The sequence below is a fragment of the Coregonus clupeaformis genome, unplaced genomic scaffold, assembly GCF_020615455.1.
Source record: "Coregonus clupeaformis isolate EN_2021a unplaced genomic scaffold, ASM2061545v1 scaf0142, whole genome shotgun sequence".
Lineage (NCBI taxonomy): Eukaryota > Metazoa > Chordata > Actinopteri > Salmoniformes > Salmonidae > Coregonus > Coregonus clupeaformis.
Window position 1 is genome coordinate 604,457 of NW_025533597.1, and position 72,089 is coordinate 676,545.

Consider the following 72,089-nt stretch of genomic DNA (forward strand, 5'->3'; position numbering starts at 1 on the left):
ATGCTGAGTTGCATCCAAAGAACACCATACCTACTGTGAAGCATGGGGGGTGGAAACATCATGCTTTGGGGCTGTTTTTCTGCAAAGGGACCAGGACGACTGATCCGTGTAAAGGAAAGAATGAATGGGGCCATGTATCGTGAGATTTTGAGTGAAAACCTCCTTCCATCAGCAAGGGCATTGAAGATGAAACGTGGCTGGGTCTTTCAGCATGACAATGATCCCAAACACACCGCCCGGGCAACGATGGAGTGGCTTCGTAAGAAGCATTTCAAGGTCCTGGAGTGGCCTAGCCAGTCTTCAGATCTCAACCCCATAGAAAATCTTTGGAGGGAGTTGAAAGTCTGTGTTGCCCAGCGACAGCCCCCAAACATCACTGCTCTAGAGGAGATCTGCATGGAGGAATGGGCCAAAATACCAGCAACAGTGTGTGAAAACCTTGTGAAGACTTACAGAAAACGTTTGACCTGTGTCATTGCCAACAAAGGGTATATAACAAAGTATTGAGAAACTTTTGTTATTGACCAAATACTTATTTTCCACCATAATTTGCAAATAAATTCATAAAAAATCCTACAATGTGATTTTCTGGAGAAAAAAAATCTCATTTTGTCTGTCATAGTTGACGTGTACCTATGATGAAAATTACAGGCCTCTCTCATCTTTTTAAGTGGGAGAACTTGCACAATTGGTGGCTGACTAAATACTTTTTTTCCCCACTGTACACTGCTCAAAACAATAAAGGGAAAACTTAAACAACACATCCTAGATCTGAATGAATGAAATAATCTTATTAAATACTTTTTTCTATACATAGTTGAATGTGCTGAAAACAAAATCACACAAAAATTCTGGTCTGGATTTGGAGTCACCCTCAAAATTAAAGTGGAAAACCACACTACAGGCTGATCCAACTTTGATGTAATGGCCTTAAAACAAGTCAAAATGAGGCTCCGTAGTGTGTGTGGCCGCCACGTGCCTGTATGACCTCCCTACAACGCCTGGGCATGCTCCTGATGAGGTGGCGGATGATCTCCTGAGGGATCTCCTCCCAGACCTGGACTAAAGCATCCGCCAACTCCTGGACAGTCTGTGGTGCAACGTGGCGTTGGTGGATGGAGCGAGACATGATGTCCCAGATGTGCTCAATTGGATTCAGGTCTGGGGAACGGGCGGGCCAGTCCATAGCATCAATGCCTTCCTCTTGCAGGAACTGCTGACACACTCCAGCCACATGAGGTCTAGCATTGTCTTGCATTAGGAGGAACCCAGGGCCAACCGCACCAGCATATGGTCTCACAAGGGGTCTGAGGATCTCATCTCAGTACTTAATGGCAGTCAGGCTACCTCTGGTGAGCACATGGAGGGCTGTGCGGCCCCCCAAAGAAATGCCACCCCACACCATGACTGACCCACCGCTAAACCGGTCATGCTGGAGGATGTTGCAGGCAGCAGAACGTTCTCCACGGCGTCTCCAGACTCTGTCACATGTGCTCAGTGTGAACCTGCTTTCATCCGTGAAGAGCACAGTGCGCCAGTGGCGAATTTGCTAATATTGGTGTTCTCTGGCAAATGTCAAGCATCCTGCACGGTGTTGGGCTGTAAGCACAACCCCCACCTGTGGACGTTGGGCCCTCATACCACCCTCATAGAGTCTGTTTCTGACCGTTTGATCAGACGTGCACATTTGTGGCCTGCTGGAGGTCATTTTGCAGGGCTCTGGCAGTGCTCCTCCTTGCACAAAGGCGGAGGTAGCGGTCCTGCTGCTGGGTTGTTGCCCTCCTACGGCCTCCTCCACGTCTCCTGATGTACTGGCCTGTCTCCTGGTAGCGCCTCCATGCTCTGGACACTACGCTGACAGACACAGCAAACCTTCTTGCCACAGCTCGCATTGATGTGCCATCCTGGATGAGCTGCACTACCTGAGCCACTTGCATGGGTTGTAGACTCCGTCTCATGCTACCACTAGAGTGAAAGTACCGCCAGCATTCAAAAGTGACCAAAACATCAGCCAGGAAGCATAGGAACTGAGAAGTGGTCTGTGGTCACCACCTGCAGAACCACTCCTTTATTGGAGTGTCTTGCTAATTGCCTATAATTTCCACCTGTTGTCTATTCCATTTGCACATCAGCATGTGAAATTTATTGTCAATCAGTGTTGTTTCCTAAGTGGACAGTTTGATTTCACAGAAGTGTGATTGACTTGGAGTTACATTGTGTTGTTTAAGTGTTCCCTTTATATTTTTTTGAGCAGTGTATCTATATATATATTTATATATATATATATTTGCGAGAAAAAAAAAACATATGGGGGATTGGAAGTGATGCAGACAATTACATTGATGGAAGTTACAATCTATCTGAAATATTAAAGCTGATCTACCCCCTAAAAAAAAAAAAGAGTTTCATTTAATTCAGGCTGATTCGATGTTAGCTAGCTACGTTAATGTTACCTGACACTATTGTCCCTGCTCCCCCTTTCTCTTTTGCTGCTGTGGCTGGAAATATTTAAATAAAGTCATCCAAAACAGACATCAAATTGAAGACAGATTCATGAAGCCATCTTGCTTGCACTTGATACAGTTCCAAACAAACTAAGTTAGCTAGCTAACTTGCTACACTAGTAACGTTAGTTAACCATGTATCTATCATCAACGTACTTGTGGATATTGGATTGCTAATTGCCGTCACAACTGTGGCAGCAATATTATAGATCTAAATTATGTTAGTAGAGTTTTTAGGTCATAGCTAGCTTATGTAGTTAGCTAGCCAACGTTAGTCAAACAAGCTAACATACCTTTCTTGCAGTTTCTCAGGCAGGTACACTATGACGTGATTCAAGTGAATTGTGTTTCCCATGGCAAAGCGTCTTTTTCGAGCACTGGTCATTCAAGTGCTGTTTCCTGAGTAGCAGGCTGCCGGACTTCTTCTACTTCAATGAGGTTTAATGGCGGTTGGCATCCAATTTCTTGCATTACCGCCACCTACTAGACTGGAGTACAACTCCCTTATATTTTGCTTGAAAAATAAAATAAAATAAAGAAATACCCTACCATTTAACACTACTCTAACAAATTCAAAATTATTATTAATAATTAACATCACCCTTCTCCACTATTTAAATATATTCATTCCTACCTCATGCCCTCAACCTGACATTTTGGGACATCACCACTTAACACTCCCAGTAACTCTTCTGATGTCAAGTCTCGCACACCCAAATACCTCTCTGCAGCTTCCACCACAACCTCCATTTTCTTCGACTTACATTCCATCCCTGCAGTGCAATTAATAACCATTGCTATAAACGCTAAAAATCCAATCTTACTGAAATATATATCACTTATTGGCCTATCCCTCTGTACTGGTACAGCTCTACAACTCACACCACACCTCTCAGGATCCCTCCCCCTTGACCCATCTTCCTCTACTTTCTTCACTGCCTCAGCATATGACAACTTCTTCACTACTCAAACCCTGGAAATTCAACCTGCATCTCTCGTTACGGGACATTTCTGATCCCCAGCCCCATGGGCACCCCTACAATTAACACATACCACTACTTTCCCCAAAGCTACATATTCCTTTGTCTCATTCCCTTCTGCAAACTTCTTCCTCCTACACACTGCTGCCACATACCCATAAGCTTGACACCTGTAACAACGTAATGTATTCGGCACAAAAGCTCTTACAGGATAACTTATATATCCTAACATTACTTTGTAGGCAAAGACTCAACATCAAAACTCAAAAGAACAGACAATGACTCTTCTGTTGAATGACTCGTATTAATTAACTTGAAGTCATTAGACGTTTACAAAGCAACGCATGATGAACTGCTAATTGGCTTGGCTTTGAACTTTGCTCCCTGTTTGCTTTGAGAGAACATGCCGTCATGATAACCTCTACTTACAGTACTAATACTGAGCACATTCATATAGCCCGCTAGCTGTATGTTGTCCATGTCGTCGTTCAGCCACGACTCGGTGAAACATAAGATATTACAGTTTTTAATGTCCTGTTGGTAGGATAACCGTAATCTTAGGTCATCCAATTTATTCTCAAATGATTGAAGATTGGCTAATAGGATTGATGGGAGAGGCAGTTTACTCGCTCGCCGTCGGATCCTTACAAGGCACCCCGACCTACGTCCACGATATCTCTTTCTTTCATAGCAATCTATACTGTAATATACTCAGTCATCTGCCTGTGTTATAATATTGTGGTGTTAAGGGAGCTCATGGTCTCAAGGTACACCTCCAGGCAGTGTTAAAAGCAGTGCTCCAACGGGAATAGATTTTGGCATGTTGGGTGGAATCTGCCTGTTCGTTGCACAGCATAAAATTGTTTTCCACAGCAGGGTTAACTGGTGCATCTGAATATCATTGTTAGTAGGCCTAACTTCTAAGACACACCATACACATAATTTTGAAACGAGGGAAATGGAATGGTTAGGAAAGGTGTGGCTAGTGAGGTCTAAGTCAGTCCCTCTTCCTGCCTATTGTTTGTTCTCCTCATATGCCTTGTCATCTTACTTGTCTCCTATTGTCTCCTCCCACAACACACACCAGCCACATCATGTAGATAATAAATGAAAAGGTGTGGGAAATGGTTGCTGAGGTGTTCTCATGCCCTCTACTCTTTTGTCAAATGTTTATGCCTTACACAATTTGTCCTTGTCGTATAAATATTTGACTCAAAAATATCTCTCAAATGAGACTTTATTGCGTAACAAAGCCGAGCTTGCTCCATGGAACAACTGCTTGCCCTGACCCGGAGCTCTCCTTTTATACAGACATAAATGCATAGTCATGCTTATACAACATACATAGTTTCTCCTCTCTATGTGAATGAATAACATCTTTCAGTATCAGATATTGGCTACTCACGAGGCTATGTGCATTTCTCTAAGTGGGGCTTCTGTCTCTTATTAGTGGCGTGACTCAAAATATTATACACATACGTACCTTAAAGAACAATCACACTCTGTATTGACTATATTCACTATCCAGACATACATCTGAAGTACAAAGTATCAATCATGTTCCTTCGGTTTTACCTTTATCATTTCATAACACATTTTAAAACATATCAATTAATACTTAAACATGGTTTAAACATGTCATGGCCATAACCCATTCTCAACCACATACATTTAAGCCAATCCCAAAAAGCATCCTCCCAGGACCCTTGAGATTATGTGCATGTGGCTATGTGTCAGGTCATAAGCACAAACAAATGATAACACTAGTTCCATTGTTACTCCAATCTCCACACAGCCACCATGAGGAGTTGTATCTCCATCACATGTCATTGACATACCCAGACCAGCTGCAGGGAAAGCACAGCATTTGCACTAAAGAAATGTCTCTGCTCTGTTTTAACCCTTCAACTGGTTCTCAATCCATAAGCATTTAAGGCATATAGGTGTTTAATTCTACAACATATGTACTAGAAAATCATCCATATCCTCCCTATAGTCACCCATTAGACAGAGTTAATTGTGCTGATGTACTGTTCTCTGCAATGACTTGTGTGCTGACTCTGATCTGGCCCTCTATAACGTTGTACTCTGTCAGTGTGTGTGGTGTTTAGGTGGTAGACATGCTTACTCTTTGGCATTATGTAGGCAGCCTAACAGTGAGAATAATACAGATTGCTAAGTGTAGGAATGCCCCAATTGGTTAGGGCCAAACCTATTTGAACGGTGACAGGGTGAGGATGGAGGCTAACTCAAAAATGTTGTCAGGAGGCCTATATTCCCAAAATGATGGTGCAATTACATTACACGTTCAATGTGTCCAGGACATGGTCCTTAAGCTCCTGGTGTCCAATTCAATTTAGGTTTAGGTTATGTAATGATGTCATGTCATAGTATCGTGGGGACCAGGTTAGAGTTACTAGATAAGTGGCTTCATTCTGTTTTGTCAAAGGAGATTACTGATGTTTATGATAGCATGATTGATGGACAGGATATACTGACTTGGGGTAAAGAGTAATAACATCAAAGAATGGGAGTGACCATGATGATTACCAGATGTTCGTGGAGAGACTTGTAACAGAGTGTATATATAGAGAGAGTGGATCATTGTTCTGGAGTTAGGAGATGGTAGAGGCAAAGCTCTGTCCTTCTGTTATAACTAACTATGGTACCATATTAATTATCTAATATGAACTCCCCATCAAAAGTGTCTAAGTACATCCTTACATTCGTAATCACTTGATACCCTAGAAACTCATCATAACTGTCACGAATACTGCCGGGGCTGCTCCTCCTCCTTGTTCGGGCAGGCTTCGGCGTTTGTCGTCCCCGGAGTACTAGCTGCCACCGTTTGATGTTTCGATGTTTGTTTGGTCATGTCTAGTTTAGTGCACCTGTTTCGTATTCTGCCCTGATTATGTCACCTATAAGTTTCCCTGTGTTATGTTTTGGAGTTGTGTGTTATTGTCCGCATTGTCGTTTGTCTTTTTTCGGTATATGTTGTGCTTAGTGTATTTTACGCGTTGCGCATATTCGTTGCCTCCTGTGTGTTCGAGGCCATTTTATTTTGGATTGTCTTTGTCTCAGTAAAGTCGTTTTGACTTATCCGCTGTGTCCTGCGCCTGACTTCACCACCACATCCACTATATACCGTGACAGAATAACACACCTTTACAATGGAGTTAGCAGGAGCAGCGGCGGGAACCGAGTCGCTGGAGGATCGGGTCAGCTACCAGGACACCAGGATCCACCACTCGGATCCGCCATGCAGGAGGTCACGGACACCCTGCGCCGATGGGAGAGAGGAGGTTTGCCCACACCTCCTCCTACCTTACCACCACCATCGGCCAGCCCCACCATACCAGCTCCGGAGTCCAGTGGCATTCGGCTCTCGCTCCCGAGGGCATATGATGGAACCGCAGCCGGGTGTCAGGTGTTCCTCCTTCAAGTGGAGCTCTACCTGGCAACCATACACCCGGCGCCCTCGGGATACGAGAGCGTTTCCGCCCTCATCTCCTGTCTCTCCGGCAAGGCGTTGGAGTGGGCCAATGCCGAATGGAGGGGAATAGACGCCGCCACCATCAGCTACGCGGAGTTCTCCCGCCGCTTCAGGGCTGTGTTCGATCATCCCCCTGAGGGTAAAGCGGCGGGAGAGCGTCTGTTCCACCTTCGACAGGGGAAGAGGAGCGCACAGGAGTTTGCCCTGGATTTCCGGACTCTAGCGGCGGATGCGGGGTGGAATGAGAGGGCCCTCATCGACCACTATCGGTGTAGCCTGCGTGAGGACGTTCGACGAGAGTTGGCCTGCAGGGACACCAATCTCACCTTCGACCAGCTGGTGGACATGTCAATCCGTCTGGATACCCTGCTGGCCACCCGCGGACGTCCAGAGTTGGGGCCGTCCATTCCATCCCCCAGCACCTCCGAGCCGAGCCCTATGGAGCTCGGGGGTGCTGGCGCTAGAGAGAGGAGGAGGGAGATACCGAGGGAGGCCGTCCCCTGCACCAACTGTGGCCGTAGAGGACACACTGCGGCTAGGTGCTGGGGAGGGTCTCCAGGGGTTCGAGGCAGCAGGTCGCGCACTGGGGAGTCATTCCAGGTGAGTAGGCGCCCACCTCACCCAGAGCTCTCTGTTGTTCACTTTTGTATACCTGTAGTATTTCCTCAGGTTGCATCTCAGTCCCAGCATAAGGCGCTAGTCGATTCAGGCGCAGCTGGGAATTTCATTGATCGTAATTTTTCTGTGAAGTTAGGGATTTCCCTCCTGCCCGTTGATGCACCCTTCCCTATCCATGCCCTAGATAGCCGTCCGTTGGGATCTGGGTTGATTAGGGAGGTCACAGCGCCACTTAAGATGAGGACGCAGGGGGGTCATGAAGAGATTATTCAGTTGTATCTGATCGACTCTCCTGCGTATCCCATGGTACTGGGGCTTCCTTGGTTAATCGCCCATGATCCCACCATTTCGTGGCAACAGAGGGCTCTCAAGGAGTGGTCTAACCAGTGTGTCGGGCGATGTTTAGGTGTTTCCGTAGGGGCGACCACGGTGGAGAGTCCGAACCAGGTGCCCGCAATGCACATTCCCCCCGAGTATGAGGATTTGGCACTCGTGTTCAGCAAAACTAGGGCGACGCGTTTGCCACCTCATAGACGGGGGGATTGTGCGATAGATCTCCTGGCGGGTGCGGCACTTCCGCGGAGCCATGTGTATCCCTTGTCTCAAGAGGAGACGGCGGCTATGGAGACATACATAGCCGAGTCTCTGAGACAGGGATACATACGGCCCTCCACTTCCCCTGTGTCCTCGAGTTTCTTTTTGTGAAGAAAAAGGATGGAGGGTTGCGCCGTGTATTGATTACCGTAATCTCAATCAGATCACAGTTAAATACAGTTATCCTCTTCCTCTGATTGCGAGTATGACGGAATCCTTACGCGGAGCGCGTTTCTTCACAAAACTGGATCTCAGGAGCGCTTACAACTTGGTGCGCATTAGGGAGGGAGATGAATGGAAGACAGCATTTAGTACCACCTCGGGTCATTATGAGTATCTCGTCATGCCATATGGGTTAATGAATGCTCCTTCAGTCTTCCAATCCTTTGTGGACGAGATCTTCCGGGACTTGCATGGGCAGGGTGTGGTCGTGTACATTGACGACATTCTAGTGTACTCGTCTACACGAGCCGAGCATGTAGCCCTAGTACGCCGAGTGTTGGGTAGGCTGTTGGAGCATGACTTGTATGTCAAGGCAGAGAAATGTCTGTTTTTCCATGAGTCCATCTCCTTCTTGGGTCATCGGTTGTCCGTGTCAGGGGTGGAGATGGAGATTGACCGAGTGTCAGCCGTGCGTAATTGGCAGACTCCAACCACTGTTAAAGAGGTGCAATGGTTTTTGGGTTTTGCCAATTACTACCGGAGGTTTATCCGGGGTTTTGGACAGGTAGCAGCTCCCATCACTTCCCTGCTGAAGGGGGGCCCGGTGCGTTTGCAGTGGTCGGCTGAGGCGGACAGGGCGTTTGATAAACTGAAGAACCTGTTCACCTCTGCTCCGGTGCTGGCGCATCCGGACCCCGCTTTAGCGTTCCAAGTGGAGGTGGACGCGTCAAAGGCCGGTATTGGGGCAGTATTGTCTCAACGCTCAGGCACGCCTCCTAAACTCCGGTCCTGCGCTTTTTATTCTAAAAAGCTCAGCCCGGCGGAACAAAATTATGACGTAGGGGACAGGGAAGTGCTAGCCGTAGTTCAGGCCCTAAAGGTGTGGAGGCATTGGCTTGAGGGGGCTCAACACCCTTTTCTCATTCTGACTGACCATCGTAACCTGGAGTACATCCGGGCAGCTAGGAGACTGAACCCTCGTCAGGCTAGGTGGAACATGTTTCTGACCCGGTTTGTCTTTAAGCTTATGTCTAGAGTCTGGAGGGCGTTCATGAAACGATTGGGGGTCTCGGTTAGCCTTACCTCGGGTTTTCACCCTGAGAGTAATGGGCAGGTGGAGAGAGTGAACCAGGATGTGGGCAGGTTTCTGAGATCGTATTGCCAGGACCGGCAGGAGGAGTGGTCGGGTTATATCCCTTGGGCAGAGATTGCCCAGAACTCTCTTCGCCACTCGTCTACTAACCTGACCCCTTTCCAATGTGTGTTAGGGTATCAGCCGGTTCTGGCACCTTGGTATCAGAGCCAGATCGAGGCTCCTGCGGTGGATGAGTGGTTTCGGCGCTCGGAGGAGACATGGAACGCTGCACACGTCCATCTGCAGCGGGCTATCCGTAGACAGAAGGCGTGCGCCGATCTCCACCGCAGTGAGGGTCCAGTATACGCCCCTGGAGATTCAGTCTGGCTCTCGACTCGAAACCTGCCCCTTCGCCTGCTCAGCCGGAAGCTGGGTTGGCGGTTTGTGGGGCCATTTAAAGTCCTGAGGAGATTGAACGAGGTATGCTACAAGTTACAACTGCCTAATGATTATCACATTAACCCCTCGTTCCATGTGTCTCTCCTCAGGCCGGTGGTAGCTGGTCCACTCCAGGACAGTGAGATTAGAGAGACTCCTCCGCCCCCACTGGACATCGAGGGGGCTCCGGCGTACTCAGTCCAGTCCATCGTGGATTCAAGACATCGGATGGGGGGTCTACAATATCTCGTGGAGTGGGAGGGGTACGGTCCGGAGGAACGGTGCTGGGTGCCTAGGAGGGATATCTTAGATCCCTCCCTCCTGACGGAGTTCCATCGTAACCATCCCACGCGCCCTGCTCCGCGTCCTCCTGGCTGTCCCCGAGGCCGGGGTCGGCGCACGGCTGGGGCCGCGCGTCAAGGTGGGGGTACTGTCACGAATACTGCCGGGGCTGCTCCTCCTCCTTGTTCGGGCAGGCTTCGGCGTTCGTCGTCCCCGGAGTACTAGCTGCCACCGTTTGATGTTTCGTTGTTTGTTTGGTCATGTCTAGTTTAGTGCACCTGTTTGGTATTCTGTCCTGATTATGTCACCTATAAGTTTCCCTATGTTATGTTTTGGAGTTGTGTGTTATTGTCCGCATTGTCGTTTGTCTTTTTTCGGTATATGTTGTACTTAGTGTATTTTACGCGTTGCGCGTATTCTTTGCCTCCTGTGTGTTCGAGGCCATTTTATTTTGGATTGTCTTTGTCTCAGTAAAGTCGTTTTGACTTATCCGCTGTGTCCTGCGCCTGACTTCACCACCACATCCACTATATACCGTGACAATAACAGATTATAAAACTGTTTTGCATCTGATCGAGGAAGTGGTCTAGTGTTGATTAAATGTAGCTTGCACCTGGGTCTTCTAGCGGTCTTTGTCGCAGTTGTTGGAGAGAGATCCATTCTCTGGCCGTCCCTCAAAGAAGTTGTGAGGAGCGTAAAAAGGAGAGTAGAGTGGAGGTGCGCTGCTTATATAGGGCTGGTGGGCGGAACTCCAGGTAATAGAGGCTCTTCTGATTGGTCCATTGTTTGTGTTGTTGCTGCATCAGTGGATCCTCCGTTCCGACTGGCCTTCTGTTAGAGTGGGGGTTGGGGATGGGGTGAAATAGGGTTAGAGTGGAGTAGGGTTAAGGTTAGAGATAGGTTTGAAGTTAGAGATAGGGTTAGGTTAAGGGGTTTAAGGTTAGGGCAGCGTAGGGTTAGGGTTGGGTTAGAGTTGGGTTAGTTTAGAGTTAGGGTTAGGGTTATCCCCACAGCACAGGCACAGCTTTTGGCGAGAGGGTTGACATTCATCCCTCGCCCAACCAAATTTGATTGGGAGGAACTTCAAAGGGACACTCACAAATATCATAGACGACTCAAACTGCTGGACGACATTGACTACAACACAGACGACAACCACCAACTATTTACTTTACCATCTATCTGGGAACCTAAAACCTCCCAGATAGACGGTATAAATCAGAACAGATAAGAATACACTCCACAACTATCAAATTCAGATGGACAGAGAGCATCAAATTTGCTCCCGAGTGGCGCAGCAGTCTAAGGCACTGCATCTCAGTGCTTGAGGCGTCACTACAGACCCCCTGGTTAGATTCCAGGCTGTATCACAACCGGACGTGATGGGGAGTCCCATAGGGCGGCGCACAATTTGCCCAGCGTCGTCCGGGTTTGGCCGGTGTAGGCAGTCATTGTACTGTAAATAAGATTTTTTTCTTAACTGACTAGTTAAATAAAGGTAAAATAAAAATAACCTCACTCACATAGAAAGACAACTTAAAAATAACCCACACATAATCATCAAATCATCAGATAAAGGCTCAAAAATAGTAATACTAGATAAACATCAATACATTCACTACCGGTCAAAAGATCACCTACTCATTCAAGGGTTTTTTTAAATTTATTTTTTAGTATTTTCTACATTGTCCAAGTGCATAGCTCCGCAAATCTGTCAGAGTGGCAGAGAGGGAGAGAGAACACAAGAGAGGAGCATTCTGGAGTGCTGGAAAGGACCATGGCCACCATTTACCAGGGCAGAGGTGAAAAGAGCAATAGGTAAGGGTGGGTTAACTTCACCTGGGAAAGATGAGGTGTTCCATGTTATGTTGGCCCATCTTAGTGATAAGGCACTAGATAAGGTATTGGTGTTGTACAACAGAGTGTGGGAGGAGGGGAAACTACCAGGCAGTTGGAAGGAGGCAGTAGTGGTACCAATCCGGAAGCCCGGGAAGGATCCAACGAAGCCAACAAGTTATCGGCCAATAGCTTTAACATCACATGTATGTAAGATTATGGAATGTATGATTACGGAGAGGCTAACTTACTTCCTGGAGAGCAGAGGGGAAGTCTTTATCAGGCAGCTACTTGGTGGATAATGGTACACCGCAGGGGAGCGTGATTTGTCCTCTGTTGTTCTCAATCATGATCAATTATGTTTACTCTCAGGTACAGCTGGATATAGGGAGGTCGTTATTTGCAGATGATGGTGCCTTATGGAAGAGGGGAAGAAATGTGCCATACATAGTCAGGAAGGTACAGGAAGCAATTGATGAGGGATAGCGGTGGGCATTCATGTGGGGATTCAGGTACTCTGTAGAGAAAACTCAAACAGTGTTCTTTACCAGGAGGAAGGTGGGAGATGAGGTATGCTTGAGGTTATATGGGAGAAACTTGGAGAGGGTGGTGGCCTTCAGGTTCCTTGGGGTATACTTTGATACTAGACTGACCTGGGCAGAACACATTGAGAGAATGGTGGGAAAGTGTAAGAAGGTACTAAATGTGATGCGCTGTCTGACGGGGAAGGAGTGGGGGGCTGGGTGTTCCTCATTGAAGACCATATATGTTGCATTGTTCCAATCTGTAATAGACTTTGGAAGTATAGCATATGGTTCGGCAGGCCGGACCTCACTGGAAAGGCTAGATGTCATACAGGGGCAAGGACTATGTAGTGGGGCATTTTGGACGTCCCAGTGGCTGCATTACAGGTGGAGATGGGGGATGTGCCATTGCAGATTAGGAGACAGCAGCTGGCAATGAATTACTGGGTCAACCTACAAGGACATGGGTTGTCTCATCCTGCGAAAGGGATTTTAAAGGCATGCTGGGAACATGAGCGAAGACCGAACACAAGCTTTGGGTGGGTGGGTAATGGGACTGCATGGAAGGGAGTTTATTCCAACGGTAGTTATTCCTGTAAATCCACCATGGCTACACTGTAAACCCGAATGTTCAAAATAATTAATTGTACCTCCCGAGTGGCGCAGTGGTCTAAGGTACTGCATCGCAGTGCGATCTGTGCCACTAGAGATCCTGGTTTGAATCCAGGCTCTATTTGAACCAGGACCGGGAGCGACCGGGAGACCCATGGGGCAGCGCACAATTGGCCCAGGGTAGGGGAGGGAATGGCCGGCAGGGATGTAGCTCAGTTGGTAGAGTATGGCGTTTGCAACACCAGGGTTGTGGGTTTGATTCCCACGGGGGTTATTAAAAATTATGTATGCACTCACTAACTGTAAGTCGCTCTGGATAAGAGCGTCTGCTAAATGACAAAAAATGTAATAAGTAGTGTAAACTTGTTCTTAAAAGTTGTACTTACTTAAAAATGTTGAGTGCCAGTAGCAATGTTTTATTTTAGAGTTTATTAAACTTGTAATTTTTGAATAATATGAACATTTTTTATTTTTATGTAACTGCTACTTAAAATTATTATTTTTTAAACTTAAAACTATATGGATTAAACATGAATTTATGTCTTATTTTGAAAGAACAAATAAATCAAATCAAGAACGAATTGAGAATAAATCAATTGCATCAGATAGATTTGTATATATAAAATACACACACACACACACACACACGTGTATATACGTTTATAAATAATTAATTGTTAATAGTTTGCTTGTTACAAGGTTGGCTAGTTAATAAATTACATATATGCGCTCACATATTTTATTTTGTAGTATTTGCGTGCACTTCCTCTTCAGGCAGCAGACCGGAGCCGAGGAGAAGAGCGGGAGACCGGAGGGTAACACTCAGCTCTGCACAAATGAGTTGTGAATGTAAGTAGTCAACATAAAACTTGCTTGAATGTTTGTTTCTGGAGATTCAACGTGTTTTTAAGACGGACAAAGTGAGTCACGTTAGCAATGTAAAACGGTTAACCGTTAGGTTAGCAAGCTAACATGGAATGTCATCCCGCCAGTTAGCTAGCTGTATAGGCTACATGGCTAGGCTAATGTAGTTGTAAAAAACTGGTTGAGCCCAACGTGCAGCGATGGATAGTAAGGTATCATGTACTGCTCAATAAAAACTTGAAATATGTGCTGGAGCTGTGTCAGTGTTGTGAGTAAAGGCAGAAGCTAACTCCACGTGTTGTGCTTTAGGCTAACTGAAAGGTATTCTCTGCAAGTTGAATTAGATGGTTATTTTTTATTTTTTTATTTTTTATTGCTATGATAAGAATTTATGGATGCTACCAGCCCAACGTTACCTAACTTTGACTTATTTGTGTAATAAAATGTTTTGAATAGTCTAACAGGCATCTTACACATCTACTTTGTTTTAATCAATGTTGGTGTAGCTATATTGTTGTACACTTTTAGTATGAGGAACATGACTGCAGTTTTTGATAGTTCTGATTGAGGTTTATACTTCATGACAGGTGTCCTGTAAAATAATATTTTTTTTGTGTGATTTCAGGTTGCTGCAACAAATATGACTTGGCACTGTAAGTTGTGTTCAGCTTCTTTTACCACTAGAAAATATTTATTTAAACACTGCAGCACAGCGACTTCAAAAATTAGCTCACTCCCATGCCTCCATGATGATTGCATGTGCACATTTCAGACACTTAGTGCACTGAGTACTCATCTGTCAAGATATCATACTCAAGAACATAACAGCAATGCAAAGGAGATTCAGGAACTTGTGACTTTCAAGTGTCCTTTATGAACATTTCAGCAACCTTTTTCTGAGTTTGTACTCTTCAGTCACATAAGAACACACTTAAAAAAGCATGAGACAGTGGTATGCCCATACAAAGGTTGTAACTATAGCACAAATGTATACGCTTCTTTTAATTCCCGTAAAAGTAGAGTGCATCAAGCGAGTCTTGCGTCAGACTTTGGTAGTGACATTGTCTATGAACATACTCAGAATCTCCAAGCCACCAACTCTAACGTCACTATTGATGTGGATGAAGAGTGTCCAGTTCAGAGCACAGAAATGCAGGATGATGAGCAGTGTGATACTTCAAAACTAAAAAATCAGCTCAAACTTAATGCAGCATCTTTATTTCTAAAGATGCAGGCTATCCTTCATGTGTCAAACACAGCTTCACCAGAAATAGTTGATCACTTGAATCAGATCTTCTCTTTATCTCAGCCATTGATCAAGGATGCAATTAATGATATATTGCAGAGACATGGTCACAATATCACAGATTCCACACTCAGTGAAGTTGTCAGTGCTGTCATGGACTCTAATGTTGTATTCAGTGCAACCTCCAAAGGTGCAGAGTTGTCCTCTTATAAGCGAAGGAAGACATTTATCTATCCATTGGTAATGCCAGTAGAGTACCATTTAGAAGCACCTGGTCATACCATCATGTATGTTCCAATCCTTCAAATGATTCAGGAGCTGTTTAAAAACACAGATATCCTGAGCAAGATCAGAGAACCAAACACTGAGCCTGGTTATTATGTGTCATATCGTGATGGCTCTCATTTCCAGGAAAATGAGTTACTCTCAACAGAAGATCTACACCTAGCAATACAGCTATGTATTGACGATCTTGAAATCACTAACTCTCTCGGCACATCACGTAAAGTTCACAAACTTTGTGCTGTATACTGGGTCCTAGCAAATGTGCCGCCCAAGTATAGATCAGCAATGCACACTATACAATTGGCCATGCTAGCTAAAGTGACAGACCTCCAGAAATATGGATATGCACTGTACTTGCACTGTACTTGCTCCACTGGTTCGTGATGTTCACACACTTGAACAGGATGGTGTTTTCATTGAATCTGTTGGTCAGAATGTGAAAGGCTTCTGTGTTTCTGCTGACAATCTGGCTGCACATGGGTTAGGTGGCTTTTTGGAGTCATTCAGAGCAGATTATGTTTGCAGATTCTGTATGGCCACAAGTGAACAGTTTCAAACAACTGAGGTAAAAAAGGAGGAATTTGTCCAGAGAACCAAAGCGAGTCATGACATTCATGTACAAAATGTCCTCCAAGTTGAGAGTTCAAGCAGCCAATTTGGGGTTAAAGGTGATTGTGTCTTCCGTGAGTCACTTGAGCACTTCCACCCTATCACAGGTTTTCCTCCAGATCTACTACACGATCTTTTGGAAGGAATCGTTCCAGTTGAACTTGCTCTTTGCATTAGAGAAATGATTCGGCTTAAACACTTCACTTTAGAGTATTTGAACCAAAGGATCACATCATTCCCATATCAGCACACTGATAAAGTAAATAAACCTCATCCAGTTCCCAAAACATTCATGACCCGGAAAACAATTGGAGGCAACGGGCATGAAAATGCCACGCTGCTCAGACTACTTACGTTACTTGTAGGCAGTAAAGTAGCAGAGGGTAATGTTGCATGGGAGGTTTTGATGGACTTGAAAGAGTTGGTGGAATTAGCATTGTGCCCATCATTTTCTGATGAAACATTGGACTATTTTGTTTGCAAAATCAGTGACCACAGACAGATCCTACAAGAGGCTTTCCCTGAGTTTAGGCTTCATTCTAAACATCACTATGTGGAGCATTAACCCACCTTAGTTAAGTGCTTTTGGCCCCTGGTGCATGTTTGGACCATGCGATTTGAAGCTAAACATCGCTTCTTCAAGAGAGTGGTGCATGACGCTCAAAACTTCAAAAATGTCTTGAAGACACTGGCAATCAGACACCAAAACATGATGGCATATCACCTTGGTTCACCATCGTTTTTCAAACCAAAAACGCAAAGATAAAGGTTTGACTCTGTTTTGGTTTCAGCTCTACCAGAAGTAGCTCAGGCTCACATTAGAGGACAAACAACTAGTGACACTGTCTATCATACATCAAAGGTGACCATTGATGGCACAGACTATACCAGTGGCATGTTTGTGTCAGTTGTAATCAGTGGGGGACTGTCAAAATTTTGCAGACTAACACAGATCTACCTTGTGAATCACAATGTTTATTTTCTCTGTTGTGATTATGACTCCTGGTATGTAGAGCATCTTTGATCCTATGAGCTGTCAGCCATACAGGGAAGCCTGTCTATCCACCTGCAATCTGACTTCAATTATACAATCCCACTCTCTGCATACAAGATTGATGGCTTGCTGCTGTTGACTCCCAAGAGGTTCATGCAAGTGAGACAAAATTAAGACCACTCTATGGTAAGTAATTCTTCATAAAATCATTAATTGTTCAGTTATTGGAAAATGTGCTCAGTATAATCAATCATTATATAAATCAACATTAGGGCTGACCAAAAAAATCAAAGCTTCAAAGCTTTGTTCGTTGCCATGGTAATCGATCATGAAGTCTGTGATCGATTTTTAAAAGTTTTTCCTTTTTGACACCGGTTCTCATCGGCAATTGTTACATTGAAATGAGTAGGCTACTTGGCATCCTGGAAACCTGCCTGATAAGTTTTGGAGACATGCAGCGTTTGTTAGCTTAGATTAAGATCGATTTTACGTCCACGAATAATCGATTGTCTAAATATGGTAATCGGGACAGCCCTAATCAACATACATGATCTGCATTTTGGAATTGCACTCTTTGGTAACACATTCTAAAGAACATGTCTATAATGCATTAAAAACACAAATATAACTGGCTAATGTTATGGTAGTTATAATGTACTGTGGAACCCAGGTCTCAGATTTTTCTTTCAAACACTGTCACTTTGGCATGGAGGTATAAAGCATTATGAATGCTGAACACGTTGGAGGTTGTCATTAATGATTATAAACATTTAGAAAGCCTTATAAATGCACTATAATGTCTGTGTGCTGATGTGTTTTTAACCTCCAAATCTCTTCATTTATTAAAGTGATGGCAGCTGAAGCCCCACAAAACATGATCCTTCGTGTCATCGAGGCAGACCGTGTTAGAAAATTAAAACTCAGCTCCCGTCCAGCCTCTGTTGAAGCAGTGATTGAGATTTTAAAAAAACAACTGGAATTGGACTGTGACTTCAGTTTGCAATACAAAGATCCAGACTTTGATGGAAAACTCACTTGCCTTTTTGACATCGAGGAGTTACCACAAAAAGCCTGTGTTCATATTTCAGTTAGACAGGATTCCAGTTCTCTTGCATCAACTGATACCCTTTCAGATGTGTCATCCCCAGAACGTCTGAGCAGATGGCCTCCAGGTCCTTTACAAATTCCCAAATTTGCATTTGAAGTTGAGCTGACACTTAGAGATGGGAATGCTGAATTTGAAAAGAATGAAAGACCTCTTCAGTTGTCAAGGGACCAAAAGCACAATATTTTAGACAAACTGGCATCTACCATATACAGTGGGGAAAAAAAGTATTTAGTCAGCCACCAATTGTGCAAGTTCTCCCACTTAAAAAGATGAGAGAGGCCTGTAAGTTTCATCATAGGTACACGTCAACTATGACAGACAAAATTTGAAAAAAAAATCCAGAAAATCACATTGTAGGATTTTTAATGAATTTATTTGCAAATGATGGTGGAAAATAAGTATTTGGTCAATAACAAAAGTTTCTCAATACTTTGTTATATACCCTTTGTTGGCAATGACACAGGTCAAACGTTTACTGTAAGTCTTCACAAGGTTTTCACACACTGTTGCTGGTATTTTGGCCCATTCCTCCATGCAGATCTCCTCTAGAGCAGTGATGTTTTGGGGCTGTCGCTGAGCAACACGGACTTTCAACTCCCCTCCAAAGATTTTCTATGGGGTTGAGATCTGGAGACTGGCTAGGCCACTCCAGGACCTTGAAATGCTTCTTACGAAGCCACTCCTTCGTTGCCCGGGCGGTGTGTTTGGGATCATTGTAATGCTGAAAGAACCAGCCACGTTTCATCTTCAATGCCCTTGCTGATGGAAGGAGGTTTTCACTCAAAATCTCACGATACATGTCCCCATTCATTCTTTCCTTTACACGGATCAGCCGTCCTGGTCCCTTTGCAGAAAAACAGCCCCAAAGCATGATGTTTCCACCCCCATGCTTCACAGTAGGTATGGTGTTCTTTGGATGCAACTCAGCATTCTTTGTTCTCCAAACACGACGAGTTGAGATTTTACCAAAAAGTTATATTTTGGTTTCATCTGACCATATGACATTCTCCCAATCCTCTTCTGGATCATCCAAATGCACTCTAGCAAACTTCAGACGGGCCTGGACATGTACTGGCTTAAGCAGGGGGGACACGTCTAGCACTGCAGGATTTGAGTCCCTGGCGGCGTAGTGTGTTACTGATGATAGGCTTTGTTACTTTGGTCCCAGCTCTCTGCAGGTCATTCACTAGGTCCCCCCCGTGTGGTTCTGGGATTTTTGCTCACCGTTCTTGTGATAATTTTGACCCCACGGGGTGAGATCTTGCGTGGAGCCCCAGCTCGAGGGAGATTATCAGTGGTCTTGTATGTCTTCCATTTCCTAATAATTGCTGCCACAGTTGATTTCTTCAAACCAAGCTGCTTACCTATTGCAGATTCAGTCTTCCCAGCCTGGTGCAGGTCTACAATTTTGTTTCTGGTGTCCTTTGACAGCTCTTTGGTCTTGGCCATAGTGGAGTTTGGAGTGTGACTGTTTGAGGTTGTGGACAGTTGTCTTTATACTGATAACAAGTTCAAACAGGTGCCATTAATACAGGTAACGAGTGGAGGACAGAGGAGCCTCTTAAAGAAGAAGTTACAGGTCTGTGAGAGCCAGAAATCTTGCTTGTTTGTAGGTCACCAAATACTTATTTTCCACCATAATTTGCAAATAAATTCATAAAAAATCCTACAATGTGATTTTCTGGATTTTTTTCTCTCAATTTGTCTGTCATAGTTGACGTGTACCTATGATGAAAATGACAGCCCTCTCTCATCTTTTTAAGTGGGAGAACTTGCACAGTTGGTGGCTGACTAAATAATTTTTTTCCCCACTGTATGGTTTTAAGGCTAACCCCAGTGATAAAGAGATAGCAATGGTGGCTAAAGCTCTTGTGAGGAAACACCCCTGTTTAAAAGAAGCAGGATCTGACAATGGATGGAATGGCTGGAAGAACAGCATCAAGTTTAAAATGGGCAATTACAGGACCAAGATGAGAAGGGCTGGATGTCAGGAGGTCGCTGTAAATGCTGGGAAAAGAAGCCGAAAAAACCCTGAGAATGAACCTTCACACTCCAACATCAAAAGGCCTAAGTGTGCAGAGGTCAACTTTCTGCCTAACTTTCCTCAAGGAGAGGATCCCTCAAGCCTTGACCTTTTGAGGCAGGCTATTGTTGAGGAAGTAAAGAAGACCGAGAGAAACATACCCCTTATTAGTAAGATGATGCAGAACACGTTTGCCTTGCGACGACAGACTATTGTAATGTCCTGCCCACCGGTGAAAGAGCTAATGGACCTCTGGCCTGCTCTTCATATGCAGTCTGAGGTAAAATCATCATCAATTTAATAAATAAATTCATTTTGTAGGTTCTTTTTTCTGTTTTTATCTTTGCTACTGTATGTCACATTGTGTGTAATGTTGCCTAATTTCATTCATCCTAAAATAAATAATTGCTGTTACTGTCATTTCCTCAATGGAGGTATATGCAGAGTTCCAACGGATAACTAACCAGAACCTACCTAACACTTTCTATGCCGAGCTTGATCGCCACACTCGTTTGATGGCCTTATTTAGACAGAAAGCTTCCAAAACTGGAAAGACTGCAGATGTTTGGCAAACATTTTCAAAGTCCATGATACACAGGTGACTATACATTTCACAGGTAGTCTTAGTGTAATGTTGGGAGTTTAATGCTTCAAAGAAGCTTTTGAATTCCACAATTGCACCAGTCAGCAGGTTATTAGTGGATGTATGTGCAGATATTGGTAATTAATTAATTAATTAATTAATAATTAGTTGGGACTGTTTGTCATTGGGTTTGATAAGTAAACTTGTCACAACACTATTTTAATCTTCTTAGGAATTACATGATGTCCACACAAGGCGTACCACTGTTCTCCATGCCCTTCCTGATTATCTACTAGAGGAAGTCTCTGGATTTTTCAGAACATGTGTGGTAAGTCCCAGTAAAGAGATATCAGGCCTATTGTACTGTAAATTAACAAATTAATATCTTCATTTCATTTCCAACACACTAGAATTTCTGTATATGTACCAATGTTTCAACTACAAACCTCTGGCAAGATGTTTATAAGTGTGAAGTGTCATTTTGAGCCCATTACAGCATCAAAAAAATCAACTGCAAAGAAAATAAAGTAGCCGTCATTAGCCTCACAGTGGAACACATAAATGTAATCTCACTTTCTCAGCAACGAGAGCACAACGCAGCAGAATAAACAGGAGTCTTTCAGACTTGTGTATTTATTGTTATTTATATGATATCCAACTAGGGGTGGAACAGTACACAGAAGTCACGGTTCGGTTCATACCTCGGTTCAGACATCACGGTTCGGTTTGGTACAATGGAGGGGAAAGCAAAACAAAAATGCAGAAGGCAATTTTTTTTATTGTGCATGTCTCAGGCTGTCCACTGAGCTAGCTGTAACAGCTTTAAGTGTATAAAGTAAGATGTAAACAGTAAACAATAAGTACCCTGCATCATCTCCAGACTCCATCTGTAACTTGTAAACAAAATGAGACAATCAGCTAGTAGTGTGATATGGAAGACAAGCGCTGCTCTCATATGTGAATGCACAGAGCAGGGATGTGAAAAGAGCAGCTTCGGTTACACAGAGCAGTTGACGAGTTTTGGTGTTAGCTTCACACGCTAACGGCGAAGCTAACAGCTAACGGTGGAGCTAACAGCTAATACCGGAGCAAACAGCAAATCAAACGGGCCTGGAGGCCATTTGTGGTCGAGGCGAGAAGGGATACAGCTACGTCCATGTTTGGTTGTATTTGGAAGGGACTAGTTCGCTTCATGTGGACTCTTCATTTGGACTGGACTGACTGACTCGACATGTAGGCGGGGCTCGGGAGCTTCAGAGCTAAGGGCAGGGCTACAGATTAGGTGTCCCTAAAGAACCGCGTGTCTAACAGTAGTTCCGCATTACATTAATTAATTTGCACTCAAGTTTTATTTATTTTTAAACCATGTATTCTCCTTGTAAATTCATGTACCGTACCGAGACGCCCGTACCATTTCGGTTCAATACAAATACATGTACCGTTCCACCCCTACATCCAACTGTAATCAAAATTGCCACAGCCACAGTTTCAGTAAATGTGATTAGTATATGCTCTCCCTTTCATTTTTTTAAGGATGATATGGATGAGCCAGACCTGGGGGATGCATCAGTGGTCCTCCTTACAACAGTCAGTGATGATGCCACAAGCCCAGTTCACTACCACCCAGTGAGAGTCTCTGTCGTCCTAGAGGGTGATGTGGTTGTCAATCTCCCCAGGCTTGCTGATGCCTTCCTGGTAATGTTCGGCCTGATTTATGCACTACATCTCAGCTATCCCAAGGGACTGACAAACACTTTTGAGTTCACACAGAAAATCTTACTTGGTCTTGATGACTCTAAACTGTCACCCAAGCTGCAGACTCTTAAAAATGAGCTGATGTTGTATGTGTAACTGAAGATCCAAAAAGGAGTGGTGGATTGTGATGGCTCACTCTGTTAGAGCATATTCCACAATGAGAATATGTCATGTCAGGTCCATGTTGAATACTGTTCAACTGTTTATGTTAAAGTTGCTGCTCTACTCAACTGGTTTTCAGCCAAATGGCACAAAGTACACACTGTCTTTGTACGTTTTAATGTACATTTTATTGTTGTTAAACTGAAATTCAGGGTTGAATTAAGTGTTTATATATGGATATTTTTATTTATAATTCAAATTGAAAGGCCAAAGAGAAAACGAAGCGAGATCAAATTAAAAATATTATTATTATACTACACTACTAGGAAAAATCATGCCATAATTAATTTTAAAATGTCAAATTTAAAATGCAAAGCTTCAACTGTCAGCTGGAAGTCGTTTCAGACCCTCCCACCAGCCGTTGGGCCACGCCTCCTCATTTAAATTGACACGTGTCACTTCTAAATGAAAATGTTAAATCAAAATGTAAAAGGTGAATCTGAAAATGTCAATGTCAAATGTAAAACGTAAAATTCAAAAGATAAAATGTCAAATTGGAAATTATAAAGGGGAAAGGCTAAAATAATTTTTTTTATTTTTAGATTTTAATTGAAGTATTTCCATTTTAAGCTTTTACATAATACATTTAATTATGGCATGATTTTTCCTAGTAGCATAGTAAAATAATACTATTAATTTGATCTTGCTTCGTTTTCTCTTTGGACTTTCAATTTGAATTATGAATAAAAATATCCTCCATATTTATAGACTATGGCATTTTGTTTTTAAAAGGTGTACTATATAGTTTTGGGAAGTACATTTTTATCAGAAAGGAAAGCTCTTCATTGATACATTTTCATAAATAAATAAACTGTCCTCAAAGTTTCAGGCTACTTTACTTTATTAAAGTAGCCACCGTTCTAGTTGGAAACAGTGTTATAGGGACTTTATTTTCTTCTGAGGATGGGATGTTTATTCAGTTATGGAAATGGATAAAATAATTGTTATTGTCTTATGAATATTGTTAATTTTGCTTTTCGAGTTTGAATTAATTTTCTAAAACTACACAGTGCACCCTGAAGTTGCTAGATTTGAACCAGATAGCCAAAGGAAGGCTAAACACTGCCTTTGTACATGTTATTGTACCGTTTTGAAATTTTAGCAGTTTTAGTTGTGAAGAATTTACAAGCAATTTGTTTATACAGTGGGGAAAAAAAGTATTTAGTCAATCACCAATTCTGCAAGTTCTCCCACTTAAAAAGATGAGAGAGGCCTGTAATTTTCATCATAGGTACACGTCAACTATGACAGCCAAATTGAGAAAAAGAAATCCAGAAAATCACATTGTAGGATTTTTAATACATTTATTTGCAAATTATGGTGGAAAACAAGTATTTGGTCACCTACAAACAAGCAAGATTTCTGGCTCTCACAGACCTGTAACTTCTTCTTTAAGAGGCTCCTCTGTCCTCCACTCGTTACCTGTATTAATGGCACCTGTTTGAACTTGTTATCAGTATAAAAGACACCTGTCTACAACCTCAAACAGTCACACTCCAAACTCCACTATGGCCAAGACCAAAGAGCTGTCAAAGGACACCAGAAACAAAATTGTAGACCTGCACCAGGCTGGGAAGACTGAATCTGCAATAGGTAAGCAGCTTGGTTTGAAGAAATCAACTGTGGGAGCAATTATTATGAAATGGAAGACATACAAGACCACTGATAATCTCCCTCGATCTGGGGCTCCACACAAGATCTCACCCCGTGAGGGTCAAAATGATCACAAGAACGGTGAGCAAAAATCCCAGAACCACACGGGGGACCTAGTGAATGACCTGCAGATAGCTGGGACCAAAGTAACAAAGCCTACCATCAGTAACACACTACGCCGCCAGGGACTCAAATCCTGCAGTGCCAGACGTGTCCCCCTGCTTAAGCCAGTACATGTCCAGGCCCGTCTGAAGTTTGCTAGAGTGCATTTGGATGATCCAGAAGAGGATTGGGAGAATGTCATATGGTCAGATGAAACCAAAATATAACTTTTTGGTAAAAACTCAACTCGTCGTGTTTGGAGGACAAAGAATGCTGAGTTGCATCCAAAGAACACCATACCTACTGTGAAGCATGGGGGTGGAAACATCATGCTTTGGGGCTGTTTTTCTGCAAAGGGACCAGGATGACTGATCCGTGTAAAGGAAAGAATGAATGGGGCCATGTATCGTGAGATTTTGAGTGAAAACCTCCTTCCATCAGCAAGGGCATTGAAGATGAAACGTGGCTGGGTCATTCAGCATGACAATGATCCCAAACACACCGCCCGGGCAACGAAGGAGTGGCTTCGTAAGAAGCATTTCAAGGTCCTGGAGTGGCCTAGCCAGTCTCCAGATCTCAACCCCATAGAAAATCTTTGGAGGGAGTTGAAAGTCTGTGTTGCCCAGCAACAGCCCCAAAACATCACTGCTCTAGAGGAGATCTGCATGGAGGAATGGGCCAAAATACCAGCAACAGTGTGTGAAAACCTTGTGAAGACTTACAGAAAACATTTGACCTGTGTCATTGCCAACAAAGGGTATATAACAAAGTATTGAGAAACTTTTGTTATTGACCAAATACTTATTTTCCACCATAATTTGCAAATAAATTAATAAAAAATCCTACAATGTGATTTTCTGGATTTCTTTTTCTCAATTTGTCTGTCATATTTGACGTGTACCTATGATGAAAATTACAGGCCTCTCTCATCTTTTTAAGTGGGAGAACTTGCATAATTGATGGCTGACTAAATACTTTTTCCCCCACTGTATGCTTCAGCTTTTATAAGCCTCAACAAGAGAGAGCATAGTCACAGTGACAAAGCTATTTTCATGTGTTTACAGATGTGTGAGCTGGCAGAATATTGATGTATTGTAAGAGGTCAGTGTTAGTTTGAGTCATTAACATTCCACGTGTGTTGCCCTTTGTTGCTTTTCCTTTAAGAGTATTCCAATTTACTGAGACAAATCTAAACTAGACTGGAATTGAACTCTCTCAAATGATTACACTAAATCACTCTCGTGATTATTTCTCCCCTTTTTCAGTGGCGTAACACAAGGCATGTCCAAAATGGAGGAGGCAAAGAATGTGAAGGATGAGGATAAGCTGTACTTGCATGAGGGGATCCTCTACTCTACAATCATGAGTCCCCCAGAAAATCTTAAAGGCCTGAAGGAGCTGGAGGGCAGGCCAGATGACATTTTACTGGTGGCCTACCCAAAATGTGGTAAGTGCATCCATCCCTGCGGTTGTGGTAGTTAGTGTGAACTGGATTGCATAGTGGAAATATTTGTTGCCATCAAATAAAGTGCAGAACACAATACTGCTGTTGTATAGTCCTGGCCATGACAAAATGTTTACAGGACTTAATACAAAATGATTCTACATCAAAGAAGCCAACAGTTGGTTGTTGAACATTAACACATGTATCAAGAGCCCACAGGAGCATGTGCATTGGAATATGTGTCTCCTGAAACCACATCATGAGCATTCTTTGCAGAATCAATGTGTCCCAACTGCCACCCATGAAGATACATGAATTAGTCAGCCTTAAAAACATAGACTACATTGGACATAGGCTCACATTGTACACACACTTTTGTGGACACCATCAACTTTATAGTCTGCCCTATACTCCTTTTGCCAGCAAAGCCCTAAATGAGTGTGCTTTTCCAGGGTTCAACTGGATGGTTGCTGTGCTACGCAAAATTATGGCTGCAGCCTCTGGGCAACAATAAGTGTCTCATATACCTCCACTGATGGAGTTTTTCTCTCCGGACGTGCAGAAGGTATGTATGCCATAACAGTTTTCTATAACAGAACTAGGTCAATACCTAGTCAATCAAAATCGCTCTCTTTATCAAACTTGTTTTCAATGAGAATGACAGATCTTGAAGTTAAACGTGATGTCAAAATTCCGCCTAATATACATACCCAAAAGTAATTATTTATCCTGAGAAATATATATTTTTAAATTACACGCTCACAGGAATGGCTAATTTTTGGAATTATTTTTGTCGCTACCAATTGAGGTAAATCAGCCTTTAGTTTTTAAGCGCCACACAGAACAATTTCAGAAAAACTTACAATAGGATCACTAGTGCTTATCGGGCATTTCAAGGTATTTGTAAATGACCTGTTCACAAAGGATCAAACATTTTATTTTGGTATTTCTCATGCTCCTGCCTTTGATTGTTATAATTCTGCCACTGGTTAAGAGCGTTGGTTCAGTAACCAAAAGGTCGCTGGTTCGAATCTCCAAGCCTACTAGGTGAATAATCTGTCGATGTGCCCTTGAGCAAGGCCCTTAACTCTAATTGCTCCTGTAAGTTGCTCTGGATAAGACCGGCTGCTAAATGACCATTTCGTTTTATGTACTTTTTTATTTTTATTTTTTACAAATGATGTACCTTGTGGTTTTCTGCTGCATTTTTGTATGCCATATGATAAGCTGCTAAATGGATTCACATAGCTTATATACTGAGAGAGTGACAATCAAATAATAGAGATTGGAGATCTTATAACTAGACAAAAAGGAAATGTTCATTTGAGAATACAACACGGCAACAAAGACACATTAGAGACATAATCCCTTCCCCTCTTTGCAGGATTGTGATATGTGATTAATCAACATTGACACTAGTTCATTTTGAATAATAGTTTAACAAGTGCACAACATACACTCTGCTAGACACCATTTTGTATCTCAACATTTATCAAACTCTTCAAAAGTGTCTTATAGTATGGCCTGTGCAGCCTTGATGTGGCTAAGACCCATGGAGCCCTATGGACTATTATGTTGTAGCAGAAGTTAGAGGATAGGCTTGTGGAATTCCAGTGGAATCATTCTGTAGGATCATAACAAAAAGTTTGGTTCACCACAAGGCTTTTACTAAGGCAGGCCCAAACCTTTGTCCATTCCCTCTTTTTGTTTTCCAGATGGTGGGAGAAATGCCCTCTCTGCGGTTATTGGGAACACATTTGCACCCTGACAACATCCCTGGCACTTTTATTGCGAAGAAAGCAAAGGTCAGTGTTAATAGCTTTACTAGAGAATATGTCACAGCAACTTGAATCTAGCCTCCCTTCCATTGTGGAGTGCTTAATCTAATGCAGTCTGGGACATTTGTATTTGTATAATAACATAGGAAATTAATACGATATGAAAGTGACAGGTCAATTTCACTTCTGTATCTTCGTTTTGTAGGCTATGGATGAGCCTCAAATTTGCATCGTCAATGAAAACGCAATAATTGAAGATATAAAATGTATACGTGTTTCCGGGTGAATGTACATTTTCAACGTGTTTGAAATGTTACTGTCAACGCGTGCTGTAGGTGGGTGCAGTGGTGGAATCAAACGCAGGACACAGATGGATAATCCAACAGACTTTAGTGATCGCCAAACACGGCAATAGGTCCACTCTTGCCCGAAGGCGAAATACGCACGAAGGCGAACAAAACAAACGCGCACAAACAGGTGCGTAAATACTCCAACAGTGGAGGGAAGCTCAACCGAGCGAAATACAGGAAACACGCCCTATACACGACTGACAAAAATCAATAACACACAACACTAGACAAACACAACGAGAAACTTATAGAACACTAATTAGGCTTAAACAAGAACAGGTGTGACCACAAACAGACAAAAGCAAACGAACATGAAACATACAACGGTGGCAGCTAGTATTCCAGAGACAACGAACGCCGAAGCCTGCCCGAACAAGGGAGAGAGGCAGCCTCGGCCGAAACCGTGACAGTACCCCCCCTTGACGCGCGGCTCCAGACGTGCGCCGACTCCGGCCTCGGGGACGACCCGGAGGACGCGGAGCAGGGTGCGTCGGGTGCCCACGATGGAATTCCGTCAGGAGAGACGGGTCCAAGATGTCTCTCCTCGGCACCCAGCACCGCTCCTCCGGACCGTACCCCTCCCACTCCACTAGATACTGGAGACCCCCCATCCGACGTCTCGAATCCAAGATGGACCTCACAGTGTACGCCGGTGCCCTTTCGATGTCCAATGGGGGCGGAGGAGTCTCCCTGATCTCACTTTCTTGGAGTGGGCCAGCTACCACCGGCCTGAGAAGGGACACATGGAACGAGGGGTTAATACTTTTATATTCAACAGGCAGTTGTAATTTGTAACACACCTCGTTCAACCTTCCCAGGACTTTAAATGGCCCTACAAACCGCCGACCCAGTTTCCGACAGGGCAGGCGGAGGGGCAGGTTTCTGGTAGAGAGCCAGACTCGATCACCAGGTGCGTACACCGGTCCCTCACTGCGGTGGAGATCGGCGCTCGCCTTATGACGTCGGAGGGCCCGCTGCAGGTGGACGTGTGCAGCGTTCCATGTCTCCTCCGAGCGCCGCGCCCACTCATCCACCGCAGGAGCCTCGATCTGGCTCTGCTGCCAAGGTGCCAGAACCGGCTGGTAACCTAGCACACATTGAAAAGGGGTTAGGTTAGTGGAGGAATGGCGTAGGGAATTCTGGGCCATCTCGGCCCAGGGAACGTACCTTGCCCACTCCTCCGGCCGGTCCTGGCAGTATGTTCTAAGAAACCTACCCACATCCTGGTTTACGCGTTCCACCTGCCCATTACTCTCCGGGTGGTAACCCGAGGTGAGGCTCACCGAGACCCCCAACCGCTCCATAAAGGCTCTCCAGACCCTGGAGGTAAATTGGGGACCCCGATCAGACACAATATCCTCGGTTACCCCGTAGTGCCGGAACACATGGGTGAATAGTGCTTCGGCGGTTTGCAGGGCAGTAGGAAGGCCCGGCATGGGGAGCAAACGACAGGCCTTAGAAAACCGGTCCACAACGACCAGTATAGTGGTGTTCCCCTGTGAAGGAGGAAGGTCAGTAATGAAATCCACCGAGAGGTGAGACCATGGTCGTTGTGGAACGGGCAGGTGTAGTAACTTACCCCTAGGCAGATGTCTAGGCGCCTTACACTGGGCGCACACCGAGCAGGAGGAAACATAAACCCTCACATCCTTCGCCAACGTGGGCCACCAGTACTTGGCACTAAGACAGTGCACTGTCCGGCCGATACCAGGATGTCCAGAGGAGGGTGACGTGTGAGCCCAATAGATCAATCGATCCCGAACCTCGAGCGGGACGTACTTCCGACCCTCAGGGCATTGCGGTGGACTAGGGTCGGTGCGTAACGCCCGCTCGAGCTCAGCATCGACCTCCCACACTACCGGTGCCACCAGACACGACTCCGGCAGTATGGGAGTGGGCTCCACGGACCTCTCCTCCGTGTCATACCGCCGAGACAGCGCATCTGCCTTACCGTTCTGTGACCCAGGGATGTACGTGATCTTAAATGTAAACCTGGTCAAGAACATATTCCATCTTGCCTGGCGAGGGTTCAGCCTCCTCGCTGCCCGGATGTACTCCAGGTTACGGTGGTCCGTCAAAATGAGGAAAGGGTGTTGAGCCCCCTCAAGCCAGTGCCTCCACACCTTTAGGGCCTGTACCACGGCTAACAGCTCCCTGTCCCCTACGTCATAGTTCCGCTCCGCCGGACTGAGCTTCTTAGAATAAAAAGCACAGGGGCGGAGTTTAGGTGGCGCGCCAGACCGTTGTGAAAGCACGGCTCCTAGACCGGCCTCTGACGCGTCCACCTCTACCTGGAACGGCAAAGAGGGATCCGGATGAGCCAGCACCGGGGCCGAGGTAAACAGGTCCTTCAGCCTCCCAAACGCCCTGTCCGCCTCGGCCGACCACTGCAGACGCACCCGGACCCCCCTTCAAAAGAGACGTGATGGGAGCTGCCACCTGTCCAAAAACCCCGGATAAACCTCCTGTAGTAATTTGCAAACCCCAAAAACTGCTGCACCTCCTTCACAGTGGTTGGTGTTTGCCAATTACGCACGGCCGACACCCGGTCTACCTCCATCTTCACCCCTGACGCAGACAACTGATACCCCAAAAAGGAGACCGACTCCTGGAAAAACAGACACTTCTCTGCCTTAACATACAGGTCGTGCTCCACCAGCCTCCGCAACACTTGGCGCACCAGGGCCACATGCTCGACACGGGTAGGCGAGTACACGAGAATGTCATCTATGTACACAACCACCCCCTGCCCCTGCATGTCCCTGAAGATCTCATCCACGAATGATTGGAAAACTGACGGAGCGTTCATCAACCCGTATGGCATGACCAGATACTCGTAATGGCCCGAGGTGGTACTAAAGGCTGTCTTCCATTCATCGCCCTCCCTGATGCGCACCAAGTTGTACGCGCTCCTGAGATCTAATTTAGTGAAGAAGCGCGCCCCATGCAATGACTCAGTCATGGTCGCAATCAGCGGGAGTGGATAACTGTACTTCACCGTAATCTGATTGAGACCACGGTAATCAATGCACGGGCGCAAACCACCATCCTTCTTCTTCACAAAAAAGAAACTCGAGGACGCAGGGGAAGTGGAAGGCCGTATGTATCCTTGTCTCAGAGATTCGTCTATGTAGGTCTCCATAGCTTTTTTCTCCTCTTGAGACAGAGGATACACATGGCTCCGTGGGAGCGCAGCTCCTGCCTGGAGGTCTATCGCACAATCTCCCTGCCTATGGGGCGGCAACTGCGTCGCCCTCGACTTACTAAACGCAATAGCCAAATCCCCATACTCAGGGGGAACGTGCAATGCGGGCACCTGGTTTGGACTCTCCACCGAGGTAGCCCCCTACGGAAACGCCTAAACATCTACCCACACACTGGGCAGACCACTCCATCAGAGCCCTCTCCTGCCACGAAATAGATGGGTTATGGGTACTCAACCAGGGCATGCCCAGCACCACCGGATACGCAGGAGAGTCAATCAGAAATAGCTGAATCATCTCCTGATGACCCCCCCTGCGCACACATCCTAAGTGGCGCAGTGACCTCCCTGATCAAGCCCGCACCCAACGGACGACTATCTAGGGCATGAACGGGGAAAGGGACATCAACAGGAAGAAGGGGAATCCCTAAAGCTAAACAAAACTTATTATCAATAAAATTCCCAGCCGCGCCTGAATCTACCAGCGCCTTATGCTGGGAATGAGGTGCTACCTGTGGAAAACGCACAGGTATACAGAAATGTGCAACAGAGAGCTCTGGGTGAGTGGGGCGCCTACTCACCTGGAAGGAATCCCCAGTGCGGGACCTGTCGTCCCTCTCCCCTAGGAGGCCATCCCCAGCACCTAGCCGCGGTGTGTCCTCCCCCGACCACAGTTGGTGCAGGGGATGGACCCCCTAGTAAGCCGACCCCTCCTCTCTCTAGCGCCAGCGCCCCGAGCTCCATGGGGCACGGCTCGGAGGCGCTGGAGGGTGAAATGGACGGACCCCCTCGGGACGTCCGCGGGTAGCTAGCAGGTTATCCAGCCTGATGGACATGTCGACCAACTGGTCGAACGTAAGGCTGGTGTCCCTACAGGCCAGCTCCCGACGGACGTCCTCTCGTAGACTACATCTGTAGTGATCGACGAGAGCCCGATCATTCCACCCTGCATCTGCCGCTAGAGTACGGAATTCGAGGGCGAACTCCTGAGCACTCCTCCTCCCCTGCCGGAGGAAGACCAGACGCTCCCCCGCCGCTTTCCCCTCCGGGGGATGGTCAAACACCGCCCTGAAGCGGCGGGAGAACTCCTCGTAGGTTATGGTGTCCGCGTCGATCCTCCTCCACTCCGCGTTGGCCCATTCCAACGCCTTCCCGGACAGGCAGGAGATCAGGGCGGACACGCTCTCATGTCCCGAGGGCGCCGGGTGCACGGTGGCCAGGTACAGCTCCACCTGGAGAAGGAAACCCTGGCACCCAGCCGCGGTTCCATCGTAAGCCCTCGGGAGCGAGAGTCGGACTCCTCGGGGTTCCGGTGCGGGAATAGGCTGACTGGCCGATGGTGCTGGCAGGGCGGGTGGCGGTGGAGGCGTCCCCCAGCCTCGGATGGTGGTGATCACCTCCTGCAGTGCGGTCCCCATCTGCAGGATCTGGTCACCTTGTTCCCGGACCCTGTCCTCCGGTGTCGCCTGGGCTGCTGCGGCTCCTGCTGATTCCATTTAAAAGGTGTGTTATTCTGTCAACGCGTGCTGTAGGTGGGTGCAGTGGTGGAATCAAACGCAGGACACAGACGGATAATCCAACAGACTTTAGTGATCGCCAAACACGGCAATAGGTCCACTCTTGCCCGAAGGCGAAATACGCACGAAGGCGAACAAAACAAACGCGCACAAACAGGTGCGTAAATACTCCAACAGTGGAGGGAAGCTCAACCGAGCGAAATACAGGAAACACGCCCTATACACGATTGACAAAAATCAATAACACACAACACTAGACAAACACAACGAGAAACTTATAGAACACTAATTAGGCTTAAACAAGAACAGGTGTGACCACAAACAGACAAAAGCAAACGAACATGAAACATACAACGGTGGCAGCTAGTATTCCGGAGACAACGAACGCCGAAGCCTGCCCGAACAAGGGAGAGAGGCAGCCTCGGCCGAAACCGTGACAGTTACAACTGTTTAATTGGAACTACACACATGAACTACAACTCCCAGCAGCTGTGTATTGTCTCGCTTTCGACAGCTTGCCATTTGTATTTTTATTTAGCATTTCCAGAAAGTACTGGATGGCAACATTCTAATATAATCTAATATAAAACACATAAAACGGCCTGTAGCAAGTGGGTTCTTACAGTCCTGTGAGTCCTCGGCTCAAGCAGGCATAATCTAGCATGCTAATTCAAATAAGACTTTTCAAACTTTTTGCGATGTGTCTTACTTCTTGAGCGTCAAATATTTTTACTGCCTCAAGCTATCTTGGGTATGACTCTACAAGCTTTGTACACCTGTATTTTCCCATTGTTCTCTGCAGATCCTCTCAAGCTCTGTATGGGGAGCATTGCTTAACAGCTATTTACAAGGTCTCTCCAGAGATGTTAGATCGGGTTCAAGTCTGGGCTCTGGCTGGGACACTCAAGGACATTCAGAGACCTGTCCCAAAGCCATTCCTGCGTTGTCTTGGCTGTGTGCTTAGGGTCGTTGTCCTGCTGGAAGGTGAACATTTGCCCCTGTCTGAAGTCTTGAGCGCTCTAGAGCAGGTTTTCATCAAGGATCTCTCTGAACTTGGCTCTGTTCATCTTTCCCTCGATCCTGACTAGTCTCCCAGTCCTTTGCTGCTGAAAAACATCCCCACAGCATGATGCTGCTGCCACCATGCTTCACCGTAGGGATGGTGCCAGGTTTCCTCCAGACGTCACGCTTGGCATTCAGGCCAAAGAGTCTTGAGCGCTCTAGAGCAGGTTTTCATCAAGGATCTCTCTGAACTTGGCTCTGTTCATCTTTCCCTCGATCCTGACTAGTCTCCCAGTCCTTTGCTGCTGAAAAACATCCCCACAGCATGATGCTGCTGCCACCATGCTTCACCGTAGGGATGGTGCCAGGTTTCCTCCAGACGTCACGCTTGGCATTCAGGCCAAAGAGGTCTGAGAGTCCTTTAGGTGCCTTTTGGCAAACTCCAAGTGGGCTGTCGTGCCTTTTACTGAGGAGTGTCTTCCGTCTTGCCACTCTACCATAAAGGCCTGATTGGTGGAGTGCTGCAAAGATGGTTGTCCTTCTGGAAGGTTCTCCCATATCCACAGAGGAACTCTGGAGCTATGTCAGAGTGACCATCGGGTTCTTGGTCACCTCCCTGACCAAGGCCCTTCTCCCTCGATTGCTCAGTTTGGCCGGGCGGCCAGCTCTAGGAAGAATCTTGGTGGTTCCAAACTTCTTTCATTTAAGAATGATGGAGGCCACTGTGTTCTTGGGGACCTTCAATGCTGCAGAAATGTTTCGGTACCCTTCCCCAGACCTGTGCCTCGACACAATCCTGTCTCGGAGCTCTACGGAAATTGCTTTGACATCATAGCTTGGTTTTTGCTCTGACATGCACGGTCAACTGTGGGACCTTCTATAGACAGGTGTGTGCCTTTCCAAATCATGTCCAATCAATTGAATTTACCACAGGTGGATTCCAATCAAGTAGTAGAAACATCTCAAGGATGATCAATGGAAACAGGTTGCACGTGAGCTCAATTTTGAGTCTCATAGCAAAGGGTCTGAATAATATGAAAATAAGGTATTTGCAAACATTTCTAAAAACTTGTTTTCGCGTTGTCATTATGGGGTATTGTGTGTAGATTGCTGAGGAAAATGTTTTAATTCATTAATTTTAGAATAAGGCTGTAAAGTAACAAAATGTGGAAAAAGCCAAGGGGTCTGAATACTTTCCAAAGGCACTGTAATAATAAACTGCATTCATTAATCTGACTCCAATATTATGTGAATAAATGCAACATGCCCTGTATGTCTCTGGAGGAATCTAGTTAAGGTAGTGAACCTTGCATCACCACTCAGTATGATTATAATGAACATGAACATGTCTAACTTGCACCGTTATGCAATTATTAAGAGACTAGATACAAATAGCTAATCCTGCTGACCAATGTTCTAGCATTAATTTATTGAGGCAAGCATATGCCATGTATATAGTGTATATAGCAACTACCAATAGACCTACTAAATTATAAGTGTATAGTCAATCAAAGAATGACTCTGTAAAACGAGGAATGCATTTACTCAATTCAACTAATATAATGTATTAGTCACAAAATAATTGACACTCAAACAAGAACATTGTGCATGAAATACATTATACATTACAGAATAACACACACAGGCTAAGATTTATTTTGTAACATGTCTTCAGTTCAGAATAATCTCTAAGATAAAAAATGGGCACAGGAGCTTGGTAGCAAGTTCTCAAAATATACAAAAATTCACTGCTGCCCTTTTAACCAGATTCAAGCAGAAACTCACCCCCAACCTGAATTAGCATGTATTTGCACTTTGCTAGTAAACACAAAAGACAGGAAAACAAACCCAGTTTCTAATCTAATCATCCCAATTTAAATGACAGGAGCGCACCCCTGTGTCACTCCTCTTTGAACTATCCACCATCCGACTAACAAAATAACACAGTTTCCCTGTAACAATGAATCCATAGAACTTACAGTACAATAAAAATACAGTACAACATGTCAAAATTCATAGCTCTTTATAAACTCTTGAAACAATCCAAACATGAAAATGTAATTCACACATTAACATTCATTCTGTAGATTTTCACGTTTTCATCTATCTTCACACCTCCAACGGTGTCCATGCTCCCAGGGTTCTGTGGGAACGTCCCTTCCTGGAGAAAGCCACAGATAAGGTGTGTTTGATAACTGTGATAGCCTATAAATGGTCTGCCAACCAAACAATATCATAAATTGTGATTAAGTCACCAGTTGCGAGTATCACCTTCTCCCATTCTTCCACTACATATTCCTCCCATTAGGCTTGTCCAATAACGCCCCTGGCTCAGACCACTCCCAGACAGTCCTAGCAACATTCTTGCTTGAGGAATTGTTCTTTGCTAAGAAGCTATTTTGTCACTTTTTGTAATTGAAAACAATCACAGCAAGATATGTACAGTGTCTTGCAATAGTATTCATCCCCATTGGTGTTTTTCCTATTTTGTTGCATTACAATCTGTAATTTAAATGGATTTTTATTTGGATTTCATGTAATGGACATACACAAAATAGTCCAAATTGGTGAAGTGAAATGAAAAAAATACCTTGTTTCAAAAAATTCTAAACAATAAATAGCGGAAAAGTGGTGCGTGCATACAGTGGGGGAAAAAAGTATTTAGTCAGCCACCAATTGTGCAAGTTCTCCCACTTAAAAATATGAGAGAGGCCTGTAATTTTCATCATAGGTACACGTCAACTATGACAGACGAATTGAGGGAAAAAAATCCAGAAAATCACATTGTAGGATTTTGAATGAATTGATTTGCAAATTATGGTGGAAAATAAGTATTTGGTCACCTACAAACAAGCAAGATTTCTGGCTCTCACAGACCTGTAACTTCTTCTTTAAGAGGCTCCTCTGTCCTCCACTCGTTACCTGTATTAATGGCACCTGTTTGAACTTGTTATCAGTATAAAAGACACCTGTCCACAACCTCAAACAGTCACACTCCAAACTCCACTATGGCCAAGACCAAAGAGCTGTCAAAGGACACCAGAAACAAAATTGTAGACCTGCACCAGGCTGGGAAGACTGAATCTGCAATAGGTAAGCAGCTTGGTTTGAAGAAATCAACTGTGGGAGCAATTATTAGGAAATGGAAGACATACAAGACCACTGATAATCTCCCTCGATCTGGGGCTCCACGCAAGATCTCACCCCGTGGGGTCAAAATGATCACAAGAACGGTGAGCAAAAATCCCAGAACTACACGGGGGGGACCTAGTGAATGACCTGCAGAGAGCTGGGACCAAAGTAACAAAGCCTACCATCAGTAACACACTACGCCGCCAGGGACTCAAATCCTGCAGTGCCAGACGTGTCCCCCTGCTTAAGCCAGTACATGTCCAGGCCTGTCTGAAGTTTGCTAGAGTGCATTTGGATGATCCAGAAGAGGATTGGGAGAATGTCATATGGTCAGATGAAACCAAAATAGAACTTTTTGGTAAAAACTCAACTCATCGTGTTTGGAGGACAAATAATGCTGAGTTGCATCCAAAGAACACCATACCTACTGTGAAGCATGGGGGTGGAAACATCATGCTTTGGGGCTGTTTTTCTGCAAAGGGACCAGGACGACTGACCCGTGTAAAGGAAAGAATGAATGGGGCCATGTATCGTGAGATTTTGAGTGAAAACCTCCTTCCATCAGCAATCCATCAGCAAGGGCATTGAAGATGAAATGTGGCTGGGTCTTTCAGCATGACAATGATCCCAAACACACCGCCCGGGCAACGAAGGAGTGGCTTCGTAAGAAGCATTTCAAGGTCCTGGAGTGGCCTAGCCAGTCTCCAGATCTCAACCCCATAGAAAATCTTTGGAGGGAGTTGAAAGTCCGTGTTGCCCAGCGACAGCCCCAAAACATCACTGCTCTCGAGGAGATCTGCATGGAGGAATGGGCCAAAATACCAGCAACAGTGTGTGAAAACCTTGTGAAGACTTACAGAAAACGTTTGACCTGTGTCATTGCCAACAAAGGGTATATAACAAAGTATTGAGAAACTTTTGTTATTGACCAAATACTTATTTTCCACCATCATTTGCAAATAAATTCATTAAAAATCCTACAATGTGATTTCCTGGATTTTTTTTTCTCATTTTGTCTGTCATAGTTGACGTGTACCTATGATGAAAATTACAGGCCTCTCTCATCTTTTTAAGTGGGAGAACTTGCACAATTGGTGGCTGACTAAATACTTTTTTTCCCCACTGTATGTATTCACCCCCTTTGCTATGAAGCCACTAAATAAGATCTGGTGCAACCATTTACCTTCAGAAGTCACATAATTAGTTAGATTGCACACAGGTGGATTTTATTTGTCACATGATCTGTCACATGATCTCAGTATATATACACCTGTTCTGAAAGGCCCCAGAGTCTACAACACCACTAAGCAAGGGGCACCAGCAAGCAAGCGGCACCATGAAGACCAAGGAGCTCTCCAAACAGGTCAGGGACAAAGTTGTGGAGAAGTACAGATCAGGGTTGGGTTATAAAATGTATGGGATGGACCACGGAATTATTGCTAGGATAAAAATTGCTTGTCAATAAATTAAATGTAATACAATGGCAATCCGGGTTATATGTTAAAATCCTACGCATGAACTGCTGACATTATTACGCATATTAATTGATAATGATGGAAAATAGGATATGCATATTTTTTAAATAGTTACAGTGGGGGAAACAAGTATTTAGTCAGCCACCAATTGTGCAAGTTCTCCCACTTAAAAAGATGAGAGAGGCCTGTAATTTTCATCATAGGTACACGTCAACTATGACAGACAAAATGAGGAAAAAAAATCCAGAAAATCACATTGTAGGATTTGTAATGAATTTATTTGCAAATTATGGTGGAAAATAAGTATTTGGTCAATAACAAAAGTTTCTCAATACTTTGTTATATACCCTTTGTTGGCAATGACACAGGTCAAATGTTTTCTGTAAGTCTTCACAAGGTTTTCACACACTGTTGCTGGTATTTTGGCCCATTCCTCCATGCAGATCTCCTCTAGAGCAGTGATGTTTTGGGGCTATCGCTGGGCAACACAGACTTTCAACTTCCTCCAAAGATTTTCTATGGGGTTGAGATCTGGAGACTGGCTAGGCCACTCCAGGACCTTGAAATGCTTCTTACGAAGCCACTCCTTCGTTGCCCGGGCGGTGTGTTTGGGATCATTGTCATGCTGAAAGACCCAGCCACATTTCATCTTCAATGCCCTTGCTGATGGATTGCTGATGGAAGGAGGTTTTCACTCAAAATCTCACGATACATGGCCCCATTCATTCTTTCCTTTACACGGGTCAGTCGTCCTGGTCCCTTTGCAGAAAAACAGCCCCAAAGCATGATGTTTCCACCCCCATGCTTCACAGTAGGTATGGTGTTCTTTGGATGCAACTCAGCATTCTTTGTCCTCCAAACACGACGAGTTGAGTTTTTACCAAAAAGTTCTATTTTGGTTTCATCTGACCATATGACATTCTCCCAATCCTTTTCTGGATCATCCAAATGCACTCTAGCAAACTTCAGACGGGCCTGGACATGTACTGGCTTAAGCAGGAAGACACGTTTTGCACTGCAGGATTTGAGTCCCTGGCGGCGTAGTGTGTTACTGATGGTAGGCTTTGTTACTTTGGTCCCAGCTCTCTGCAGGTCATTCACTAGGTCCCCCCGTGTCGTTCTGGGATTTTTGCTCACCGTTCTTGTGATCATTTTGACCCCACGGGGTGAGATCTTGCGTGGAGCCCCAGATCGAGGGAGATTATCAGTGGTCTTGTATGTCTTCCATTTCCTAATAATTGCTCCCACAGTTGATTTATTCAAACCAAGCTGCTTACCTATTGCAGATTCAGTCTTCCCAGCCTGGTGCAGGTCTACAATTTTGTTTCTGGTGTCCTTTGACAACTCTTTGGTCTTGGCCATAGTGGAGTTTGGAGTGTGACTGTTTGAGGTTGTGGACAGGTGTCTTTTATACTGATAACAAGTTCAAACAGGTGCCATTAATACAGGTAACGATTGGAGGACAGAGGAGCCTCTTAAAGAAGAAGTTACAGGTCTGTGAGAGCCAGAAATCGTGCTTGTTTGTAGGTGACCAAATACTTATTTTCCACCATAATTTGCAAATAAACTCATTAAAAATCTCAATTTGTCTGTCATAGTTGACGTGTACCTATGATGAAAATTACAGGCCTCTCTCATCTTTTTAAGTGGGAGAACTTGCACAATTGGTGGCTGACTAAATACTTTTTTTCCCCACTGTATATAGAGGTGACCGCATTGGAAATGCTTTTGGCGGGTAATCTGCTTCTGTTTTGTGGGTGGCACTGTGGGCTGTTTTCGATGGATGGGTCCTGGCCTCTCGGGGCCTTAGGGATCCGGAGGGACGTGGGTGGGATGCCGATCACTGGGATGACGGCTCAACTTGGGATGGGGAGGGGCTTTAGCGGGGGAATTAGTGGAGAACAATTGAAGGGTTACTCACTAGCAATGCAAATATCACAGTACAGCTATATGGACACTCAATCATTACAGTATTTTTTATTGGTAAATTTACAAACATATATAACGATAAATAGACTTGAAACTTGTATCTCATTATGGTGTATGGTGAAATAAGTATAGCCAGTTATAATTGTAATGGCTTAGCTGATAATAACAAAAGAAGAACAATATTTACATGGCTCAAAGAGAAGGAATATAATATCTATTGTATACGGGAAACTCATTCAACAATTCGAGATGAAGTTGCGTGGAAAAGGGAATGGGGGGAGGGGGGGAATATATGTCACACCCTGGCCTTAGTTATCTTTGTTTTCATTAATAATTTAGTTAGGTCAGGGTGTGACATGGTGAAGTATGTGTTTTGGTTTGTCTAGGGGTTTGTAGGTTTAATGGGGTAATATCTTGTCTAGGTGTTTGTATGTTGATGGCTGCCTAGATTGGTTCTCAATTGGAGACAGCTGTGGTTTATTGTCTCTAATTGGGAGCCATATTTAAGGCAGCCATGGGCATCATGTGTTTGTGGGTAATTGTCTATGTTGAACGTTTGTTGCTTGTCTGTGCACTTACGTTATTTAGCTTCACGGTCGTTTGTTGTTTTGTTAGTTTTGGATAGTGTTCGGTTTCGTGTTTTTTCTCTCTTCCAAAATAAAGAGATGTATTTTGCACACGCTGCGCCTTGGTCCAATATCTCACAAGAAGACGATCGAGACAGAATTACCCACCAATCTAGGACCAAGCGGCGTGTCAAGCGGCAACAGGACCCACCTACACAGGATTCATGGACATGGGAGGAGATACTGGATGGAAAGGGTCCTTGGGCACAACCGGGAGAATATCGCCTCCCTCGTGAAGAGCTGGAGGCAGCTAAAGCCGAGAGGAGGCGATATGAGGAGGCAGCACGGAGGCAAGGCTGGAAGCCCGTGAGTACTACCCAAAAATTTCTTGGGGGGGGCCTTAAAGGGAGTGTGGCGAAGTCAGGTAGGAGACCTGCGCCTACTCCCTGTACTTACCGTGGAGAGCGAGAGTACGGGCAGACACCGTGTTACGCAGTAGAGCGCATGGTGTCTCCTGTACGCGTGCATAGCCCGGTTCGGTACATTCCAGCTCCACGTATCGGCCGGGCTAGATTGAGCGTTGAGCCGGATGTCATGAAGCCGGCCCAACGCATCTGGCCACCAGTGCGTCTCCTCGGGCCGGCTTACATGGCACCAGCCTTACGCATGGTGTCCCCGGTTCGCCTACATAGCCCGGTGCGGGTTATTCCACCTTCCCGTACTGGTCGGGCGACGGGGAGCATACAACCAGGTAAGGTTGGGCAGGCTCAGTGCTCAAGGGAGCCAGTAAGCCTGCACGGTCCGGTATTTCCGGCGCCACCTCCCCGCTCCAGCCCAGTACCACCAGTGCCTACACCACGCACCAAGCCTCCTGTGTGTCCCCAGAGTCCTGTGCGTCCTGTTGCTGCTCCCCGCACTAGCCCTGAGATGCGTGTCCTCAGCCCGGGACCACCAGTTCCGGCACCACGCACTAGGCCTTATGTGCGTCCCCAGGGTCCAGCATGCCCTGTTCCTTCTCCCCGCACGAGCCCTGAGATGCGTGTTCTCAGCCCGGTACCTCCAGTTCCGGCACCACGCACCAGGCCTATAGTGCGTCTCGGCCGGCCAGAGTCTGCCGTCTGCCCAACGGCGCCTGAACTGCCCGTCTGCCCAACGGCGCCTGAACTGCCCGTCTGCCCAACGGCGCTTGAACTGCCCGTCTGCCCAACGGCGCCTGAACTGCCCGTCTGTACTGAGCCTGCAAAGCCGCCCGTCTGCCATGAGCCTTTAGAGCCGTCCGCCAGACCGGAGCCGCTAAAGCCTTCCGCCAGACAGGAGCCGCTAGAGCCTTCCGCCAGACAGGAGCAGCCGAAGCCTTCCGCCAGACAGGAGCAGCCAGAGCCTTCCGCCAGACAGGATCAGCCAGAGCCTTCCGCCAGCCATGAGCAGCCAGATCCGTCAGCCAGCCATGAGCAGCCAGATCCGTCAGCCAGCCATGAGCAGCCAGATCCGTCAGCCAGCCATGAGCAGCCAGATCCGTCAGCCAGCCATGAGCAGCCAGATCCGTCAGCCTGCCATGAGCAGCCAGATCCGTCAGCCTGCCATGAGCAGCCAGATCCGTCAGCCTGCCATGAGCAGCCAGATCCGTCAGCCAGCCATGAGCAGCCAGATCCGTCAGCCAGCCATGAGCAGCCAGATCCTTCAGCCAGCCATGAGCAGCCAGATCCGTCAGCCAGCCATGAGCAGCCAGATCCGTCAGCCAGCCATGAGCAGCCAGATCCGTCAGCCAGCCTTGAGCCGTCCAGCCAGGATCCGCCAGAGCCGTCCAGCCAGGATCCGCCAGAGCCGTCCAGCCGGGATCCGCCAGAGCCGTCCAGCCGGGATCCGCCAGAGCCGTCCAGCCGGGATCCGCCAGAGCCGTCCAGCCGGGATCCGCCAGAGCCGTCCAGCCGGGATCCGCCAGCCAGCCAGGATCCGCCAGAGCCAGCCAGCCAGGATCCGCCATTCAGTCCGGTGCTGCCCCTTAGTCCGGTGCTGCCCCTTAGTCCGGTGCTGCCCCTTAGCCCGGTGCTGCCCCTTATCCCGGTGCTGCTCCTTATCCCGGTGCTGCCCCTTATCCTGGTGCTGCCCCTTAGTCCGGTGCTGCCCCTTAGTCCGGTGCTGCCTCTTAGTCCGGTGCTGCCCCTTAATCCAGTGGGGTTAAGTTGGAGGGTGGTCATTTGGAGGAGGCTACGAAAGCGGGTAGTGACTATGGTGGGGTGGGGACCACGACCAGTGCCAGAGCCGCCACCGTGGACAGACGCCCACCCAGACCCTCCCCTAGACTTTATGCTGGTGCGCCCGGAGTTCGCACCTTAGAGAGGGTTATGTCACACCCTGGCCTTAGTTATCTTTGTTTTCATTAATAATTTAGTTAGGTCAGGGTGTGACATGGTGAAGTATGTGTTTTGGTTTGTCTAGGGGTTTGTAGGTTTAATGGGGTAATATCTTGTCTAGGTGTTTGTATGTTGATGGCTGCCTAGATTGGTTCTCAATTGGAGACAGCTGTGGTTTATTGTCTCTAATTGGGAGCCATATTTAAGGCAGCCATGGGCATCATGTGTTTGTGGGTAATTGTCTATGTTGAACGTTTGTTGCTTGTCTGTGCACTTACGTTATTTAGCTTCACGGTCGTTTGTTGTTTTGTTAGTTTTGGATAGTGTTCGGTTTCGTGTTTTTTCTCTCTTCCAAAATAAAGAGATGTATTTTGCACACGCTGCGCCTTGGTCCAATATCTCACAAGAAGACGATCGTGACAATATACTTCTCCCATGGGCAAAGAAATTCAAAAGGGGTGATGATATTAATTAATAGTAATTTTGATCCGAATTGTCCAAATAGATACGCAAGGTAGATGGATTATTTTAAATATGTTATTGGACCATAAACAGATATGGCTCATTAACCTTTACGGACCAAATAATGATGATCCACACTTCTTTGACAATATATATAATAAATGATCAACCCTGCAAGCAATTCAAGAAAATATTATTATGGTGGGGGATTATAATAATGTTTTTAAATAGCTCAACGGACCGTAAAGGAAATCACACCACAAACAATCACCCACATGCTCTTAAGGAAATTGTGAATGTCATGGATACATTAGAACTAGTAGATATATGGAGGCTTAAATATCCTGATCTAGTGAGATATACATGGCGGAGACTCAATCAAGCTAGTCGTCTTGACTTCTTTATCTCATTCTCGTTGGCACCAAAAGTTTAAAAAGTGTTGATAGGGGACAGAATGCGGTCAGACCATCATATAATTGGCATATACATTACTCTTACTGAAATTCCACGTGGGCGAGGATATTGGAAATGTAATCAAAGCCTATTGGACGATAATTTATTTATAATTAGAACAAAGGAATTTATAACTGACTTTTTCCGACATAACATAGGTACAGCAAATCCCCTTATTGTATGGGACACCTTTAAATGTGCCTTTAGAGGCCTTGCAATTCAGTACTCATCTCGAAAACAAAAGCAATTTAGGTCAAAAGAGTTTATACTAACAAAGGAAATAGAAAGTCTAACAGAACAGATAGATGGCAATAAAAACTGTAACATAGAGGCTCTGAATAAAGGAAAAACTAAAAGAAATGGAGAAACTCATTAAAGAAAGATCAAGTGTAATATATTATTAAAATAAAGCAAACTGGATGGAATATGGGGAAAAATGCACAAAATTATTTTTTAATCTTCAACATAGGAATGCTACCAAAAATAATTTAATGAAACTGGTTACAATTGACGGAGTCACCCATGATTCACCAAATCATGTTTTGAAGGAGGAAACAAAGTACTTTAAGCATATGTTTTCTTTTCAGTCGCCTCCATCTCCTCTAACTGAAGCTAATTGTAGAGATTTTTTTTCTATTGATAATGTAAAATTAACAGCCATACAGAAAGACTAATGTGAAGGTGAAATTACAGAGGAGGAACTTCTAGATGCAATTAAAGACTTTAAGTCCGGGAAAACTCCAGGGTTGGATGGCATACCAGTCGAGGTATACCAAACCTTTTTTGATATACTAAGAGGACCGTTATTAGCATGTTTTAACCACTCCTATGTAAATGATAGATTATCTGACACTCAAGAAGAAGATCTCATTATTACTGAAACAGGATACAAGTGGAAAATATAAAGATCCAGTCCATTTAAAAAATTGGAGGCCCCTTACACTTCAGTGTTGTTATGCAAAAATGCTAGCAAAATGTATAGCACATAGAATTAAAAAGGTATTGTCGGATATTATTCATTCTAATCAGACAGGTTTTTTATATGGAAGATACATTGGAGATAATATAAGGCAAGTATTGGAAACAATAGAACACTACGGAAAATATGGGAAACCAGGCCTGCTATTCATAGCAGACTTCGAAAAGGCATTTGATAAAGTACGACTGGGGTTTATATATAAATGTCTGGAGCATTTCAATTTTGGAGAATCTCTTATAAAATGGGTCAAAATCTTGTATAGGTGTAAAACAGTAAATAATGGCTATTTCTCTGAAAGTTTTAAACTGTCAAGAAGAATGAAACAAGGTTGTCCACTATCAGCATATCTATTTATTGTGGCCATTGAGATGTTAGCTATTAAAATCTGATCCAATATTAATACCAGAGGATTAGAAATCCAGGGCTTAAAAACAAAGGTGTCATTGTATGCTGATGATTCATGTTTTCTTTTAAATCCACAACTAGAATCCCTCAACAACCCTATAGAGGATCTAGATACATTTTCTAACCTCTCTGGATTACATCCAAATTATGACAAATGTACTATATTACGTATTGGATCACAAAAAAATAAAAATTTTACATTACCATGTAGTTTACCAATAAAATGGTCTGATAGTGATGTGGATATACTCGGAATACATATCCCAAAGGAAATAAATGATCTCACTTCAATACATTTAATTAGAAAGTTAGCAAAAATAGATAAGATACAGTGGGGAAAAAAGTATTTAGTCAGCCACCAATTGTGCACGTTCTCCCACTTAAAAAGATGAGAGAGGCCTGTAATTGTCATCATAGGTACACGTCAACTATGACAGACAAATTGAGATTATTTTTTCCAGAAAACCACATTGTAGGATTTTTCCTGAATTTATTTGCAAATTATGGTGTAAAATAAGTATTTGGTCAATAACAAAAGTTTCTCAATACTTTGTTATATACCCTTTGTTGGTAATGACACAGGTCAAATGTTTTCTGTAAGTCTTCACAAGGTTTTCACACACTGTTGCTGGTATTTTGGCCCATTCCTCCATGCAGATCTCCTCTAGAGCAGTGATGTTTTGGGGCTGTCGCTGGGAAACACGGACTTTCAACTCCCTCCAAATATTTTCTATGGGGTTGAGATCTGGAGACTGGCTAGGCCACTCCAGGACATTGAAATGCTTCTTACGAAGCCACTCTTTCGTTGCCCGGGCAGTATGTTTGGGATCATTGTCATGCTGAAAGACCCAGCCACGTTTCATCTTCAATGCCCTTGCTGATGAAGGAGGTTTTCACTCAAAATCTCACGATACATGGCCCCATTCATTCTTTCCTTTACACGGATCAGTCATCCTGGTCCCTTTGCAGAAAAACAGCCCCAAAGAATGATGTTTCCACCCCCATGCTTCACAGTAGGTATGGTGTTCTTTGGATGCAACTCAGCATTCATTGTCCTCCAAACACGACAAGTTGAGATTTTACCAAAAAGTTCTATTTTGGTTTCATATGACCATTTGACATTCTCCCAATCCTCTTCTGGATCATCCAAATGCACTCTAGCAAACTTCAGACATGTACTGGCTTAAGCAGGGGGACACGTCTAGCACTGCAGGATTTGAGTCCCTGGCGGCGTAGTGCGTTACTGATGGTAGGCTTTGTTACTTTGGTCCCAGCTCTCTGCAGGTCATTCACTAGGTCCCCCCGTGTGGTTCTGGGATTTTTGCTCACCGTTCTTGTGATCATTTTGTCCCCACGGGGTGAGATCTTGCATGGAGCCCCAGATCGAGGGAGATTATCAGTGGTCTTGTATGTCTTCCATTTCCTAATAATTAACTCCCACAGTTGATTTCTTCAAACCAAGCTGCTTACCTATTGCAGATTCAGTCTTCCCAGCCTGGTGCAGGTCTACAATTTTGTTTCTGGTGTCCTTTGACAGCTCTTTGGTCTTGGCCATAGTGGAGTTTGGAGTGTGACTGTTTGTGGTTGTGGACAGGTGTCTTTTATACTGATAACAAGTTCAAACAGGTGCCATTAATACAGGTAAGGAGTGGAGGACAGAGGAGCCTCTTAAAGAAGAAGTTACAGGTCTGTGAGAGCCAGAAATCTTGCTTGTTTGTAGGTGACCAAATACTTATTTTCCACCATAATTTGCAAATAAATTCATTAAAAATCTCAATTTGTCTGTCATAGTTGACGTGTACCTATGATGAAAATTACAGGTCTCTCTCATCTTTTTAAGTGGGAGAACTTGCACAATTGGTGGCTGACTAAATACTTTTTCCCCCCACTGTATCACTAAGTATAATTCATTTCTTCTCGGTAAGGTTCCTATATTTTTATCGGCCTAATCATAAAATTACATATAGAATCCCTATAAATTCAACAGGATCTCTGTGGACCGAGTCGTAAAGATTTGTCATTTAACTTTTAAAATGTATTACCATTTATTGTGGCATAAACACAACCAGTCATGATGTTTTCATCTGATTGTCAAACAATCACTTCAACGGGATCCTTTAATAGGCTACCTGCGCATGTTCATCCATTCGCAACATATTTCCAGCCTCCAAACAGTGGTGAATGGAAAGAGACATCTGTCACACAAAACATCGGAAAGTATAATGACATAGTGCAGATGCTGTCCACGTGCGTCTCGGTGTCGGACGCTCATCTCTGCCTAGGCAAAATGTCGAACCACATCGCCTTTTGGAGTGTAGGCTATACCACCACTTTACAAGTCCATTTTTCATGCCTCTGACATGCAGTAATTATAAAAAGTAGTGTCATAGCCTACAGTTTTCTTGACATTTTGTTTTAATCATTGTGATAGACTCATGTTTTACCGGACGGTACTGCCTTACTTTCACCCTTGGTTTACAGGCAGTAGCAACAGCCAACTTTATATCATTAGAAAGCATTTCTGAAAATATGTAAACACCATGGGAGTCCTCTTACATTTGGTAACTTTACAGTCCTATTTGATCAAACAACCATGAAAAGGTAGGCTCTCATTCCCTCAGTTGCCTATGCACATCAACAACAACACGATCAACAACTAATGTTAGCCAGAGCGAGATTAGCTCAAATCTAAAGAGGGAACAGTAGATAAACCCTCTCAAACTTTTTCAGCTTGTAGTTGGCCATCATCATTGCCTTTGCTAGTTTGATTGTATTGGCCTTCTCAGCCTTAGTTACATTAGTCCCTTTTAGTCCAAAATATTGAGTCTTTGAAACTGAAACAGTTCACTCCGAATGGCTGGAGGAAGCAAACAATGTACCAGGCCAGCTGTGATTTACAACCTGATAGCAATATTCATTGGACTACCAAGAAATTTATTGGTGAATTATATTAACCACGCATTGAACTGCATCCATCTATTCTGCCAACAATGTTTTACTCTGACATGGATTTTTTTTATTTAATTTAAATTTTAAAAAAATATTGTAGATGCTCTTATCCAGAGCGACTTACAGTTAGTGAATACATATTTTTTTATACTGGTCCCCCGTGGGAATCGAACCCACAACCCTGGCATTGCAAACGCCATGCTCTATCAACTGAGCTACATCCCTGCCGGCCATTCCCTCCCCTACCCTGGAGGACGCTGGGCCAATTGTGCGCCGCCCATGAGTCTCCCGGTCGCGGCCGGCTGCGACAGAGCCTGGATTCGAACCAGGATCTCTAGTGGCACAGTTAGCACTGCGAACTAGGAATTTGATATTTTTCACTGGTATTATGATTGTCTGTTTCATATCTGCAAAGTAGTTAAACACAGCCAGTTCCACTTTAAGTACCTTACTGTAATAGTTTTCAAATGGTCAAAAAGAAACACAAATATATTTTTAGCAAAAATATATTTCTCAAGCAAGAATTTAGCTAGGACTGGTTTGAGTGGCTAGGATAAAACTGAAAACTAGCTGTTAGCAGACAGGTTTTTAAAATCGTTTTAAATAGTATTTATATGAAATTATTTTAAAATACTTTGAAATAGAAGTAATTGGTTTTACCACAAAATACAAATATCTAAATACACATGTATTTGAACCCAGAGTGTGGCTGGAGGACAATCAGCACAATGTTTACAGACGTTTTCATTTTTAGACCTTTTTTAGCTGCTCTGTGTTTTGTTCATTATGCGAGTTTAAATGTTTGTTTTTTAAATGCCCCAGGGACTACAGTTGAAAACTAGCTAGCTGGCTACGTCTGGCACATTTACATAAGTCTTCATTGATGTCAGATCCCTGTCAAATAAATGCAATTAATGAAAATGAAATTCTTTCCACAGTCTCACACTAACAAATGGATAATCACACTATAGTTATGGTACAATACACTACAAAAACATTATGTACAAAAAAATAAAGGGAACACTAAAATAACACATCCTAGATCTGAATGAATGAAATAATCTTATTAAATACTTTTTTATTTTCATAGTTGAATGTGCACACAAAAATGATCAATGGAAATCAAATGCATCAACCCATGGAGGTCTGGATTTGGAGTCACACTCAAAATTAAAGTGGAAAACCACACTACAGGCTGATCCAACTTTGATGTAATGTCCTTAAAACAAGTCAAAATGAGGCTCAGTAGTGTGTGTGGCCTCCACGTGCCTGTATGATCTCCCTATAATGCCTGGGCATGCTCCTGATGAGTTGGCGGATGGTCTCCTGAGGGATCTCCTCCCAGACCTGGACTAAAGCATCCTCCTGGACAGTCTGTGGTGCAACGTGGCGTTGGTGGATGGAGCGAGACATGACGTCCCAAATGTGCTCAATTGGATTCAGGTCTGGGGAACGGGCGGGTCAGTCCATAGCATCAATGCCTTCCTCTTGCAGGAACTGCTGACACACTCCAGCCACATGAGGTCTAGCATTGTCTTGCATTAGGAGGAACCCAGGGCCAACCGCACCAGCATATGGTCTCACAAGGGGTCTGAGGATCTCATCTCGGTACCTAATGGCAGTCAGGCTACCTCTGGCGAGCACATGGAGAAATGCCACCCGACACCATGACTGACCCACCGCCAAACCTGGAGGATGTTGCAGGCAGCAGAACGTTCTCCACGGCGTCTCCAGACTCTGTCACGTCTGTCACATGTACTCAGTGTGAACCTGCTTTCATCTGTGAAGAGCAGAGGGCGCCAGTGGCGAATTTGCCAATCTTGGTGTTCTCTGGCAAATGCCAAACGTCCTGCACGGTGTTGGGCTGTAAGCACAACCCCCACCTGTGGACGTCGGGCCCTCATACAACCCTCACGTTTGAGCAGACACATGCACATTTGTGGCCTGCTGGAGGTCATTTTGCAGGGCTCTGCAAGTGCTCCTCCTGCTCCTCCTTGCACAAAGGCAGAGGTAGCGGTCCTGCTGCTGGGTTGTTGCCCTCCTACGGCCTCCTCCACATCTCCTGATGTACTGGCCTGTCTCCTGGTAGCGCCTCCATGCTCTGGACACTACGCTAACAGACACAGCAAACCTTCTTGCCACAGCTCGCATTGAGGTGCCATCCTGGATGAGCTGCACTACCTGAGCCACATGTGTGGGTTGTAGACTCTGTCTCATGCTACCACTAGAGTGAAAGCACCGCCAGCATTCAAAAGTGACCAAAACATTTGCATTTTAGTCATTTAGCAGACGCTCTTATCCAGAGCAACTTACAGTTAGTGAGTGCACACATTATTTTCTTATGTTTCATACCCCCCGTGGGAATCGAACCCACAACCCTGGCGTTGCAAACGCCATGCTCTACCAACTGAGCTACATTCCCTCCCCTACCCTGGACGACGCTGGGCCAATTGTGCACCGCCCCATGGGTCTCCCGGTCGCGGCCGGCCACGACAGAGCCTGGATTCGAACCAGGATCTCTAGTGGTGCAGCTAGCACTGCGATGCAGTGCCTTAGACTACTGTGCCACTCGGGTGGAAGCATAGGAACTGAGAAGTGGTCTGTGGTCACCACCTGCAGAACCACTCCTTTATTGGGGGTGTCTTGCTAATTGCCTATAATTTCCACCTGTTTTCTATTCCATTTGCACAACAGCATGTGAAATGTATTGCCAATCAGTGTTGCTTCCTAAGTGGACAGTTTGATTTCACAGAAGTGTGATTGACTTGGAGTTACATTGTGTTGTTTAAGTGTTCCCTTTATTTTTTTGAGCAATGTAGTTGTAGTATTTCTTTGTCCGGTCTAGTGTTAACTGGATATCTCTTGAAAATGTTTCTAACTGCTTGTATTTCTGTTGCTGTATTTATATTAGTGTATAGGCCATCAATGTCTATTGTTAATATGTGGGTTTGGGAGGGAACAACTATTGGTCCAATCCTCTCCATGAAGTGATGTGTCCCTAAGATAACTGGGGTGCTTAGTGGAGAGGGGGTTGATATAATAGTCAATGTATTCTGAGATGTTGTAAGACTCACTGTTGCATTCAGAAACAATTGGTCTTCCGGGGGGGAACCTCAAAGGGAACTATCCAGGTGTCTTGGTTCTTTGTGTATTTTCGGGAGTAGGTGAAACAGTCTAGGTCATGGGGTGTCTGGTACAAAGAGAATGTTCAGTTGTTTAGCAGTGATATGTTTTTCATAGAGGGTTTGAATGATTTGCCTTAATTGTATTTGTGTCTGTAGTTGTATACGGTTGTCTATTGGTTGATAGTGTTTAGTGTTGGATAATTGTCTGTTTGCTTCGTATGTGTATTGGTGTTTATCTATTATAACTATTTTTGATCCTTTGTCTGCTGGTTTCGGTATATTTTGTGGGTTGTTTTTAAGTTGTTTTATGGCCTCTCTTTCTATGTGGGTGAGATTGTCTTTTGTGTCTGTCTGATGTTTGACAAACCAGGTGTAGTTCTGCCCTCTGCTGGGGGATCTGAGGTAGTGGCTGTGGCAGCAACAGTGAGGGAAGAGGGAAAGAGTTGTGAAAATATTCTGTTGGTGTGGCTATGATTGTCCAAGCTGTGGATGGAAGTCAATGTAAATGTAATGCTGGCACCAGTTATTGAATATCAGTCTTACTGTGGTTGTTGTCCAGTGTATCAGATCTGGAGACGTATGGAATTGGAGGGTTGGGAATTGTGTGGTGATGTATCCATTCATGATTTTCAGGTTGCGTTTCTGCACTGGGGTGAGGAACTGTGAGAAGTTAAGGATAGGGATATAAATAATAGCATTTGGAAAAGTGTTTTTTGCTTCTTTATACATGGCTGCCAGCTGTTTGAGGGAGGTCTGGTAGGGATCATGGTCCTTGTTGGTTATGCCCACTGAGAGAACAACCTGGCAGGTGTCTTTTTCAGAACCTTGGGAAAATGATAAAAATTTGCACCTGGGTAGCTGTCGATTTGTATGTTTGGGTTATTGAATGGGGGTATTCTGTTGAGGTTGGAATCTCCTAGTATCAGTGTGGATGCTGTGCCTATGAAGTTCCAGTCTGCCACTGAGATGGCATGGTCCAAGTCCTATAGACGGGAGGAGGTTCTATTGAAGCGAATTAATTGTGATTTCCCTATACCTTTTGAAAGTGTGTTTTGGATGGTAGCTGTGTTTATGGAGTAGAGCATGTGTATCTGTAGGTTTAAAGTATACTTTGGTGAGTAATGTTTTCTGTTTTGCATTGTTTTGGTTGAAGAAGGCTGTTGTATCCAAGAAATGTACTTCCATTGGATCTATTGTGTATTTAACTTGAATTGATGCATGGTGATTATTGAGAATATTAATGAAATCTGTGAAACGTGTGATGTCATGGGGCCAAGCTCCTATGATGTCGTGTAAAATAGAAGGTGGGTTGGAACGGGCACTTTGCCAGTACCTCTCTCTCCCATTCAGCCATGTAAATGTTCGCATATGCAGGTGTACATTTCTTACCCATAGCTGTTCCATCCACCTGTAAGTAGTGCCTACCATTAAACATGACTTCATTGCTTGTCAGGCTGATCTCTAATAGTTCTAATATGTCGTTGTCCGGTCTATCCCTATCTGGAAACCTATTGAAAAGTGTTCTAACTGCCTCTATCCCTACTACTGTGTTGATATTGGTGTATAAGCTATCTATATCAATGGTGAATATATATATATACATATATATATATATATATATATATATATATATATATATATATATATATATATATATATACATATATATACACACACACACACACAGTATCTCACAAAAGTGAGTACACCCCTCACATTTTTGTAAATATTTGAGTATATCTTTTCATGTGACATCACTGAAGAAATGACACTTTGCTACAATGTAAAGTAGTGAGTGTACAGCTTGTATAACAGTGTACATTTGCTGTCCCCTCAAAATAACACAACACACAGCCGTTCATGTCTAAATCGCTGGCAACAAAAGTGAGTACACCCCTAAGTGAAAATGTCCAAATTGGGCCCAAAGTGTCAATATTTTGTGTGGCCACCATCATTTTCCAGCACTACCTTAACCCTCTTGGGCATGGAGTTCACCAGAGCTTCACAGGTTGCCACTGGAGTCCTCTTCCACTCCTCCAAGACGACATCACGGAGCTGGTGGATGTTAGAGACCTTGCACTTCTTCACCTTCCATTTGAGGATGCCCCACAGATATTTAATAGGGTTTAGGTCTGGAGACATGCTTGGCCAGTCCATCACCTTTACCCTCAGCTTCTTTAGCAAGGCAGTGGTCGTCTTGGAGGTGTGTTTGGGGTCGTTATCATGTTGGAATATAGTTATATTTGAGAATTGATTTCATTTCAAATAACTGAAAGTGAGAGGTTGTAATCTGAATAAAGGGGGAAAATGCCATTTACTGAACGTGGTGAGACAGTCTTACACATTTCTAGAGAACCAGTTCGGATTTAAGTATAACTTTTATATGACTGAAGCTTTTAGTGGTGGGTCCAACGCTTAAAATATTTAATCATTTCTGTACTCCCTATTGATATTAATTTTATTAATAGGTCCGTTTAATTCTGTCTGGCTTGCTGTTCCAAATAAAATGGAATATTTATTTTTCATATAAATTAAAAAACTGTTCGCTGGGTGTAGGCAAGACCATAAACAAATAGGTAAACTGGGATAATACTATAGAGTTAATCAGTGTGATTTTTCCACAAATAGACAGGTATTTTTACCTTTCATGGTAGCAAGATATTATCATTTTTTGCTAACTTTCTATTAACATTTAATAGAGTGAGATCATTTTATTTATTTTGGGATATGTATCCACATCACCAACAGACCATTTTATTGGTAAACTACAAGGTAATGTAAAAGTTGTATTGTCAGTGATCCAATTTACAGTTTAGTCATTTAGCAGACACTCTTATCCAGAGCGACTTCCAATTAGTGAGTGCATAAATCTCCGGCCGCGACTGGGAGACTCATGGGCGGCGCACAATTGGCCCAGCGTCGTCCAGGGTAGGGGAGGGAATGGCCGGCAGGGATGTAGCTCAGTTGATAGAGCATGGCGTTTGCAACGCCAGGGTTGTGGGTTTGATTCCCACGGGGGGCCAGTATGAAAAATATATATATATATATATATGTATTCACTAACTGTAAGTCGCTCTGGATAAGAGCATCTGCTAAATGATTAAAATGTAAATGTTAAACTCGGGTACTGCCCATGTGTGCGCACATCATGGGGACTCCCTTTTAGTATTAGGGGTGCGCGTTTTGCCCTAGCACTCCACAGCTGATTCTAATACTCCCAGCTTGATGATGATGAGTTGATTATTTGGATCAGCTGTGTAGTGCTAGGGCAAAAACTCCCAAAACGTGGCCTGAGTTTGGGAAACCCTGCTTTAGGCTAATACTAGCCTATTAAGATGACTCGTAATGCCAACCGCTGAACTATGGTTTTCACTAATTACTTGTCCCAGGTGACCATTATGAATCTAATAGCAAAATTGCTCTTTGAATGTAACATGCTACAGTCTGTCAATTACACTGTGGAAATCACATTTCCATCATTCTTATCCCCTGTGTCATCATTGAAGACGTGTCACAATCATTGACAGAAAAAGTCCATGTATTCATCAGATAATTACAACATAGATGTCCTGTAATCAAACGACACAAATGGAATGAATGAAACAAACCGAACGTTTAGCAGGCACAAGTTTGCATCAAGCCTGTCTTGAGCATTTTGCTATAGGTGTGGATTTGATGTCATTGCATGCCTCATCCGTGGCCTGGAGGAGGGTGGCACGCTCATGGGGATGGCAATCACACACACCTTCCACCTGTATTGCATTTCACAGTATTGTGTGGCTCAGGTATCCAGCGCATGTCAGTAGCAACACAATAGTTGTGGGTTGGATCCCCACTGGGGTCACATGCTAAAAGGTATGGACTCACTGTTGTCACTTGGGATAAAAGCATCTTGGAGAAAAATGTGCCCTTAATGGCCACGTACTGTTATAATCTCCACCCGGCACAGGCAGAAGGGCACTGGCCACCCCTCAGAGCCTGGTTGTTCTCTAGGTTTGTGCCTTTCTAGGAGTTTTTCCTAGCCACCGCGCTTCTTCATCTGCATCACTTGCTGTGTGGGGTTTTAGGCTGGGTTTCTGTATAGCACTTTGTGACATCTGTTGATGTAAAAAGGGCTTTATAAATCCACTTTATTGATTGATTGATTGATTGGAGAATTGTCAAAATACCAGTGGTAAAAGGTGTGTACCTTGATGAAACCTCAAAATGGTACGACGGATTCAAAAATCTGAATTTCAAACCGTAACTGTATGGGAACAAAATAGACATTACATTTTACAATGACATCCTTCATTAAAAACACCTATTTTGTATCTTTTGTATACAAAAACACAATGGAAAATACAGTGGCAGTGACCCTTTAAAACACACCTTGCAGAATAAACGTAACTTATTTTGCCTAGATGACGGGGACGGGGTCCCAGACCACAATGTGCTCGAGCCCCGCCTCTCGGTGACCATCCCCCGGTAGGCGGAGGTTGGTCCCAGCACAGATTCTCTGTCCCAGGCGGCTTCACCAACAACAAGCGGGCCTGTGGTAGAGGACACCGTTCCTGACCTGCTACCAGAAAAAATGAAGGGAAAGAAGAGTTCCAAAGGCACCTCAGCGTTTAACTACGAAGGTGTTACAAAGTAACCCTGACATTCAGTCTATGACAATTGTCCTCTGGCCTGTCATCCTGCTTAAGACAGTCATTTGTTCTTGAGGGCTGTCATCTTGACTGTGAGCTTTGAGCAGTCTAGCTCCACAAACACTTTCTGGAATGCCCTGAACGTGTACTTCAGCTTTTAGGGGTGGCTGAGATTCAGAGCATATGTCATGCCAAGAGGAATTGCAGAAGCCTTTTCAAAACTCAGACCGGTGATCACTTAAGTGAGGAATTATTGTTCAGCTTTACTGGAAGTGGCCTCATTAAAGACTACCATGTGGGGGCAATAAAGCATTTTCAGTCATGAATATTCGATCACGTGTGTGTGTGTGTGTGTGTGTGTGTGTGTGTGTGTGTGAGGGAGGGAGAGAAAGTTCACTGCAATCTGATAACAAATAAGGGCATGTCGTAATCCAGGTTGAATAAAATGTGTTCCCCACATTGACAGAATGTCTGTATTTGTGTGTTATTTATTTTACAGGAAGCTGAGGGTGGTCATTTCCTGCAAGACCTTGCGCAACATGTAAAGGAAATCTATGCGATCAACAAGGAGGGTGCCGTTTCAGAGCGTAGACCACGTCCATGGCGGTAACGGTCTTCCTCTTGGTGTGCTCGGTGTATGTGACTGCGTCACGGATCACGTTCTCCAGGAACACCTTCAGGACATCGCGGGTCTCCTCGTAGATCAGACCGGAAATACGCTTTACGCCGCCACGGCGAGCCAGACGGCAGATCGAGCGCGCTTGGTGATTCCCTGGATGTTATTGCGGAGAACTTTGCGGTGCCGCTTGGCGCCTCCTTTTCCGAGTCCCTTGCCGCCTTTGTCTCTTCCAGACATGGTGTGTTCGCTAGTTGAGTTCAAGTGAATGAATGACTTCAGCGCCGGTGCGTGGTGCGCTATTATCTGCGTTTGGTCGACCTGATTGAGGCCAGCGGCACAGAAAGCGCGCCTCTGTTATATGTTTGGAGGCGTTGCAAAGGGGAGGGCGCTCGTTCTAGGGGACTAGGGAGGAGCGATAGGGGTTCTCCAAAGATGACGTGAAAGCAACTAACGTGCGCGGGAAACATTCTCAAATACTGATATAGGCTATGTGGAACACAAGGCCAAACTGTGACAACTGGGAGATCAGCTAGTGCACTGTGTCCCTGTCCTCATATTGTTGTTGTTGCACCTGATTCTACTCATTGAGGACTTGGTAATTAGGTGACAGGTTGTTCAGTCAGCTGTGGCTGTCCAGGCCTACAAGAAAAATGGGTCCTGTTGGGGGTAGGCTACTTCTACCGCTGGAGTTGGGAAACACTGAACTAGTATGATTCGCCCTGTTGCGGTTGCCCCTCACACGTACAAACCCCCTAATAGAGATAGGCGAGAAGAACTTGAATAGAGGTCCCAAGTAGAAAGGAAGGTGACTTCCGCACACAAAAAAACAACAACTAGCACACTACACCGGATTCTTCATGCTTCTGTACACGGGACATAGTGAAATCAAAACGGGGAAGATATAGGCTACAGAGAAACAAATACACATGCGATGCCATAAAGGCAAAGAGGCACATAATGTCACGTCGTCCGTCATTCATCGCAGATGAGTCTATTTAGCTATGGAAGGACGTGTCGTATTGACTGTCATTAATAACATAATTCTTCTTCTTTCTTCCCTAGACAGCACTCGGCCTGACTGTAAGGGGGCCAAGAGGACCTGGGGTGCGGATGGGAGGGGTGGTGATCCCTCTGCAAGCTGAAGCATTTAGAAAATAGTTGTCATCATCCTTATGCCTAATGTGTGTTGCAGCCAAACAGCACACACTGTTTGTGTGACTCCCTGACATTACGCAATGATGTAAGCACATTTGGGAATGTCTTCTATTTTGTTGCATAAAGATGACCGTATGCATAAACGGTGAGGCCGAGAGTGGCGTACCTTTACACACACACCCACACACACCCAATGAAGGGATTGATATCCTACCCATACAGAGGTGATAGTGATGTGCCAATATTGTATGGTACCTTTCTTTGCAAACCAATAATAAAGCTTCTTACAATGGGATTATTGTTATGATGTTGATCATTTGTATTCCCGCAGGATAGCCTCAGATGTGTCGTCAAAGAACGGCCACAGAAAGAGGGCTCATCTCAATCAAAGGGATAAATTGGGGGGGGCACTGATGCCATAAGGGCCCAAGAGCACAGACTGCTACTTTATCATTCAGTGCAGTTTATCATCTCAGATGTGACTAGCTTTCATAGGACAACTTATTGTTGCCATAATTGTCTCTTACCTGTACTTACTGGCTGCCGGCCCTCGGTGGAGTATATCGAGGAACAGAGGGTGCCTTTTAGGATAAGGACTAACAAGGTTTTGACTAGGTGGGATACAGCTACGACCGGAAGTTACTTTTCCCTAGCGGGTTAGGCGAATTAGGCTAGAGTGCAGATACTTGACATGTACAGTACAACAACAAATCACAGAGGGCCTGTTACCACACCCTATACAGTGGGGGGAAAAGTATTTAGTCAGCCACCAATTGTGCAAGTTCTCCCACTTAAAAAGATGAGAGAGGCCTGTAATTTTCATCATAGGTACACGTCAACTATGACAGACAAAATGAGGGAAAAAAATCCAGAAAATCACATTGTAGGATTTTTTTCCTAATAATTGCTCCCACAGTTGATTTCTTCAAACCAAGCTGCTTACCTATTGCAGATTCAGTCTTCCCAGCCTGGTGCAGGTCTACAATTTTGTTTCTGGTGTCCTTTGACAGCTCTTTGGTCTTGGCCATAGTGGAGTTTGGAGTGTGACTGTTTGAGGTTGTGGACAGGTGTCTTTTATACTGATAACAAGTTCAAACAGGTGCCATTAATACAGGTAAGGAGTGGAGGACAGAGGAGCCTCTTAATGAAGAAGTTACAGGTCTGTGAGAGCCAGAAATCTTGCTTGTTTGTAGGTGACCAAATACTTATTTTCCACCATAATTTGCAAATAAATTCATAAAAAATCCTACAATGTGATTTTCTGGATTTTTTTTCTCATTTTGTCTGTCATAGTTGACGAGTACCTATGATGAAAATTACAGGCCTCTCTCATCTTTTTAAGTGGGAGAACTTGCACAATTGGTGGCTGACTAAATACTTTTTTCCCCCACTGTAGGTTAGAAAATAATAATATAATAATATAAATAATATACAATAATCGAAAATCAACTTCGACTACAGTGACATTGGTAGTAAGTAGGCTACAGTATAATGGATAGCTACACAACTGGGACAGAAAGTGGAAATGGAAGGGGGACACACACTGAGGAAAACTCCTAACAACATAAAAACACAGACACTTCAGTGGAACACACAGGGCAAGACGGGAAGGAAAACATGGAGAAGGACTTTTGAAGAGGAGATGAAGAACACCGGAATCATCTGGAATCAAGTGAAGAAATGGGCCCGGAACAGGGTTCGGCCGAGATGCACTGTTGACGCTCTATGCTTCCTTTAGGACCTCAAAGGAATGAGTCAACTCCTATAGGGAGTAATTTCACCGCCACCTGCTGGACCAGAAGTAATGTGGCCAACACTCTGCTTAAAATCATGAAGCGCTATAAGGAGTCCATCAACTAACTGGTCAGTCAAGTCATATAGGGTCTGCTAAATGGCATATTAGGGAGGGATTTCATGGCCACCTGCTGGAGCAGAAGTAATGTTTGCCAACACTGGCCTTAAAATCATTAGGAGCTATAAGGAATAAGTCAACTCATCATTCAAGTCATATAGGGAGGGATCTTAGCACCACCTGCTTGATCAGAAGTACCCTTCACCGTAGGCACAAGAGAGCCATCATCTCTGAACCGGTGCAATTTTCATAAGTATGTGGTCAAAAAACAAACAACAGCTCATCATATAGGCAGTGGTTTCAAAACTCTAAGCACATGTTCAAGTAGAGCACACCAAATCATACAGGTACTTGTTCACCACACTGAATCAGTGTTTAATCTAGAAATACATGCTTCACATTGCAATACGTGTTCTTGTAAAGTCATTGCTTTCCACAATGCAATGCTCACATCACTTTCTGTGTGATATTGTTGTTCATTTGTTCAAATGTATTTGACTATGACTTAATCCGACTGCTCTGAATTCATAATCACTTCACGGTTTGGTTTAACCTACCGATTTTTCAACTGCTTTGCCTACTGCAGATTAGGAACACTGTCATGAAAATGTATGGTTGGAAAGTCTAAAATGAGGGTAACTCCCCTTAAGGTAAATGTCTGTGTTCTGAGTGGCAAAAGAAAAACAATGTTTTATAACATTTAGATATGTGCATACTGGCTGTCCTTAGGCAAACACATTTAGAAGGGAATGAAGTGGAACCAATTAACACTTTTCTTGCTCTTCAATCAAAACAAAACCTTCACAAAGTGGTGCGTTTTGCTCCAAAATGACCCCTGAGGATTAGTGTGTTCTCATTTGTCAGTAATTGACCCTGACATACTCCCTTTAAATGGTACTATTTTACTCAAATATATACTGTAATGTACTACTATTATGATGATGACTATTATGATTTTACTTCACGGTAAGTAGAGCAAAATGCTGATATTGACAAGATCAGAGACGTAAGGTATGTCCCAAATGCATCCCCTATACCGTAAACATGGATCCAGAAGGAAGTTGCTGGGGTCTATTGGATGAGGGGTGTACTGAACTGTGCCTACAGTGTGTCAAAAGTCCCTCAAACGGGAAATATCCCTTGGCAACTGGGCAGAGGTGCTGTCCATTTCAGCACCACGGAGCTCCTCTATTACCTGTGTCATGAGTGGAGATGCAGCACAAGCGCTGTCCATACAACGGTGCTGAATACAGCAACGCATGCACCGATCCTGCCTTTTTACTTCCTGATGTCGCCAATTGTTTGGGTGGAGTTTCTTGCTATGGTGGCATGCGTCTTTGACTATTATAGATAATCCCTTTAGTTCAACGTGCATGTCATTTTGACCTGCGTAGTTTGCATTAGCCAGGTGCTTTATTCCCCCATAACTTTAGTTGGTTGATTTCGGCATTTAGCTTGCACCCTGTATTTAGGGCCTTTAATATTGACATTTTAGCAGACGCTCTTATCCAGAGCGATTTACAGGAGCAATTAGGGTTAGGTGCCTTGCTTAACTTTCACCTAGTCGCCTCTGGGATTAGAACCAGCGACCTTTCGGTTACTGGCACAACGCTCTTAACCACTAAGCTACCTGTCTTATCATTTTGTGAAGCTGTTGAGATGTCAAGGGGTTTTGATTCATGAACAATTCTTCTTTCACGTACTTGATTTATTGTCACGATCATTATAATGAGTGGACCAAGGCGCAGCGTGATATGCGTACATGTCTTTAATTGGTACTTTTCAACACGATACAAAATACAAAACAACAAAACGAAACGTGAAGTCCTCGGTCAAATACACACACCAACACGGAACAAGATCCCACGAAACACAAGTGCACAATAGGCTGCCTAAGTATGGTAACCAATCAGAGACAACAAGCAACAGCTGATTCACGTTGCCTCTGATTGAGAACCACCCCGGCCAACATAGAAAGCACATGAACTAGAAACTAAACATAGAACACAACACATAGACACTACACACCCTGGCTCAACATAAAATAGTCCCTAGAGCCAGGGCGTGACATTTATCTACACCATGTTGTGGGTGCCTAGTAGATGTGGTTTTAAAATAATAATAAAAAACAATATACTCGTTCAACTATTTCCTATATCTGTGCAGTAATGATGTACGTGCATGTCATTAAAACCATGAAGACTAAATCCTACTTCACAAGGCTACTTAAAATCGACGCATATTGTGCAAGTCACTACAAAGACAGAACAGTCAAGTGAATTGGCTTCATTAGCATCTAATATTTGCCACTTCCTGTCTGCTGCAAATGGGCCTGCTCTACACATGCTCATTGCCGATATGCGCTCAGGTAAGGTTATTTTTTTCAATGACTAATAAGTAAGCATGGAAAATGTAGAGCTAATAGCATTATAAATGACTCTGTGTTTACGATGCACGTAACGGTAGCTTCTTATATTACCAGCCAAACATTTGTCAGAGCTACTTATTTAGCTAGCCGTTGCAAGGTTAGCTAGCTGACGTTAACGTCTTCTGACTAGCTCGATGGGACGCGCAAAAAGCTAATGACAGTTTTTTGATTACATGTTTTGTCTGCGCATTTGTTGGGTCGTATGTGACCGATGGTTAGCGAGCTCTCGTTTGGTCACGTGTTACTAGCTAACGTAGCCTAGACTAGCTAGCTAACTTGTAGCTAGTTTTCCCATAACCTCTGACACTCTCTAGCGGTTGGAGGACTAAATCACCTCGAACTCAACATTTAAATGGACTGGAAGAGAACGGTAAGTTTTGCTACTAACGACACACTTCTAGCTAGCTGACCACCGATTTTCAGTGTAATTTGTGTAAGTGAAGTTAGGTTTTGAGCGTTTTCAAAAAAGTTACATGTACACATTTGTGGAACACGCTGCATATTGTAAAATTTGATTGCGCGACAGACCACACATAAATTAATATCCATCTTTTTACCTCTGAAATATAGCTAACGGATTTTCTAATGTTACTAGCTTAGTTGCTAAATGTTGATAGAACTGCTAAGACAGCAAAAAGGAAAAAAAAATGAAAGCGTTAGATAATACATATCACGAAAACAGTGGAATGTTAGCTTTATCGTATCAAAATTGGGAGTCCTCTGACGGAGGCGTTTTGCACAATCTGCAAAAATGTATTTGGAACTTTGAACCATGAACTTTTTGACACCTATCACTGTTGGTTATGTTTCATCTTACAACAGCTACATAGAGGTAGTATTTAGTCAAATTGTACAATGTATGCATCAATATTAAACTAATTGGGACACTAATTTTCATTACAGATAACGTCAAACAGAAAACGTCGGTACACTTTCAGTTATTGTGAAAACTTTCATCACCTTTCAATGCCTTAGCTCTGAAATGTAAATGTTTATACATATTCAGATATCTTTCTAAAATGTGTATAGTATGCCAAGTTATTTAGCTACATGTATTAACACCACAGCATGAAGAAAGTCAAGAGGAAGCAGTGGACATGTTCCATGCCATGGAGGACTGCGGGGCAGGGATGGCTATCCGCCAGGCTGCCAAGGTTAGGCATATTTTGTTTTTAGGAGATTACCATGTGTATGTGAATTGTATCTGCTAGTAACAGTTTTGTTGTCTTATCTACCAAGGTGCATGGTGTACCTCGGCAGACCCTTGCGGCCGGGTGACCCATGGTTGTCGCAGTGGACCACCGACATTGCTTGCACCAGAGGATAAAAATTATCTGGTGCAGTACTGTATCTACTGCGCCAGCCATGGGTTCCCCTTCACCAGACAGAGACTGATGAAATACGGCGACAAAATATACAGGTATTTGGTGTTCTCTGTATTCATGTATATAGACTGGTGGACTGACTGTTCTCAATGTGTGTGATGTAAATGTGGATATGTATGGTGATGCCAAAACAAACATTTTCATCCTGGATGGACAATTATATATTCTATTCTATTGTAGGTTTCGGCACCCAGGGGAAACAATCCCGCCACTGGGGAAGCGGTGGTGGGAAATGTTCAGGAGGAACCACAAGAACCTGAGCGTGAGGAGGCCAGACACCCAGGACAGGGGGAGTGCTGAGTGTGCCACACGTCCGACGATGGACACCTTCTTCGCTTCTTATGAGAAGCACTTGGAGGAGAGTGGGTTGAGGGAGAAACCCAGACAAATGTATAACTGCGATGAGTCTGGGTTTCATAGCGACCAGAGCAGGCACAAAGTGCTGGCTGCCCGGGGCGCAAAACACGTGTATCAGCAGGCTCCTGGGACCAAGGAGCACATCACAGTGCTGGCCTGCTTCAACACAGCTGGGGAGGACGCCCCCTTTATCATCTACCTCAAGTGTTTCCCCGGTGGCCACTTCACACTGGGAGCCCCCCCCCCCAAGCCTTGGCTAGCAGTGGCTACATTGACGGGGACCTGTTCAGAAAGTGGTTTCTGCACTTCATTAAGCATGCAGTGAAGTAGCGCCCTCTCCTTCTCCTCTTCGATGGGCACAAGAGCCACATGGACCTGGAGGTGCTCGCGGCGGCACTAAGGGAAGGGGTTATACTTATTTTTCTTCCACCACACTGCACCCATGTCCTGCAGCCGCTGGACGTGGCATACTTTGGCCCTTGAAAGGCTGAGTTCTCCAAGGTAACTGGAGACCTTAGCCATTTTGACCACTCCTACATGGTAAACAAATCAGAATTTGCCAGAGTATTCCGCTACCCGTACCAGCGATGCAAGGACATGCGCTATGTGGTGGAAGGGTTTAAGACGTGTGGCCTCTTCCCTTTTTGACCCTTCAGCCATTGAAGGGTCCCGTTTAATGTTGTCTCGGTCCCTACTGAGTCCCACCACCGCCTCTCCTGGAAACAGCAGCACTGTGCCATCCATCAGCGCCTCCTCCCCAGCAACCACAGGAGGACCCTCATCCTCATCTCCAGTCCCAGTCCCTGCTCCAGTCCCAGGCCTAGCTCTAGAAGAGCACCCCCTAATGGAGGGTGGGCTGATAGCGAAGGACCTGGGGCACATCCTTACTGTCCTGAAGTATCGGCTGGACCGATACAAAAGAGTCCCTGTGGTCGCCACGTGCCTCACCGGGGAGGAATACACGCGCCAGTGGCAGGAGAGGGGTGAGAAGGAGAGGGCAGAGGCAGAGGAGAAAGAGCTTCGGGCAGCCCTCAGAACACAGAGGGCACAGGAGAGGGCTGCCATGGATGAGATCATTGGCGCCATCGCCTCTGCAGGACCCCCTGCTGGAACCACTCCTGACAGCTGTATCACCACTGCCAGTGCCTCCCAGTGCGCAACACCTGTAGGAGCCGCCGCAGTCCCCAGCTGCAGAAGGCCACGTGCCTACTCTCCCGGCCACACCATCGTCGGCCCCTCAACCCCACCATTACAAACACCAGCTCCTCCAAGCCATCGTCGGCGGTTTTGTCCATCACCACCACGATGCACACCACCCACCCTGTCTGTCACCGCCAACACGGCCTCCTCTGGACCAACTGCCTCCTCAGTCTCCCCTGGTCACACCACCATAGCAGCTTCGTCTGGTGTACCTGGCCCCCTGCAATTTGAATACCGCCACCTCCACAGGTAAACACATGTTAAATTACGAACAAATGACTGTTTGTTATCTGTTTTATAAAAGAGCAATGTAAACAAAATAATCTCTCTTTACATATCTACAGTACATAGCACCAGCCCTCAAGTCATCTCCACCTCCTCCAAAACCTCTGCAGCTTCCTCCAGAGGTATTGATGTAAAAAAGTTGAAAAGGGTTTTCATGAAACATGCTCTGTCTAACAGTACTTTTTCTCAAACTGCAGCACAGAAAAGGAAGAGAAAAGCTCCACCGGTCACGCCACCCATGGCACCACTCTCAGGTACTTCATCTGTTTTTCTCTCTCTCTCAGTTGTATCAATTACTATTGTTGCTGAAGAACTTCTACATTTTGCAAAACCATATTAATCAATTTTTATAATTTTTTATAAAAGAAGACCACCTGCTGTGCTCGCTGCGGGGAGCATGATCCGCCTGCAAGCTCCTCTCAGGATTGTAGATCCGAGGTGCCATGGTTGTGCTGTGACTTCTGTCAGCACTGGTTCCACTGCAGGTGTGTGCAGTGGGATCAAGAGGTAGCGGTGGAGCTGGATTATTATTGTGATTTTTGTGACAATATAAGGATGGAGGTCGAGATTTAATGGTTTGTTTTGTTAGTGGTCATATGAAATTATTTATTTGTACAAAAAAATACATGTCTAAAATGTAACATATATATTTATTGAACCACTCTTGTGTATTTCTTCCTTTAGTTTCCAAGTGCATCTCTGCAACAAACTCCAACAGTGTTTTCATTGTTTATGTCAATGAACATAACTGAAATATAAGTTTTATTTGATGTAAATTATTAATACTCATATTTTAGAATTCAACTGTTATCTACATTCTCAAAACATAAGATGAATCTGTCAAACAAATGATGAGACATTATTTGGTTACAACACTGAATATGTTGGTGAAGAACAATTTTTTTATCGTCCACAGGAGGGCGCACCGGGCTACGCAATGAAAGTTGACAGGCAAGTCATTATTTTTAACCGGAAGGCTAGCCAACTAGTGAAACACTTCCGGTACGTGGTTGTTTGTTATTATTTTTTGTTAATGAATTTATACGGATATATCTTGTAATTGAACAGAATAGTAAGTTGGCCAATAACTGGGGGCCGTATGCCGATAATACGAGACGTATTTTTTTGCTAAACCGCTTATCAAAAAGCTGATAATAGTAGTATTTCCACTGAAATGTCAAACTTGCTAATTGCTAACCCATTAGCTAACATTTTGACACCACCAATAATCACAGAACATTGATGGCTTGATCACAAGATAACACTGTTGAAGGTAATTCGTTTTTTTAACGCTGTTGAATATGCCGAGAATACGGGGTTCCACGCTACGTTTCCTCATCTTATTTTTTTTGTCATACTACCTTTAGCTAGTAAGTAGCTAGCTAACATAAGAGCGCTTGTGCTAGCTAGGTTACTTTCTAAGCTAAGCTAACGTTAACTAATTTAGGTTTGTCTGCCCATGTGTATTATCACAAGCTAGCTAGTAGCGTATCAATCGTGTGTCAGCCGTTGATTGCTAATCTACGTTAGCTAAAAGCTAGCTGCAGTAATGGCTATGGAAATAATCAATTTTGTCACACTTCGTAGCTACTTGTTGTAGTTGCAGGGTCTTGATAAAATGGGTTAATGGTTATGGTTAATCGTCTAGATTCATATTTTAAAAGATGTGGCCGCTCAAAGAATATAATTAGTAACATGCAAAGAAGGACCACACAAGGGTGATTCCAGGAAATATGACCAAGACATTTGCATGGCAAAAGACAGGAAGTCATCAACCAGTGTCCCAGTGTTGAAGATATGAAAGACAGATGGCCTGCTCTGTTTAGAAGCCTCTCAGGTGAGTCAGCAGGCAAAAAAAGAAAATGCCAAATGATATGTCTTTACTGTGGAAAACCTATTTGTTATGAGCCTTGCTTGATGATATTTCAGTATTTGTCTTTCAGATCAATGAACAATTTCACAGGCTCACCACAAAGCATCTTAAGGCAAGGTTTATGGCCATGTTCGACCAGGACACCCCTAAGCTGCTGTCCTTATTCCATTCCAAGGGAGCAGCACTTGCAGACAGATTGTGGGTCATGCTGGATGGTAAAGTATCCTCAGGAAAAATGCACTGTTTTGTATTTAGCTGGCTGATGTTCGGTGCTGCAATTTAAGCCACAGGCCTGCTGTGCTACCCAAGCATTGTACACATTTTGCTAATATAGGATACTTGGATCGGTGATTTCAAAGATTTCACATGCACAGATTGAATCCGATGAGATCAGTGATTTTATTCTATATCAGGGTCAAGATGTGAGTTCAGTGAGGAATTATTGTTCAGCTTTACTGGAGGTGGCCATGTGGGGCCACCTACTGGAGGTGGCCATGTGAGGCCAATAAAGCATTTTCATCCATGAATATTCGATCACGTGTGTGTGTGTGTGTGTGTGTGTGTGTGTGTGTGTGTGTGTGTGAGAGAGAGAGAGAGAGGGAGAGAATGTTCACTGCAATCTGATAACAAATAAGGGCATGTCGTAATCCAGGTGGAATAAAATGTGTTCCCCACATTGACAGAATGTCTGTATTTGTGTCTTATTTATTTTACAGGAAGCTGAGGGGGGTCATTTCCTGCAAGACCTTGCGCAACATGTAAAGGAAATCTATGCGATCAACAAGGAGGGTGCCGTGGCGAGTGATAGCCCTCAAGAACAAATGACTGTCTCAAACAGAATGACAGGCCAGAGGACAATTGTCATAGACTGAATGTCAGGGTTACTTTGTAACACCTTCGTAGTTAAACGCTGAGGTGCCTTTGGAACTCTTCTTTCCCTTCATTTTTTTCTGGTAGCAGGTCAGGAACGGTGTCCTCTACCACAGGCCCGCTTGTTGTTGGTGAAGCCGCCTGGGGCAGAGAATCTGTGCTGGGACCAACCTCCGCCTACCGGGGGATGGTCACCGAGAGGCGGGGCTCGAGCACATTGTGGTCTGGGACCCCGTCCCCATCATCTAGGCAAAATAAGTTACGTTTATTCTGCAAGGTGTGTTTTAAAGGGTCACTGCCACTGTATTTTCCATTGTGTTTTTGTATACAAAAGATACAAAATAGGTGTTTTTAATGAAGGATGTCATTGTAAAATGTAATGTCTATTTTGTTCCCATACAGTTACGGTTTGAAATTCAGATTTTTGAATCCGTCGTACCATTTTGAGGTTTCATCAAGGTACACACCTTTTACCACTGGTATTTTGACAATTCTCCAATCAATCAATCAATCAATAAAGTGGATTTATAAAGCCCTTTTTACATCAACAGATGTCACAAAGTGCTATACAGAAACCCAGCCTAAAACCCCACACAGCAAGCGATGCAGATGAAGAAGCGCGGTGGCTAGGAAAAACTCCCTAGAAAGGCACAAACCTAGAGAACAACCAGGCTCTGAGGGGTGGCCAGTGCCCTTCTGCCTGTGCCGGGTGGAGATTATAACAGTACGTGGCCATTAAGGGCACATTTTTCTCCAAGATGCTTTTATCCCAAGTGACAACAGTGAGTCCATACCTTTTAGCATGTGACCCCAGTGGGGATCCAACCCACAACGATTGTGTTGCTACTGACATGCACTGGATACCTGAGCCACACAATACTGTGAAATGCAATACAGGTGGAAGGTGTGTGTGATTGCCATCCCCATGAGCGTGCCACCCTCCGAGAGGCGGGGCTCGAGCACATTGCGGTCTGGGACCCCGTCCCCAATGGGCCCGTGGCGGTCATCTAGGCTAAAGAAGTAAGATGGTAAGGAAGACACGTTTATTCTGCAAGGTGTGTTTTAAAGGGTCACTGCCACGGTATTTTCCATTGTGTTTTTGTATACAAAAGATACAAAATTGGTGTTTTTAATGAAGGATGTCATTGTAAAATGTAATGTCAATTTTGTTCCCATACAGTTGTGGTTTGAAATTCTGATTTTTGAATCCATTGTACCATTTTGAGGTTTCATCAAGGTACACACCTTTTACCACTGGTATTTTGACAACTCTACCATCAATCAATCAATCAATGAAGTGGATTTATAAAGCCCTTTTTACATCAACAGATGTATCTGTCACGCCCTGGCTCGGGGACTCTGTTATGTTGAGCCAGGGTGTGTTGTTTCATTGTGTTTTTGTGTTCTAGGTTGATTATCTAGCTCATGTGTTTCTGTGTTGGCCGGGGTGGTTCTCAATCAGAGGCAACGAGTATCAGCTGTTGCTTGTTGTCTCTGATTGGGAACCATACTTAGGTAGCCTGTTTTGCCACAGTGTTTGTGGGATCTTGTTCCGTGTTGGTTTGTGTATTTAACCAAGGACTTCACGTTATCGTTTTGTTTAGTGTGGTGAATAATAAAGAAAGATGTTCACTTATCACGCTGCGCATTGGTCCACTGTGTTCGACGATCGTGACAGTATCAGGTACATTGCTAAATATATTATATTGTAATTGTATTATTTTGGTAATTGCATGCCCCAGTGAACAAGCACCAAACCAGCGTGCGTGAGTGCAGAGTTGGATGGTGAGCCATGCATTGCATGACGTGCAATTCTGTGCTGTTCCTATCAGAATAAAGCTCCATGACTGGTGTTACAAGATGGAGTTCCTGTTGATGATTGATTGTACACAATGCAAGAAGAGTACTGTTACATCTATGCATTTGTTGGGTCATATGTGACTGATGGTTAGCGAGCTCTTGTTTGGTCATGTGTTACTAGCTAACGTAGCCTAGACTAGCTAGCTAACTTGTATGTTTCCTCATTTCTTTTTTTGTCATAGGGGAAAATTAGCTAACTTCGGACACTCTCTAGCAGTTGGAGGACTAAATCACCTCGAGCTCAAGTCATTATTCTTTACCGGAAGGCTAGCCAACACTTCGGGTACGTGGTTGGTGTCTCTTTTTTGAACAAAATTAAACGGATACATCTTCTAATTGAACAAAATAGTAAGGTGGCCCGATAATACGGGATGTATTTATTTGCTAAAACGCTTATCAAAAAGCTGATAATAGTAGTATTTCCACTGAAATGTCAAACATGCTAATTGCTAACCTGTTAGCTAACATTTTTACGAAACCAATAATCACAACATTGATGGCTTGATCACAAGATAACACTGTTGAAGGTAATATATTTCTTAAAAGCTGTTGAATATGCCGATAATACAGGGTTCCGCGCTACTACCTTTAGTTAGTAAGTAGCTAGCTAACATAAGAGCGCTTGTGCTAGCTAGGTTACTTTCTAAGCTAAGCTAACGTTAGCTAATTTAGGTTTGTCTGCCCATGTGTATTATCTCGAGCTAGCTAATAGCGTATCAATCGTGTGTCAGCCGTTGATTGCTAACGTATGTTAGCTAAAAGCTAGCTGCTGTAATGGCTATGGAAATAATCAATTTTGTCACACTTCGTAGCTACTTGTTGTAGTTGCAGGGTCTTGATAAAATGGGTTAATCGTCTAGATTCTTCTTTTCACAGATAGAATTAGTAACATGCAAAGAAGGACCACACAAGGGTGATTCCAGGAAATATGACCAAGACATTTGCACGGCAAAAGACAGGAAGTCATCAACCAGTGTCCCAGTGTTGAAGACATGAAAGACAGATGGCCTGCTCTGTTTGGAAGCCTCTCAGGTGAGTCAGCAGGCAAAAAAAGAAAATGCCAAATGATATGTCTTTACTATGACAAACCTCTTTGTTATGAGCCTTGCTTGATGATATTTCAGTATTTGTCTTTCAGATCAATGAACAATTCCACAGGCTCACCACAAAGCATCTTGAGGCAAGGTTTATGGCCATGTTCGACCAGGACACCCCTAAGCTGCTGTCCTTTTTCCATTCCAAGGGAGCAGCACTTGCAGACAGATTGTGGGTGATGCTGGATGGTAAAGTATCCTCAGGAAAAATGCACTGTTTTGTATTTAGCTGGCTGATGTTCGGTGCTGCAATTTAAGCCACAGGCCCCGCTGTGCTACCCAAGCATTGTACACCTTTTGCTAATATAGGATACTTGGATCGGTGATTATATAGATTTCACATGCACAGATTGAATCCAATGAGATCAGTGATTTTATTCGATATCAGGGTCATGATGTGAGTAGAGTGAGGAATTATTGTTCAGCTTTACTGGAGGTGGCCTCATTAAAGACTACCATGTGGGGCCAATAAAGCATTTTCAGCCATGAATATTCGATCACGTGTGTGTGTGTGTGTGAGAGGGAGGGAGAGAATGTTCACTGCAATCTGATAACAAATAAGGGCATGTCGTAATCCAGGTTGAATGAAATGTGTTCCCCACATTGACAGAATGTCTGTATTTGTGTGTTATTTATTTTACAGGAAGCTGAGGGTGGTCATTTCCTGCAAGACCTTGTGCAACATGTAAAGGAAATCTATGCGATCAACACGGCACCCTCCTTGTTGATCGCATAGATTTCCTTTACATGTTGCGCAAGGTCTTGCAGGAAATGACCACCCTCAGCTTCCTGTAAAATAAATAACACACAAATACAGACATTCTGTCAATGTGGGGAACACATTTCATTCAAC

At 44.3% G+C, this 72,089-nt stretch overlaps 1 long non-coding RNA gene and 1 pseudogene across 1 annotated transcript; both read left to right on the top strand.

Moving 5' to 3' along the window:
• Positions 1 to 13,903: 13,903 nt before the first annotated feature.
• LOC121556792 lies at positions 13,904 to 17,999 on the top strand. Its single transcript, XR_005998221.2, has 3 exons — positions 13,904 to 13,970; positions 14,611 to 14,638; positions 17,968 to 17,999. It is a non-coding gene; the product is annotated as an uncharacterized LOC121556792 (long non-coding RNA).
• A 7,593-nt stretch (positions 18,000 to 25,592) lies between these two features.
• On the top strand, positions 25,593 to 56,263 carry LOC121556793 (annotated as a pseudogene).
• Positions 56,264 to 72,089: the final 15,826 nt, after the last annotated feature.